The sequence below is a fragment of the Thamnophis elegans genome, chromosome 6 (genome assembly GCF_009769535.1).
Source record: "Thamnophis elegans isolate rThaEle1 chromosome 6, rThaEle1.pri, whole genome shotgun sequence".
Taxonomy (NCBI): domain Eukaryota; kingdom Metazoa; phylum Chordata; class Lepidosauria; order Squamata; family Colubridae; genus Thamnophis; species Thamnophis elegans.
Window position 1 is genome coordinate 73,327,146 of NC_045546.1, and position 71,830 is coordinate 73,398,975.

The 71,830-nt window shown below is 42.6% G+C and overlaps 8 long non-coding RNA genes across 12 annotated transcripts in view; all 8 read left to right on the plus strand.

Moving 5' to 3' along the window:
- The window catches only part of LOC116509897, a 2,705-nt gene extending 809 nt beyond the window's left edge, over window positions 1-1,896 (plus strand). Inside the window, exons 3-5 of one of the 2 annotated variants that reach the window (XR_004255567.1) lie at window positions 1,410-1,473; window positions 1,574-1,650; window positions 1,832-1,896. This is a non-coding gene — a long non-coding RNA (uncharacterized LOC116509897). Of the gene's footprint in view, window positions 1-907; window positions 921-1,409; window positions 1,474-1,573; window positions 1,651-1,831 lie in introns of those variants that run through there. The other variant, XR_004255568.1, reaches the window with a different exon arrangement.
- A 3,319-nt stretch (window positions 1,897-5,215) lies between these two features.
- On the plus strand, window positions 5,216-5,767 carry LOC116510009. The gene is made up of 3 exons (XR_004255592.1): window positions 5,216-5,344; window positions 5,445-5,521; window positions 5,703-5,767. It is a non-coding gene; the product is annotated as an uncharacterized LOC116510009 (long non-coding RNA).
- Window positions 5,768-19,026: 13,259 nt separating this feature from the next.
- Window positions 19,027-23,374, plus strand: LOC116509887. Of its 3 annotated transcripts, XR_004255565.1 has the most exons (4): window positions 19,027-19,083; window positions 19,364-19,440; window positions 23,149-23,212; window positions 23,313-23,374. It is a non-coding gene; the product is annotated as an uncharacterized LOC116509887 (long non-coding RNA). The 3 variants fall into 3 exon arrangements; XR_004255564.1 differs by lacking the exon at window positions 23,313-23,374 and having other exon boundaries at window positions 23,149-23,298; XR_004255566.1 differs by lacking the exons at window positions 23,149-23,212; window positions 23,313-23,374 and adding an exon at window positions 22,644-22,656.
- A 355-nt stretch (window positions 23,375-23,729) lies between these two features.
- Window positions 23,730-24,498, plus strand: LOC116509902. The gene is made up of 3 exons (XR_004255569.1): window positions 23,730-23,797; window positions 24,001-24,135; window positions 24,417-24,498. It is a non-coding gene; the product is annotated as an uncharacterized LOC116509902 (long non-coding RNA).
- Window positions 24,499-26,572: 2,074 nt separating this feature from the next.
- LOC116509915 lies at window positions 26,573-27,282 on the plus strand. The gene is made up of 4 exons (XR_004255572.1): window positions 26,573-26,635; window positions 26,853-26,926; window positions 27,056-27,119; window positions 27,220-27,282. It is a non-coding gene; the product is annotated as an uncharacterized LOC116509915 (long non-coding RNA).
- Window positions 27,283-27,515: 233 nt separating this feature from the next.
- On the plus strand, window positions 27,516-28,621 carry LOC116510680. Of its 2 annotated transcripts, XR_004255668.1 has the most exons (5): window positions 27,516-27,541; window positions 27,642-27,704; window positions 27,914-28,048; window positions 28,355-28,447; window positions 28,568-28,621. It is a non-coding gene; the product is annotated as an uncharacterized LOC116510680 (long non-coding RNA). The 2 variants fall into 2 exon arrangements; XR_004255667.1 differs by having other exon boundaries at window positions 28,355-28,613.
- A 6,872-nt stretch (window positions 28,622-35,493) lies between these two features.
- Window positions 35,494-36,203, plus strand: LOC116509921. The gene is made up of 4 exons (XR_004255575.1): window positions 35,494-35,556; window positions 35,774-35,847; window positions 35,977-36,040; window positions 36,141-36,203. It is a non-coding gene; the product is annotated as an uncharacterized LOC116509921 (long non-coding RNA).
- Window positions 36,204-36,423: 220 nt separating this feature from the next.
- On the plus strand, window positions 36,424-36,983 carry LOC116509934. Its single transcript, XR_004255576.1, has 3 exons — window positions 36,424-36,462; window positions 36,563-36,625; window positions 36,835-36,983. It is a non-coding gene; the product is annotated as an uncharacterized LOC116509934 (long non-coding RNA).
- Window positions 36,984-71,830: the final 34,847 nt, after the last annotated feature.

Below are 71,830 nucleotides of genomic sequence, written 5' to 3' on the forward strand. Positions count from 1 at the left end.
AAGCCAGTCGCGGCCCCCGAAAATCAGACACAAAAACCACAACAGAGAACCAGCAGTAGCCACCGTGAAGCCTTCCATCTACGCCAACTCCAAGGACGAGCTATCTACGCCAATTCCAAGGACGAGCCAAAGACCGCGAAGGCCAACCTCGGCTGGAACTGCCTGCCTGTCTGCAGCCGCTGCTGCCATCCGTCTCCTCACGGCTTTCTATCTGCATAATACAAACTGTCTGCAGCTGCTGCTGCCTGGAGCCTCCGCTGCTCCACCTGTATTACAAAGCTGCCTACCTCCCAAGGCCACCTGCCTTACAAAGCTGCCTGCCTCCCAGCTCCACCTTCTGCAAGGTTTACACGCTGACTCCACTGCTGACCAACAACCGGGAGAAGCGAGGCCTGGCGCTGGACGGGAAGTTGAAGCACGAGGACACCAACCTGCCTCCAAAGGAGCAACTCTAGCCGCCATTCCTGCTCGCAACTCTAGCCGCCATTCCTGCTCGCATAACCCCCCCCCCCCCCCCGCCAACATAAACCGCAACGTCCAACCAAAGTTACCGACAGGCTTGGACTTTCTTTGAATTGTAAATGTTGAATTGTAAATGTTGAACATGGACAACACACAAAAAAAATGCAAATAAATAACACACAAAGTAAATAACTGGGGGGGACAAATGTTAGAGGAGTGTTGAGTATGCAAATAACCGGGGGGGAAGGAGTGTTATATATGCAAATGTTCCTGTTACCAGCTCTCTGATTGGCTGGTCATTTGACAGTTGCTTTGGGCTCGAGTATAAATACCCTGACAGTTGCAGGGACGTTTTGAATCGCTGACATCTCGCAATAAACATCTTACTCTCTGATTCCATGGCTCCTGCGTCTTTCCCTCAAACATATTTAACACTTTTGGCCAGGACGGCACAGGAACTGGAAGACCAGCGCGGAGAATGGGAGACACATCATGTGTCTGATGGCGGCACATCTTCCTCTCCTGGGGTAAGGGCGCTTCTGCAAGAACGCCAGTTCATGCTTCAAAACCGGGTGGGGGAAGGGAGGAATTCCCACTTGGGGGGAACCTGGCCAGCCCACATTATCAGCCACGTTTCCCATGGTCTGCTGTCTCTTTGCCCTCTATAATGCAGCCCTTCCCGGGGAAGATAAACATGCAGAGGACTTTTAATTTATGCCTTCAATAAACAATTGTTTCTTGCAGGTTGTGATGGGTGGTCCTGCCACCACCCGGAGTCCCAGGAAGGAAGATGTCAGGCCAGCTCTCATTTCCCTGAGGTAAGTTCTCAGCTGAGGGATTCTGAAGCCCCCAAGAGAAGGGCTAGAAGATAGATTGGCAGAGGGCAGGCATCTCTACCCTCTGCCTCTACCTCTGCTGACAAAAGAATGACATTGGTCTCTCCCCAGAAATGAGAGCTGTTTGAAGTGGACGCCGCGGCTACCTACAATTTGGGAGACCTGCACTGAGTTGGTAAGGCCAGACCAGCTCCTCCCCATGGTAGTGGCAGAAGCCCTGACTCTGTGCATTGGTTAAAATGCCAAGAGACAGAATATTTGCATTCTTACTGCAGGACCCATCGGAAGAATTCCATCCGATGGGGACGGCTCGGAGCCCAGTGCAGGAGGGAAGCGGTGACTGCCTTTCAGGGTAGGTATCACTTCGGAGGGTGAAACACTTGCAGAGGGGAGGCATCTCAGGGGAATCCCACTGGAAGGCCAAGTCCTTTGGCAGGCCAGCCGGAAGGGCTCCGAGAGCTTCCACGTGACCACTCTTACAAAAGGTCCCAGGGCTTCTTTTGATCTTTGGCCCTTTTGTTTTCTCCCCCCAGAGAGGAAAGGCAGGAGCACCACAGGCCACGGCTGTCCACCATTTTGGAGACCTCCACTGAGTTGGTAAGAACTGGACAATTCCTCCCCATGTAAAAAGAAGAAGCCCTGTCTCTGTGGATTTCTTCATATGCTAACGGACAAAATATTGCTATTTTGATTCCAGGAACCACAGGACCAACCAGTGGAGGAGGAGCTCTCTCCTGGGCAGGACACCTCTTCTCCAGAGGTAAGAAAGTTTTGGCAAAGGGGCCGATGGCTAGGGTTAGGGTTAGGGCTATGCCACGACTCCTGATGGGAGTGGGAGAAATTTCTAAGCTTAAAGCTTGCAAAGGCTCTCTTGCTGTTGGCCCCTAGGGCCTGAATGCACCCTATCTTCTAGCAATATTATTGGGATGCAGAAAGCTTTAGCCTCCATATTGTTATTTGCAGGATTCGCTGACCGTCCTGTTGGGCTCCAGGACCAGCAGCCTCTGTGAGGTGGACTCCCTTGCTGACCTCCTGGAGGAGGAATCTGAGGATAGCTGGGACCAGGATGCAGAGGCCAGCTCCTCTTCCAGTCCATGGGTAAGAAAGACAAAGTGTTTTCAGTTGGGCAGGGATAGAGTCCTCTGGTCAGTTCTCCTAACCTGAGGGAACTGTGCTGGAGCGCTCTGGGCAGTGGAGCAAGGTGCCACCCGGCCCTTCGGACAACGTACTAACTACAGTATATGCACCCAAGCTCTGGTATGACTGGTTCCTTTGCTGCAAAGCATCAGGGACCAGTGTTCTAAATGGGAAATGTGATCCCCATTCAATAGTCCCTTTTTTAAGGAATTCTGAGTTTCGTTTCTCTGATTGCTTCACAGGATTCTCCAGAGGAAGAAGACACTCTGGAGGATCTCAGCAGCCTGGAAGAGGACATCCTGGATGCCCTAGACCGCCTTCTTAAATAAGAAGATGTATGAGCCCCACAGATGGGAAGGTGTCCAATATGCTACGTGGGAAGAGCGGAGGGCAGGTACAAGTAGCTCTACAAAGAGCAACACGGTACTAATAATAGTCTTTGATTTCTCCCCCAGATGCTTCCTCAGATTCCCCTCCAGAGGTCAGCTTGGAGGAGGAGGAACCAGCCCCAGGCACCTCGGGAGGTGAGTTGGTCAATGGTCCCAAGCAGCCTGTCAAGAGTGATTTGGCTGAAACAACAGCTGCCACATGGCAGCCCTGAGGCTTCAGGTGGGGAAAGCAGGCAGCTGCCCGCTTGCTAGTGAGGAGGAGGAGGAATTGCCTCCTAGATCCCTTCTAATTCTGTTATTCTCTGCGTACAGGACGCCTTCAGTAATGGAGCTGGAGGACAGAACCTCCCGACCCACAAAGCCCTGCATGGCTATTGTTGTTTTTGTTGTCGTTGTTGTTGTTATTGTTATTATTGTTGTTGTTTGTTCTTAGCTTCTTCTATTTGTTATTTTATTTATATTGTTATATTGTTATTTATATTTATTTTATTTATATTGTTAAATTTTGTTTATATTGTTAGAAATAAAAGCAATGGTTAAAAAAAGTTTAAACGACTCACATGTCTATAGACCAATGCACAGAGTATGAGGAATAAACAGGGTGAATTAGAAATTCAAGTAAATGAGGGCAGATACTATATTGTGGCCATTACAAAAACTTGGTGGGATGAAATCCACAAATGGAACATACAGCTAGAAGGATTTAAATTATTTAAAAGTAATAGACCAAATAAAACAGGAGGTGGAGTTGCACTATATATATAAGAAATAATTACCTCTCTACAGAAATAGAGCACAATAATGATGAGAACTATCTTGAATGCATTTGGGTCAATATTAAAGGTTGGGGGGAAATGACATTTCCATAGGTCTATACTACAAGCCACCCAACCAAGCAGAGGAAGTAGATGAACATTTTGCTAGTCACTTATGTTACTAATTTATCAGCTGCAGTTATTCACTTAAGAACTGTGGCAAGAAAGGTGGTACAGTGACCAAAATTACAATGGCATTGAAAAAAGTGACTGATGACCATTTTTCACACTTAGCGACCCTTTAGCGACCATTTTCACACTTAGCGACCGTTGCAGCATCCTCACAGTGCGAACCATTAAGCAGTGGAACAGTTTGTTTCCAAGACGTGTTTGTGCTCCATTCTTGAAATTTTCAGGGAAAGATTGGGCAATCATTTGCCTGAGATGGTAGGAAGAGCCCTTCCTTGGGCAGGGAGTCGGACTAAACGTCTCTTCTGCCCTAGGATGCCATGATTCCCTCCGTGCTTTGTGCCACAATGATGGTGCTTCTCTGTTGTTCATGAACCAACAACTTCCCACACCAAACATACAGGCTAAAAAGCCACAAAGGGAATCAGCCACCAGCCACTCCGAGACCCAGGTGAGCTGCCCTCCTTGGGTAGGTATAGAATATGGCCATTGTTTACTTGGTTGCTGGGGGAACTAGATTGCCAGTTTCCCTGAAAAGCCACTAGCCAGTGCCCAGCTGCCCATTCTCCCTTCGTGCAGTGGACGGACGTGCAGCTAGTTGGTCATGGCTCTCAGAAGGCTCTTCAGAGTAAGTGTGGCCATCTCAGCTGTCAAGAAACTGGCAGCGGGGGAGAAAGTCATACTTCTCAACTCTTCTGACTGATTGACAGCTATTTCTCTTCTCTTCACAGAACATCCGGAAAAGGTGTTCGCACCTTTTCTGTTGTCTGAAGAGCAACATTGAAGACCTTCCTGTGCCTCCTGACAAATACCACCCCCTTTTCCTTAAACCCTGGGCATGGTGGGGCACCATTGATGGACTGCAGAGTCTGTAAGAGCCTCTCCCCAAATGGCTTTCTGTCCAGAAGGGGCTTCAGGGCAAAAAGATGGGCAGGGTGACTGGTTGGGCTGAGAAAGGAGATGTTAGATGGATGTTTTTTGACATGTTACCTTTTTCTTTTGGCCAGGACGGCACAGGAACTGGAAGACCAGCGGGGAGAATGGGAGACACATCATGTGTCTGATGGCGGCACATCTTCCTCTCCTGGGGTAAGGGCGCTTCTGCAAGAACACCAGTTCATGCTTCAAAACCGGGTGGGGGAAGGGAGGAATTCCCACTTGGGGGGAACCTGGCCAGCCCACATTATCAGCCACGTTTCCCATGGTCTGCTGTCTCTTTGCCCTCTATAATGCAGCCCTTCTTCCCGGGGAAGATAAACATGCAGAGGACTTTTAATTTATGCCTTCAATAAACAATTGTTTCTTGCAGGTTGTGATGGGTGGTCCTGCCACCACCCGGAGTCCCAGGAAGGAAGATGTCAGGCCAGCTCTCATTTCCCTGAGGTAAGTTCTCAGCTGAGGGATTCCGAAGCCCCCAAGAGAAGGGCTAGAAGAAAGGTTGGCAGAGGGCAGGCATCTCTACCCTCTGCCTCTACCTCTGCTAACAAAAGAATGACTTTGGTCTCTCCCCAGAAATGAGAGCTGTTTGAAGTGGACGCCGCGGCTACCTACAATTTGGGAGACCTGCACTGAGTTGGTAAGGCCAGACCAGCTCCTCCCCATGGTAGTGGCAGAAGCCCTCACTCTGTGCATTGGTTAAAATGCCAAGAGACAGAATATTTGCATTCTTATTGCAGGACCCATCGGAAGAATTCCATCCGATGGGGACGGCTCGGAGCCCAGTGCAGGAGGGAAGCGGTGACTGCCTTTCAGGGTAGGTATCACTTCGGAGGGTGAAACACTTGCAGAGGGGAGGCATCTCAGGGGAATCCCACTGGAAGGCCAAGTCCTTTGGCAGGCCAGCCGGAAGGGCTCCGAGAGCTTCCACATGACCACTCTTACAAAAGGTCCCAGGGCTTCTTTTGATCTTTGGCCCTTTTGTTTTCTCCCCCCAGAGAGGAAAGGCAGGAGCACCACAGGCCACGGCTGTCCACCATTTTGGAGACCTCCACTGAGTTGGTAAGAACTGGACAATTCCTCCCCATGTAAAAAGAAGAAGCCCTGTCTCTGTGGATTTCTTCATATGCTAACGGACAAAATATTGCTATTTTGATTCCAGGAACCACAGGACCAACCAGTGGAGGAGGAGCTCTCTCCTGGGCAGGACACCTCTTCTCCAGAGGTAAGAAAGTTTTGGCAAAGGGGCCGATGGCTAGGGTTAGGGTTAGGGCTATGCCACGACTCCTGATGGGAGTGGGAGAAATTTCTAAGCTTAAAGCTTGCAAAGGCTCTCTTGCTGTTGGCCCCTAGGGCCTGAATGCACCCTATCTTCTAGCAATATTATTGGGATGCAGAAAGCTTTAGCCTCCATATTGTTATTTGCAGGATTCGCTGACCGTCCTGTTGGGCTCCAGGACCAGCAGCCTCTGTGAGGTGGACTCCCTTGCTGACCTCCTGGAGGAGGAATCTGAGGATAGCTGGGACCAGGATGCAGAGGCCAGCTCCTCTTCCAGTCCATGGGTAAGAAAGACAAAGTGTTTTCAGTTGGGCAGGGATAGAGTCCTCTGGTCAGTTCTCCTAACCTGAGGGAACTGTGCTGGAGCGCTCTGGGCAGTGGAGCAAGGTGCCACCCGGCCCTTCGGACAACGTACTAACTACAGTATATGCACCCAAGCTCTGGTATGACTGGTTCCTTTGCTGCAAAGCATCAGGGACCAGTGTTCTAAATGGGAAATGTGATCCCCATTCAATAGTCCCTTTTTTAAGGAATTCTGAGTTTCGTTTCTCTGATTGCTTCACAGGATTCTCCAGAGGAAGAAGACACTCTGGAGGATCTCAGCAGCCTGGAAGAGGACATCCTGGATGCCCTAGACCGCCTTCTTAAATAAGAAGATGTATGAGCCCCACAGATGGGAAGGTGTCCAATATGCTACGTGGGAAGAGCGGAGGGCAGGTACAAGTAGCTCTACAAAGAGCAACACGGTACTAATAATAGTCTTTGATTTCTCCCCCAGATGCTTCCTCAGATTCCCCTCCAGAGGTCAGCTTGGAGGAGGAGGAACCAGCCCCAGGCACCTCGGGAGGTGAGTTGGTCAATGGTCCCAAGCAGCCTGTCAAGAGTGATTTGGCTGAAACAACAGCTGCCACATGGCAGCCCTGAGGCTTCAGGTGGGGAAAGCAGGCAGCTGCCCGCTTGCTAGTGAGGAGGAGGAGGAATTGCCTCCTAGATCCCTTCTAATTCTGTTATTCTCTGCCTACAGGACGCCTTCAGTAATGGAGCTGGAGGACAGAACCTCCCGACCCACAAAGCCCTGCATGGCTATTGTTGTTTTTGTTGTCGTTGTTGTTGTTATTGTTATTATTGTTGTTGTTTGTTCTTAGCTTCTTCTATTTGTTATTTTATTTATATTGTTATATTGTTATTTATATTTATTTTATTTATATTGTTAAATTTTGTTTATATTGTTAGAAATAAAAGCAATGGTTAAAAAAAGTTTAAACGACTCACATGTCTATAGACCAATGCACAGAGTATGAGGAATAAACAGGGTGAATTAGAAATTCAAGTAAATGAGGGCAGATACTATATTGTGGCCATTACAAAAACTTGGTGGGATGAAATCCACAAATGGAACATACAGCTAGAAGGATTTAAATTATTTAAAAGTAATAGACCAAATAAAACAGGAGGTGGAGTTGCACTATATATATAAGAAATAATTACCTCTCTACAGAAATAGAGCACAATAATGATGAGAACTATCTTGAATGCATTTGGGTCAATATTAAAGGTTGGGGGGAAATGACATTTCCATAGGTCTATACTACAAGCCACCCAACCAAGCAGAGGAAGTAGATGAACATTTTGCTAGTCACTTATGTTACTAATTTATCAGCTGCAGTTATTCACTTAAGAACTGTGGCAAGAAAGGTGGTACAGTGACCAAAATTACAATGGCATTGAAAAAAGTGACTGATGACCATTTTTCACACTTAGCGACCCTTTAGCGACCATTTTCACACTTAGCGACCGTTGCAGCATCCTCACAGTGCGAACCATTAAGCAGTGGAACAGTTTGTTTCCAAGACGTGTTTGTGCTCCATTCTTGAAATTTTCAGGGAAAGATTGGGCAATCATTTGCCTGAGATGGTAGGAAGAGCCCTTCCTTGGCAGGGAGTCGGACTAAACGTCGCTTCTGCCCTAGGATGCCATGATTCCCTCCGTGCTTTGTGCCACAATGATGGTGCTTCTCTGTTGTTCATGAACCAACAACTTCCCACACCAAACATACAGGCTAAAAGGCCACAAAGGGAATCAGCCACCAGCCACTCCGAGACCCAGGTGAGCTGCCCTCCTTGGGTAGGTATAGAATATGGCCATTGTTTACTTGGTTGCTGGGGGAACTAGATTGCCAGTTTCCCTGAAAAGCCACTAGCCAGTGCCCAGCTGCCCATTCTCCCTTCGTGCAGTGGACGGACGTGCAGCTAGTTGGTCATGGCTCTCAGAAGGCTCTTCAGAGTAAGTGTGGCCATCTCAGCTGTCAAGAAACTGGCAGCGGGGGAGAAAGTCATACTTCTCAACTCTTCTGACTGATTGACAGCTATTTCTCTTCTCTTCACAGAACATCCGGAAAAGGTGTTCGCACCTTTTCTGTTGTCTGAAGAGCAACATTGAAGACCTTCCTGTGCCTCCTGACAAATACCACCCCCTTTTCCTTAAACCCTGGGCATGGTGGGGCACCATTGATGGACTGCAGAGTCTGTAAGAGCCTCTCCCCAAATGGCTTTCTGTCCAGAAGGGGCTTCAGGGCAAAAAGATGGGCAGGGTGACTGGTTGGGCTGAGAAAGGAGATGTTAGATGGATGTTTTTTGACATGTTACCTTTTTCTTTTGGCCAGGACGGCACAGGAACTGGAAGACCAGCGGGGAGAATGGGAGACACATCATGTGTCTGATGGCGGCACATCTTCCTCTCCTGGGGTAAGGGCGCTTCTGCAAGAACACCAGTTCATGCTTCAAAACCGGGTGGGGGAAGGGAGGAATTCCCACTTGGGGGGAACCTGGCCAGCCCACATTATCAGCCACGTTTCCCATGGTCTGCTGTCTCTTTGCCCTCTATAATGCAGCCCTTCTTCCCGGGGAAGATAAACATGCAGAGGACTTTTAATTTATGCCTTCAATAAACAATTGTTTCTTGCAGGTTGTGATGGGTGGTCCTGCCACCACCCGGAGTCCCAGGAAGGAAGATGTCAGGCCAGCTCTCATTTCCCTGAGGTAAGTTCTCAGCTGAGGGATTCCGAAGCCCCCAAGAGAAGGGCTAGAAGAAAGGTTGGCAGAGGGCAGGCATCTCTACCCTCTGCCTCTACCTCTGCTAACAAAAGAATGACTTTGGTCTCTCCCCAGAAATGAGAGCTGTTTGAAGTGGACGCCGCGGCTACCTACAATTTGGGAGACCTGCACTGAGTTGGTAAGGCCAGACCAGCTCCTCCCCATGGTAGTGGCAGAAGCCCTGACTCTGTGCATTGGTTAAAATGCCAAGAGACAGAATATTTGCATTCTTATTGCAGGACCCATCGGAAGAATTCCATCCGATGGGGACGGCTCGGAGCCCAGTGCAGGAGGGAAGCGGTGACTGCCTTTCAGGGTAGGTATCACTTCGGAGGGTGAAACACTTGCAGAGGGGAGGCATCTCAGGGGAATCCCACTGGAAGGCCAAGTCCTTTGGCAGGCCAGCCGGAAGGGCTCCGAGAGCGTCCACATGACCACTCTTACAAAAGGTCCTAGGGCTTCTTTTGATCTTTGGCCCTTTTGTTTTCTCCCCCCAGAGAGGAAAGGCAGGAGCACCGCAGGCCGCGGCTGTCCACCCTTTTGGAGACCTCCACTGAGTTGGTAAGAACTGGACAATTCCTCCCCATGTAAAAAGAAGAAGCCCTGTCTCTGTGGATTTCTTCATATGCTAACGGACAAAATATTGCTATTTTGATTCCAGGAACCACAGGACCAACCAGTGGAGGAGGAGCTCTCTCCTGGGCAGGACACCTCTTCTCCAGAGGTAAGAAAGTTTTGGCAATGGGGCCGATGGCTAGGGTTAGGGTTAGGGCTATGCCACGACTCCTGATGGGAGTGGGAGAAATTTCTAACCTTAAAGCTTGCAAAGGCTCTCTTGCTGTTGGCCCCTAGGGCCTGAATGCACCCTATCTTCTAGCAATATTATTGGGATGCAGAAAGCTTTAGCCTCCATATTGTTATTTGCAGGATTCGCTGACCGTCCTGTTGGGCTCCAGGACCAGCAGCCTCTGTGAGGTGGACTCCCTTGCTGACCTCCTGGAGGAGGAATCTGAGGATAGCTGGGACCAGGATACAGAGGCCAGCTCCTCTTCCAGTCCATGGGTAAGAAAGACAAAGTGTTTTCACTTGGGCAGGGATAGAGTCCTCTAGTCAGTTCTCCTAACCTGAGGGAACTGTGCTGGAGCGCTCTGGGCAGTGGAGCAAGGGGACACCCGGCCTTTCGGACAAGATACTTAGTCTAACTACAGTATATGCACCCAAGCTCTGGTATGACTGGTTCCTTTGCTGCAAAGCATCAGGGACCAGTGTTCTAAATGGGAAATGTGATCCCCATTCAATAGTCCCTTTTTTAAGGAATTCTGAGTTTCATTTCTCTGATTGCTTCACAGGATTCTCCAGAGGAAGAAGACACTCTGGAGGATCTCAGCAGCCTGGAAGAGGACATCCTGGACTCCCTGGACCGCCTTCTTAAATAAGAAGAGGTATGAGTCCCACAGATGGGAAGGTCTCCAATATGCTACGTGGGAAGAGCGGAGGGCAGGTACAAGTAGCTCTACAAAGAGCAACGTGGTAGTAATAAAAGTCTTTGATTTCTCCCCCAGATGCTTCCTCAGATTCCCCTCCAGAGGTCAGCTTGGAGGAGGAGGAACCAGCCCCAGGCACCTCGGGAGGTGAGTTGGTCAATGGTCCCAAGCAGCCTGTCAAGAGTGATTTGGCTGAAACAACAGCTGCCACATGGCAGCCCTGGGGCTTCAGGTGGGGAAAGCAGGCAGCTGCCAGCTTGCTAGTGAGGAGGAGGAGGAATTGCCTCCTAGATCCCTTCTAATTCTGTTATTCTCTGCCTACAGGACGCCTTCAGTAATGGAGGCAGCTGGAGGACAGAACCTCCCGACCCACAAAGCCCTGCATGGCTATTGTTGTTTTTGTTGTCGTTGTTGTTTGTTTGTTCTTAGTTTCTTCTATTTGTTATTTTATTTATATTGTTATATTGTTATTTATATTTATTTTATTTATATTGTTAAATTTTGTTTATATTGCTAGAAATAAAATCAATGGTTAAAAAAGTTTAAATGACTCAAATGTCTATAGACCAATGCACAGAGTATGAGGAATAAACAGGGTGAATTAGAAATTCAAGTAAATGAGGGCAGATACTATATTGTGGCCATTACAAAAACTTGGTGGCGTAAAATCCACAAATGGAACATAGAGCTAGAAGGATTTAAATTATTTAAAAGTAATAGACCAAATAAAACAGGAGGTGGAGTTGCACTATATATAAGAAATAACGGGGAGAGAAGGCGGGGCTTAGCAGTGAGAAGACGGACTTTCAGGTAGTTCCTGAATGACCATCTATACCGGGGTCTTTTTTGGACGATTCGTTTGAATCTAAGCTGTCCCGTAGAGACAGTGACGTGGGGGGAACTCCAGTGGTCCCAGAGATGTTCGCAAAATCTCTGGGAACCTAAGGAAAGCCTTCCTAATCCAGTGACTTCCGGATCAGCTCGATGCTGACTACAACTGCAAAAGCCCAGAGAGAGCGATGGATATGAACATGTCGTTTGGTGTGAGTTTTAAATCCTTTTTTCTTGTTGGAAAGAGAACACTCTAAATTTGGAAACTTAGTTTAGCAATAGCAGTAGACTTATATACCGCTTCATAGGCCTTTCAGGCCTCTCTAAGCGGTTTACAGAGAGTCAGCATATTGCCCCCAACAATCTGGGTCCTCATTTTACCCACCTCGGAAGGATGGAAGGCTGAGTCAACCCTGAGCCGGTGAGATTTGAACCGCTGACCTGCTGATCTAGCAGTAGCCTGCAGTGCTGCATTTAACCACTGCGCCACCTTGGCTCTAGTTTAAAATAAGGCTGATAAGTGAGAAAAGCGGCGGCGATAAATGTTTGCCATTTGGAAGTTTATTTTTCTGTTCCTTTTTTTTTAATCTTTGGAAGCCGGGCTGGACTTTCCTGTAATTTAAATCGGCTTTTTGTGTTCCTTCTTTTTGTTGTCGATACCTTTAACTTCGAATCTAATGGGGCACTAAATTTTAAACTTAAAGTGCTTTGAAGATCTGGTTTTTTTTGTTTGTTTTTCTTTGTTGCCTTTTAGACCTTTTGATGTTTTTTTTTTAACAATTAGTAATTAACAAATGCCACGGAACGGACTAAAACAAGCTGTAAACTACAAATTACAAGCCAACACTGCCATCTTGTGGACTTGAACTTTGTTATTAAAATCCCCCCTGTAATGCATTTGATCTACGTATTTACGCAGCTGGGAACCTGCTAGATAAAACAGCAAAGCTGAGAGTGACCTTGGAGAGACTCTTATCTTAGGGGGGGGGGGAAAAGAGTCCAAAAAAAATCATTTGTTTTAGCTTGTTGGCATCCTTTCATCTCCCAACACCATTTTCACATTATCTGCTGTGGAGACATCGACATTGAGTTTTTCTTTTTTGATCATCACCATCGACCTTTTGATCTTTTACATTTTTTTTCTTTTCTGTTTGATTATTCTTTTTAACCTTTGGATCACCTCTTGACTATTTACATTTTTTCTGCTTTTTCTTTTTCCCACTTGTAGCTGAAGCACCTCTTCTTCCCTTTTTGGAGGGGGGGTGTCTTCTTTTTCTTTTTTACTATTTTATATTCTCTTATTTATATATATATATATCTTCTATTGTATTCTTACTGCATTCCTTTCATCTTTGAAACAAAAAAAAGTTCCTTTTTCTTTCCTTCCTTTTCTCTCCCTTCTCCCTTTTCCTTCCCTTTCTCTTTTCCCCCCTTTTCTTATCTCTCCCCCCTCTCCTCTGTGTACTTTATGTACTTAATCCACCATACTTATAACCCCCCACCCTCTAATACTAATTGGCTATGAGTAGAAAAGCAGCTGCCTCTGGCTTTACATCAACCCCTGCCCCCTCACCTGCGGGAGGCCAGAGGACAACACAGACGATGTCCCATCAGGAAAAAGAGAAGGAAGCCAATTTTGAAACACTTATACAAATGATGCAGAAAATGCAAGCAGGAAACGATACCCTTGTAAAAAAAATGGAGGCAATGGAACAACAAAACCAAAGCATAGTGCAAAAAGTTGATAATATGGAAGGAAAAGTAGAAAGTATACACAACTGGATGCTGAAATACGAAAATAGGATTCAAAAAATTGAAAATAAGATTCAAGAAGGAGAGAAGAAAACTGAAAAGCTAGAGATCAGACTAAGTGATGTAGAAAGAGAGAGCAGTGGAATATTAAGATGGGAGATGGACAGGTCTGAATTTTTCTTAAGATTTCAAAACATAGAAGAAGAAAAAGGAGAGGACTTAGTTCAGATAATTTCAAATATTTTGATAGATGTTCTGGGGATGTCCCAGGACCAAATAATAGAAACAATTGATGAGACTTTTAGAGTATACACAAGATATGCAATGAGAAATGCTCTTCCAAGGGAAGTGCATGTAAGATTTACTAAGAAAACAATTAAATCACAAATCTTACAGAAATTGAGAGATAGAAAATTAGAATATAAAGGTAAGGAGATTGTAGTACTCAAACAAATTCCAAGAGAGGTGAGAGAGAGGAGAAGAGAATATCAATTTCTGACTAAAGTATTGATAAAAAAAGGTGTTAACTACAGATGGCTCATACCGGAAGGTTTACTATGTACTTGGCAAGGACAAAGACACAGGATAGATACAACTGAGAAGGCAGAAGCTTTCTACGAAGAATACTTTAGAGAAATGGCGGAGAAAGCTGGGAAAGACGATGCAGTGATACAAATACTGGAACCACCTGCAACCGCGACCGAAAAAATAGAAGGAGCAGTAGGTGGAAGTGAGAAAGAAGGGGAGACAGGGAATGGGAGCCGCAAAGAAAAACGAGAACCTAGATCTACTAGAGCGATAAATCCTGTATATAAAGTATAAACATGGAAGAAAGAAAAATGATTACAATTAACATTAATGGACTTAATTCGGCAACTAAAAGGAAGAAAGTATTCCATAAATTAGAGAAATTACAACTTGACATAATCTGTCTGCAAGAAGTACATATTCAAAAGAAATATGAACATTTACTAACTCAACCAAAGCTTGGGAAAATGTTTTCATCATTGGCAAATTGCAAGAAAAGAGGAGTGGTCTTTTATATTAAAGGCAACATTCCAACAAAAGTAGTCTACGCAGAGGAAGAGGGAAGAATTTGGATGGTGGAAATTATGGATACCAAAAAGACACTCCTAATTGGAATCTACGCCCCCAATGAAAAACAAGATGAATTTTACAAAAAACTACACAAAAAAGTTTTGGAACTAGACTATGCTGATATTTGTATGATGGGAGACTTTAATGGCATTGTGAATCAAAATATGGACTATAAAACACATAAAACAAAAAAATTAAATAGGAAGCTTCTGCCGAAATCTTTTTTTAGGATGACAGATGAACTAAATCTAAAAGATATATGGAGAGAAAGAAATGCTAAAAAAGAACAATATACCTTCTACTCAAATAGACATTCTTCATTCTCTAGAATAGATATGATATGGGCCTCAGCGGAGTTGAGCTCCAACATAAAAGAAATTGAGATTGAAGCAAGTACCTGGGCGGACCACAATCCAATTTTAACTAAATGGAAAGGCCAAAGGGCAAGATCTAGATGGACACTAAATAACACTATATTGAAAGAAAAAGAGTTTGTACAAAAAATGGAAAAAGAGCTAGTCCTTTTCCTTAAAGAAAATAGGAAAGAAGATACGTCGTTGCAGAATCTCTGGGATACAATGAAGGCTGTTATCAGAGGTTTGACAATAGATTACACAAGGAAGAGAAACTCAAAGAAAAGACAAATGCATAAAGCTCTAGACAATGACTATAAAATACTTGAAAGAGATCTACAGAGAGCACCACAAAAAAAGATGTTAAAATAAAAATGGACATAATTAAACACAAAATGGACCTATTAGAAAAGGAAGAACTGGCACAAAAAATTAGAGGTGCCAAACAGAATTATTTTGAAAATGTGAACAAACCAGGCAGGTGGTTGGCATATAAGATGAAAAAAGAGAGAGAAACAAAGAAAATACTTCAACTAAGAGATAAACAAGGAGAAATTCAGTATGGAAATACCGGAAAAAAATATATTATACACGACTACTACGTTAAACTCTATGAACAAGAGAAGGTGGAGGAGGGACGAGTCAAAAAGTATCTACAAGATGCCAATCTCCCCCAGGTACCAGATGAAACTAGAACAATGTTAGAAAGTAAAATAACAATGATGGAGCTGACAGAGGCACTTAAAAAACAAAATAATGGGAAAGCCCCAGGACCAGATGGCCTACCGTGGAATTCTACAGAACATTTGAAGAAATATTGACCCTCCCACTCCTACAAGTCATGAATGAAGTGATGACTGAGAGCCAAATACCGAAGTCATGGTCAGAAGCGTATATCACACTACTACCCAAGGAAGAGACTGATTTAACACAAATCAAGAATTATAGACCAATTTCTTTATTAAATTCAGACTACAAGCTATTTGCATCTATACTAGCTGAGAGACTTAAAAAATACTTAAATGGCTTCATCCATTCAGATCAAAATGGCTTTTTACCTAAAAGACAAATCAAAGACAATATGAGAATAATTTTGAATACCTTGGAATACTATGAGGCCCACCCAGAAAAACAACTGGCACTGATGTTCCTCGATGCGCAGAAGGCCTTTGATAATGTGAATTGGCAGTTTATGTTTTTGCAACTGGAGCAGATGAACTTTGGCAAGAAATTCACTCAAACTATACGAACGATATACCAGAAACAAGCAGCAAAGATAATGGTAAATGGAGAACTAACAGAACCGATTGAAATAAAGAGAGGTACAAGACAAGGCTGCCCACTATCACCGCTACTCTTTGTCCTAACACTAGAGGTCTTAAATAGAAAGATCAGAGAAGAAGAAGAAATAAGAGGAATGAAAATTAAGAGAGAAGAGTATAAATTGCAAGCGTTCGCAGACGACTTAGTTTTCATTCTCGAAGATCCATTAGAAACCGCACTCAAATTGTTAGAAAGAATAGAGGAATATGGAGAAGTAGCAGGCTTGAAAATAAACAAAGATAAAACAAAGATCATGACAAAGAATATCCCAGCTACACAAAAGGAAGAGTTGTCAGAAATGTTGCAGATTCAAAACACAAGTAAGATTAAATATTTGGGGATACATTTATCACCTAGATGTAGCACTCTTAAAGAGGATAATTATACCAGATTAAAACGACAAATAGCAATCGATTTGGAGAAATGGGAAAACTTGCATTTATCAATGATGGGAAGAATTTCTACAATTAAAATGAACATTTTACCTAGAATTCTATATCTGTTTCAGACAATCCCAATCAGACTGGGTAAGGATTTTTTTCTAGATTTAAATAAAATAGTTTTGAAATTTATTTGGCAAAGGAAAAAAGCTAGAATAAAACTTAAATTACTACAAGATGTTAAATCAAGAGGAGGTTTTGGGTTACCCGATTGGGAGCTATACTATCAGGCAGCAAACCTGATGTGGATTAAGGAGTGGATATCATTAAAAAAACTCTAGATTATTGAACGTAGAAGGTCACGATTTGCTGTTGGGATGGCATGCTTTCTTATGGTATAAGGGAACTAAACCACATGGTTATTTTAGAAGACATTATATAAGGGAGGCGTTGTTGTTAAATTGGGAAAAGATTAAAAAATTACATTATTTAAAAATTCCAGTCTGGACATCAACAATTGAAGCATTTTCGTATCCGATAATACATAAAAAGGAACAAACAGTTAGATATACAGAATTATTGAATACAGAGGGTGAGCTCAAATCTAGTCAAGAGTTGAAGCAAGAAGGGATGGAAATGAACTGGTATTCATATGTACAGATACAATCTAGATATAATGAAGATAGAAAAACTAAAGGTCTCTATAACAAATGACTGAGCTAGACAAAATTCTAACAGGTACTGATGAAAAAGTAATTAAAAAACTATATGGATATTTATTGGAGTTTAAATTGCATGAAGAACAAGTTAAAGAAACTATGATTGCTTGGGGAAAAAACTTTAAGTATGGGATTGATTTAGAGAATTGGCAGAAATTGTGGTCTCAAAATTACAAAATGACAATGTCCACTGCATATAGAGAAAACTTGTATAAGATGTTTTACAGGTGGCATCTACCCCCGACCAGAATCGCAAGAATGTTCAAGAATAAATCAGAAAAGTGTTGGAAATGTCACCAGATACCTGGCTCATACTACCACATGTGGTGGACTTGCACTGAAGCCAAAAGATACTGGACTAAAATCCACATGTGGTTGGAGAAAATGATACACAAACAAATAGACTTTAAACCAGAGGTCTTTTTATTGGGAATCTTACCAGAAACCTACAACAAAGACTTAAAATATTTGATTGTAAATGTGTTAACAGCAGCCAGAATTGTATTTGCAAAAAACTGGAAAAATGAAACAATACCAAAAGAGGAAGAAGTTATTCGAAAAATAATGGACTGTGCCGAAATGAGTAAATTGACATTTGAAATTAGAGAGCAAGAGGATGAACAATTTTATAAGATATGGGACTTGTTTTATCAATGGCTAAGGGGAAAAAAAAAACTTTGGAAATGAAAAATGATACAATTATGCCTTAGTTGGAAAAAGTAAATGATGATATAATTATGCTGTGAAATAATTCAACAATGATGTAAGGAAGTATTAATATAAGGTCTGGTGATATAATGTATAAGGTTAAGAACTTACTATAATGATATTTCGCTGCTGATAAGGCAATTCTAATAGGGGAACAAATGAAAACTGGTATATATAGGCAGCGATGCCTTGTTGAACAATGAAGGAATAAGATCTCTGTTTGAAGGTATGAAATGCAAGGTTAACAATGAATAGAAGTATACTTTCTGGGGGAAAACAATGCTAATGTTAACTGAATATATATTGTAGAAGGAAAATGAGGCCTTTAGTTACATTAGAGGAAATATCTGAGTTGGTAAATATTATTTGAAGATGTAGATGTTAAAACAACCGTAACCAAACGACATGCTGCATGTGATGATGGTTTTTTTTTCCTTTTTTTTTCCTTTTTGGACCTTTTTTTGTCCTTTTTGGCCTCCCCCTCCTCCCCCCACCCTTTTTTTTCTTGTTTTATTTTGTTTTTTTTTTTTGTCTTTTAAACCCTAGCTTATTGTGGTGTTTATTAAATATACAACAGAGAGATACGGGATGTACAAACTTAGTAGGGATGCACCTGTGATCAAACGACATATTGTATGTGAAGATGGGTTTCCCCTCCCCCCCATTTCCCCCCCCATCTTCTCCCTTTCCCATTGTTGTCTGTGTAATTAAAAAAAAATTAAAAAAAAAAGAAATAACTACATCTCTACAGAAATAGAGCACAACAATGATGAGAACTATCTTGAATGCGTTTGGGTCAATATTAAAGGTTGGGGGGAAATGACATTTCCATAGGTCTATACTACAAGCCACCCAACCAAGCAGAGGAAGTAGATGAACATTTTGCTAGTCACTTATGTTACTAATTTATCAGCTGCAGTTATTCACTTAAGAACTGTGGCAAGAAAGGTGGTATAGTGACCAAAGTTACAATGTCATTGAAAAAAGTGACTGATGACCATTTTTCACACTTAGCGACCCTTTAGCGACCATTTTCACACTTAGCGACCGTTGCAGCATCCTCACAGTGCGAACCATTAAGCAGTGGAACAGTTTGTTTCCAAGACTTGTTTGTGCTCCATTCTTGAAATTTTCAGGAAAAGATTGGGGAATCATTTGCCTGAGATGGTAGGAAGAGCCCTTCCTTGGGCAGGGAGTCGGACTAAACGTCGCTTCTGCCCTAGGATGCCATGATTCCCTCCGTGCTTTGTGCCACAATGATGGTGCTTCTCTGTTGTTCATGAACCAACAACTTCCCACATGGAACATACAGGCTAAAAGGCCACAAAGGGAATCAGCCACCGGCCACTCCTAGACCCAGGTGAGCTGCCCTCCTTGGGTGGGTATAGAATATGGCCATTGTTTACTTGGTTGCTGGGGGAACTAGATTGCCAGTTTCCCTGAAAAGCCACTAGCCAGTGCCCAGCTGCCCATTCTCCCTTCGTGCAGTGGATGGACGTGCAGCTAGTTGGTCATGGCTCTCAGAAGGCTCTTCAGAGTAAGTGTGGCCATCTCAGCTGTCAAGAAACTGGCATCGGGGGAGAAAGTCATACTTCTCAACTCTTCTGACTGATTGACAGCTATTTCTCTTCTCTTCACAGAACATCCGGAAAAGGTGTTCGCACCTTTTCTGTTGTCTGAAGAGCAACGTTGAAGACCTTCCTGTGCCTCCTGACAGGTACCACCCCCTTTTCCTTAAACCCTGGGCATGGTGGGGCACCATTGATGGACTGCAGAGTCTGTAAGAGCCTCTCCCCAAATGGCTTTCTGTCCAGAAGGGGCTTCAGGGCAAAAAGATGGGCAGGGTGACTGGTTGGGCTGAGAAAGGAGATGTTAGATGGATGTTTTTTTGACATTTTACCAGCTCTCTGATTGGCTGGTCATTTGACAGTTGCTTTGGGCTCGAGTATAAATACCCTGACAGTTGCAGGGACGTTTTGAATCGCTGACATCTCGCAATAAACATCTTACTCTCTGATTCCATGGCTCCTGCGTCTTTCCCTCAAACATATTTAATACTGGCGACGAGGATGGGATATGCGATTCCCGCAGAGCCTGGAAAACAACAACGAAGAATAAGCCAGTCGCGGCCCCCGAAAATCAGACACAAAAACCACAACAGAGAACCAGCAGTAGCCACCGTGAAGCCTTCCATCTACGCCAACTCCAAGGACAAGCTATCTACGCCAATTCCAAGGACGAGCCAAAGACCGCGAAGGCCAACCTCGGCTGGAACTGCCTGCCTGTCTGCAGCCGCTGCTGCCATCCGTCTCCTCACGGCTTTCTATCTGCATAATACAAACTGTCTGCAGCTGCTGCTGCCTGGAGCCTCCGCTGCTCCACCTGCATTACAAAGCTGCCTACCTCCCAAGGCCACCTGCCTTACAAAGCTGCCTGCCTCCCAGCTCCACCTTCTGCAAGGTTTACACGCTGACTCCACTGCTGACCAACAACCGGGAGAAGCGAGGCCTGGCGCTGGACGGGAAGTTGAAGCACGAGGACACCAACCTGCCTCCAAAGGAGCAACTCTAGCCGCCATTCCTGCTCGCAACTCTAGCCGCCATTCCTGCTCGCAGAAAACCCCCCCCCCGCCAACATAAACCGCAACGTCCAACCAAAGTTACCAACAGGCTTGGACTTTCTTTGAATTGTAAATGTTGAATTGTAAATGTTGAACATGGACAACACACAAAAAAAATGCAAATAAATAACACACAAAGTAAATAACTGGGGGGGACAAATGTTAGAGGAGTGTTGAGTATGCAAATAACTGGGGGGAAGGAGTGTTATATATGCAAATGTTCCTGTTACCAGCTCTCTGATTGGCTGGTCATTTGACAGTTGCTTTGGGCTCGAGTATAAATACCCTGACAGTTGCAGGGACGTTTTGAATCGCTGACATCTTGCAATAAACATCTTACTCTCTGATTCCATGGCTCCTGCGTCTTTCCCTCAAACATATTTAATACTGGCGACGAGGATGGGATATGCGATTCCCGCAGAGCCTGGAAAACAACAACGAAGAATAAGCCAGTCGCGGCCCCCGAAAATCAGACACAAAAACCACAACAGAGAACCAGCAGTAGCCACCGTGAAGCCTTCCATCTACGCCAACTCCAAGGACGAGCTATCTACGCCAATTCCAAGGACGAGCCAAAGACCGCGAAGGCCAACCTCGGCTGGAACTGCCTGCCTGTCTGCAGCCGCTGCTGCCATCCGTCTCCTCACGGCTTTCTATCTGCATAATACAAACTGTCTGCAGCTGCTGCTGCCTGGAGCCTCCGCTGCTCCACCTGCATTACAAAGCTGCCTACCTCCCAAGGCCACCTGCCTTACAAAGCTGCCTGCCTCCCAGCTCCACCTTCTGCAAGGTTTACACGCTGACTCCACTGCTGACCAACAACCGGGAGAAGCGAGGCCTGGCGCTGGACGGGAAGTTGAAGCACGAGGACACCAACCTGCCTCCAAAGGAGCAACTCTAGCCGCCATTCCTGCTCGCAACTCTAGCCGCCATTCCTGCTCGCAGAAACCCCCCCCCCCCGCCAACATAAACCGCAACGTCCAACCAAAGTTACCGACAGGCTTGGACTTTCTTTGAATTGTAAATGTTGAATTGTAAATGTTGAACATGGACAACACACAAAAAAAATGCAAATAAATAACACACAAAGTAAATAACTGGGGGGGACAAATGTTAGAGGAATGTTGAGTATGCAAATAACCGGGGGGGAAGGAGTGTTATATATGCAAATGTTCCTGTTACCAGCTCTCTGATTGGCTGGTCATTTGACAGTTGCTTTGGGCTCGAGTATAAATACCCTGACAGTTGCAGGGACGTTTTGAATCGCTGACATCTTGCAATAAACATCTTACTCTCTGATTCCATGGCTCCTGCGTCTTTCCCTCAAACATATTTAATACTGGCGACGAGGATGGGATATGCGATTCCCGCAGAGCCTGGAAAACAACAACGAAGAATAAGCCAGTCGCGGCCCCCGAAAATCAGACACAAAAACCACAACAGAGAACCAGCAGTAGCCACCGTGAAGCCTTCCATCTACGCCAACTCCAAGGACGAGCTATCTACGCCAATTCCAAGGACGAGCCAAAGACCGCGAAGGCCAACCTCGGCTGGAACTGCCTGCCTGTCTGCAGCCACTGCTGCCATCCGTCTCCTCACGGCTTTCTATCTGCATAATACAAACTGTCTGCAGCTGCTGCTGCCTGGAGCCTCCGCTGCTCCACCTGCATTACAAAGCTGCCTACCTCCCAAGGCCACCTGCCTTACAAAGCTGCCTGCCTCCCAGCTCCACCTTCTGCAAGGTTTACACGCTGACTCCACTGCCGACCAACAACCGGGAGAAGCGAGGCCTGGCGCTGGACGGGAAGTTGAAGCACGAGGACACCAACCTGCCTCCAAAGGAGCAACTCTAGCCGCCATTCCTGCTCGCAACTCTAGCCGCCATTCCTGCTCGCAGAACCCCCCCCCCCGCCAACATAAACCGCAACGTCCAACCAAAGTTACCGACAGGCTTGGACTTTCTTTGAATTGTAAATGTTGAATTGTAAATGTTGAACATGGACAACACACAAAAAAAATGCAAATAAATAACACACAAAGTAAATAACTGGGGGGGACAAATGTTAGAGGAGTGTTGAGTATGCAAATAACCGGGGGGGAAGGAGTGTTATATATGCAAATGTTCCTGTTACCAGCTCTCTGATTGGCTGGTCATTTGACAGTTGCTTTGGGCTCGAGTATAAATACCCTGACAGTTGCAGGGACGTTTTGAATCGCTGACATCTCGCAATAAACATCTTACTCTCTGATTCCATGGCTCCTGCGTCTTTCCCTCAAACATATTTAACACTTTTGGCCAGGACGGCACAGGAACTGGAAGACCAGCGCGGAGAATGGGAGACACATCATGTGTCTGATGGCGGCACATCTTCCTCTCCTGGGGTAAGGGCGCTTCTGCAAGAACGCCAGTTCATGCTTCAAAACCGGGTGGGGGAAGGGAGGAATTCCCACTTGGGGGGAACCTGGCCAGCCCACATTATCAGCCACGTTTCCCATGGTCTGCTGTCTCTTTGCCCTCTATAATGCAGCCCTTCTTCCCGGGGAAGATAAACATGCAGAGGACTTTTAATTTATGCCTTCAATAAACAATTGTTTCTTGCAGGTTGTGATGGGTGGTCCTGCCACCACCCGGAGTCCCAGGAAGGAAGATGTCAGGCCAGCTCTCATTTCCCTGAGGTAAGTTCTCAGCTGAGGGATTCTGAAGCCCCCAAGAGAAGGGCTAGAAGATAGATTGGCAGAGGGCAGGCATCTCTACCCTCTGCCTCTACCTCTGCTGACAAAAGAATGACTTTGGTCTCTCCCCAGAAATGAGAGCTGTTTGAAGTGGACGCCGCGGCTACCTACAATTTGGGAGACCTGCACTGAGTTGGTAAGGCCAGACCAGCTCCTCCCCATGGTAGTGGCAGAAGCCCTGACTCTGTGCATTGGTTAAAATGCCAAGAGACAGAATATTTGCATTCTTACTGCAGGACCCATCGGAAGAATTCCATCCGATGGGGACGGCTCGGAGCCCAGTGCAGGAGGGAAGCGGTGACTGCCTTTCAGGGTAGGTATCACTTCGGAGGGTGAAACACTTGCAGAGGGGAGGCATCTCAGGGGAATCCCACTGGAAGGCCAAGTCCTTTGGCAGGCCAGCCGGAAGGGCTCCGAGAGCTTCCACGTGACCACTCTTACAAAAGGTCCCAGGGCTTCTTTTGATCTTTGGCCCTTTTGTTTTCTCCCCCCAGAGAGGAAAGGCAGGAGCACCGCAGGCCACGGCTGTCCACCCTTTTGGAGACCTCCACTGAGTTGGTAAGAACTGGACAATTCCTCCCCATGTAAAAAGAAGAAGCCCTGTCTCTGTGGATTTCTTCATATGCTAACGGACAAAATATTGATATTTTGATTCCAGGAACCACAGGACCAACCAGTGGAGGAGGAGCTCTCTCCTGGGCAGGACACCTCTTCTCCAGAGGTAAGAAAGTTTTGGCAATGGGGCCGATGGCTAGGGTTAGGGTTAGGGCTATGCCACGACTCCTGATGGGAGTGGGAGAAATTTGTAAGCTTAAAGCTTGCAAAGGCTCTCTTGCTGTTGGCCCCTAGGGCCTGAATGCACCCTATCTTCTAGCAATATTATTGGGATGCAGAAAGCTTTAGCCTCCATATTGTTATTTGCAGGATTCGCTGACCGTCCTGTTGGGCTCCAGGACCAGCAGCCTCTGTGAGGTGGACTCCCTTGCTGACCTCCTGGAGGAGGAATCTGAGGATAGCTGGGACCAGGATGCAGAGGCCAGCTCCTCTTCCAGTCCATGGGTAAGAAAGACAAAGTGTTTTCAGTTGGGCAGGGATAGAGTCCTCTGGTCAGTTCTCCTAACCTGAGGGAACTGTGCTGGAGCGCTCTGGGCAGTGGAGCAAGGTGCCACCCGGCCCTTCGGACAACGTACTAACTACAGTATATGCACCCAAGCTCTGGTATGACTGGTTCCTTTGCTGCAAAGCATCAGGGACCAGTGTTCTAAATGGGAAATGTGATCCCCATTCAATAGTCCCTTTTTTAAGGAATTCTGAGTTTCGTTTCTCTGATTGCTTCACAGGATTCTCCAGAGGAAGAAGACACTCTGGAGGATCTCAGCAGCCTGGAAGAGGACATCCTGGACTCCCTGGACCGCCTTCTTAAATAAGAAGATGTATGAGCCCCACAGATGGGAAGGTGTCCAATATGCTACGTGGGAAGAGCGGAGGGCAGGTACAAGTAGCTCTACAAAGAGCAACATGGTACTAATAATAGTCTTTGATTTCTCCCCCAGATGCTTCCTCAGATTCCCCTCCAGAGGTCAGCTTGGAGGAGGAGGAACCAGCCCCAGGCACCTCGGGAGGTGAGTTGGTCAATGGTCCCAAGCAGCCTGTCAAGAGTGATTTGGCTGAAACAACAGCTGCCACATGGCAGCCCTGAGGCTTCAGGTGGGGAAAGCGGGCAGCTGCCAGCTTGCTAGTGAGGAGGAGGAGGAGGAATTGCCTCCTAGATCCCTTCTAATTCTGTTATTCTCTGCCTACAGGACGCCTTCAGTAATGGAGGCAGCTGGAGGACAGAACATCCCAACCTACAAAGCCCTGCATGGCTATTGTTGTTGTTGTTTTGTTGTTGTTATTGTTATTGTTGTTGTTGTAGTTGTTTGTTCTTAGTTTCTTCTATTTGTTATTTTATTTATATTGTTATATTGTTATTTATATTTATTTTATTTATATTGTTAAATTTTGTTTATATTGTTAGAAATAAAATCAATGGTTAAAAAAAGTTTAAACGACTCAAATGTCTATACACCAATGCACAGAGTATGAGGAATAAACAGGGTGAATTAGAAATTCAAGTAAATGAGGGCAGATACTATATTGTGGCCATTACAAAAACTTGGTGGGATGAAATCCACAAATGGAACATACAGCTAGAAGGATTTAAATTATTTAAAAGTAATAGACCAAATAAAACAGGAGGTGGAGTTGCACTATATATATAAGAAATAATTACCTCTCTACAGAAATAGAGCACAATAATGATGAGAACTATCTTGAATGCATTTGGGTCAATATTAAAGGTTGGGGGGAAATGACATTTCCATAGGTCTATACTACAAGCCACCCAACCAAGCAGAGGAAGTAGATGAACATTTTGCTAGTCACTTATGTTACTAATTTATCAGCTGCAGTTATTCACTTAAGAACTGTGGCAAGAAAGGTGGTATAGTGACCAAATTTACAATGGCATTGAAAAAAGTGACTGATGACCATTTTTCACACTTAGAGACCCTTTAGCGACCATTTTCACACTTAGCGACCCTTTAGCGACCATTTTCACACTTAGCGACCATTGCAGCATCCTCACAGTGCGAACCATTAAGCAGTGGAACAGTTTGTTTCCAAGACTTGTTTGTGCTCCATTCTTGAAATTTTCAGGAAAAGATTGGGGAATCATTTGCCTGAGATGGTAGGAAGAGCCGTTCCTTGGGCAGGGAGTCAGACTAAACGTCGCTTCTGCCCTAGGATGCCATGATTCCCTCCGTGCTTTGTGCCACAATGATGGTGCTTCTCTGTTGTTCATGAACCAACAACTTCCCACATGAAACATACAGGCTAAAAGGCCACAAAGGGAATCAGCCACCGGCCACTCCGAGACCCAGGTGAGCTGCCCTCCTTGGGTGGGTATAGAATATGGCCATTGTTTACTTGGTTGCTGGGGGAACTAGATTGCCAGTTTCCCTGAAAAGCCACTAGCCAGTGCCCAGCTGCCCATTCTCCCTTCTTGCAGTGGACGGACGTGCAGCTAGTTGGTCATGGCTCTCAGAAGGCTCTTCAGAGTAAGTGTGGCCATCTCAGCTGTCAAGAAACTGGCAGCGGGGGAGAAAGTCATGCTTCTCAACTCTTCTGACTGATTGACAGCTATTTCTCTTCTCTTCACAGAACATCCGGAAAAGGTGTTCGCACCTTTTCTGTTGTCTGAAGAGCAACGTTGAAGACCTTCCTGTGCCTCCTGACAGGTACCACCCCCTTTTCCTTAAACCCTGGGCATGGTGGGGCACCATTGATGGACTGGAGAGTCTGTAAGAGCCTCTCCCCAAATGGCTTTCTGTCCAGAAGGGGCTTCAGGGCAAAAAGATGGGCAGGGTGACTGGTTGGGCTGAGAAAGGAGATGTTAGATGGATGTTTTTTGACATGTTACCTTTTTCTTTTGGCTAGGACGGCACAGGAATTGGAAGACCAGCGGGGAGAATGGGAGACACATCATGTGTCTGATGGCGGCACATCTTCCTCTCCTGGGGTAAGGGCGCTTCTGCAAGAACACCAGTTCATGCTTCAAAACCGGGTGGGGGAAGGGAGGAATTCCCACTTGGGGGGAACCTGGCCAGCCCATATTAACAGCCGCGTTTCCCATGGTCTGCTGTCTCTTTGCCCTCTATAATGCAGCCCTTCCCGGGGAAGATAAACATGCAGAGGACTTTTAATTTATGCCTTCAATAAACAATTGTTTCTTGCAGGTTGTGATGGGTGGTCCTGCCACCACCCGGAGTCCCAGGAAGGAAGATGTCAGGCCAGCTCTCATTTCCCTGAGGTAAGTTCTCAGCTGAGGGATTCTGAAGCCCCCAAGAGAAGGGCTAGAAGAAAGGTTGGCAGAGGGCAGGCATCTCTACCCTCTGCCTCTACCTCTGCTAACAAAAGAATGACTTTGGTCTCTCCCCAGAAATGAGAGCTGTTTGAAGTGGACGCCGCGGCTACCTACAATTTGGGAGACCTGCACTGAGTCGGTAAGGCCAGACCAGCTCCTCCCCATGGTAGTGGCAGAAGCCCTGACTCTGTGCATTGGTTAAAATGCCAAGAGACAGAATATTTGCATTCTTATTGCAGGACCCATCGGAAGAATTCCATCCGATGGGGACGGCTCGGAGCCCAGTGCAGGAGGGAAGCGGTGACTGCCTTTCAGGGTAGGTATCACTTCGGAGGGTGAAACACTTGCAGAGGGGAGGCATCTCAGGGGAATCCCACTGGAAGGCCAAGTCCTTTGGCAGGCCAGCCGGAAGGGCTCCTGGAGCTTCCACATGACCACTCTTACAAAAGGTCCCAGGGCTTCTTTTGATCTTTGGCCCTTTTGTTTTCTCCCACCAGAGAGGAAAGGCAGGAGCACCGCAGGCCACGGCTGTCCACCCTTTTGGAGACCTCCACTGAGTTGGTAAGAACTGGACAATTCCTCCCCATGTAAAAAGAAGAAGCCCTGTCTCTGCGGATTTCTTAATATGCTAACGGACAAAATATTGCTATTTTGATTCCAGGAACCACAGGACCAACCAGTGGAGGAGGAGCTCTCTCCTGGGCAGGACACCTCTTCTCCAGAGGTAAGAAAGTTTTGGCAATGGGGCCGATGGCTAGGGTTAGGGTTAGGGCTATGCCACGACTCCTGATGGGAGTGGGAGAAATTTGTAAGCTTAAAGCTTGCAAAGGCTCTCTTGCTGTTGGCCCCTAGGGCCTGAATGCACCCTATCTTCTAGCAATATTATTGGGATGCAGAAAGCTTAGGATTTAGCCTCCATATTGTTATTTGCAGGATTCGCTGACCGTCCTGTTGGGCTCCAGGACCAGCAGCCTCTGTGAGGTGGACTCCCTTGCTGACCTCCTGGAGGAGGAATCTGAGGATAGCTGGGACCAGGATGCAGAGGCCAGCTCCTCTTCCAGTCCATGGGTAAGAAAGACAAAGTGTTTTCAGTTGGGCAGGGATAGAGTCCTCTAGTCAGTTCTCCTAACCTGAGGGAACTGTGCTGGAGCGCTCTGGGCAGTGGAGCAAGGGGACACCCGGCCCTTCGGACAAGATACTTAGTCTAACTACAGTATATGCACCCAAGCTCTGGTATGACTGGTTCCTTTGCTGCAAAGCATCAGGGACCAGTGTTCTAAATGGGAAATGTGATCCCCATTCAATAGTCCCTTTTTAAAGGAATTCTGAGTTTCGTTTCTCTGATTGCTTAAGAGGAATCATTGTTGTTCACAGGATTCTCCAGAGGAAGAAGACACTCTGGAGGATCTCAGCAGCCTGGAAGAGGACATCCTGGACTCCCTGGACCGCCTTCTTAAATAAGAAGAGGTATGAGCCCCACAGATAGGAAGGTGTCCAATATGCTACCTGGGAAGAGCGGAGGGCAAGTACAAGTAGCTCTACAAAGAGCAACATGGTACTAATAATAGTCTTTGATTTCTCCCCCAGATGCTTCCTCAGATTCCCCTCCAGAGGTCAGCTTGGAGGAGGAGGAACCAGCCCAGGCACCTCGGGAGGTGAGTTGGTCAATGGTCCCAAGCAGCCTGTCAAGAGTGATTTGGCTGAAACAACAGCTGCCACAAGGCAGCCCTGAGGCTTCAGGTGGGGAAAGCAGGCAGCTGCCAGCTTGCTAGTGAGGAGGAGGAAGAGGAATTGCCTCCTAGATCCCTTCTAATTCTGTTATTCTCTGCCTACAGGACGCCTTCAGTAATGGAGCTGGAGGACAGAATCTCCCCACCTACAAAGTGCTGCATGGCTATTGTTGTTGTTTTGTTGTTGTTATTGTTATTATTGTTGTTGTTGTTGTTTGTTCTTAGTTTCTTCTATTTGTTATTTTATTTATATTGTTATATTGTTATTTATATTTATTTTATTTATATTGTTAAATTTTGTTTATATTGCTAGAAATAAAAGCAATGGTTAAAAAAAGTTTAAACGACTCACATGTCTATAGACCAATGCACAGAGTATGAGGAATAAACAGGGTGAATTAGAAATTCAAGTAAATGAGGGCAGATACTATATTGTGGCCATTACAAAAACTTGGTGGGATGAAATCCACAAATGGAACATACAGCTAGAAGGATTTAAATTATTTAAAAGTAATAGACCAAATAAAACAGGAGGTGGAGTTGCACTATATATGAGAAATAACTACATCTCTACAGAAATAGAGCACAACAATGATGAGAACTATCTTGAATGCATTTGGGTCAATATTAAAGGTTGGGGAGAAATGACATTTCCATAGGTCTATACTACAAGCCAACCAACCAAGCAGAGGAAGTAGATGAACATTTTGCTAGTCACTTATGTTACTAATTTATCAGCTGCAGTTATTCACTTAAGAACTGTGGCAAGAACGGTGGTATAGTGACCAAAGTTACAATGGCATTGAAAAAAGTGACTGATGACCATTTTTCACACTTAGCGACCCTTTAGCGACCCTTTTCACACTTAGCGACCGTTGCAGCATCCTCACAGTGAGAACCATTAAGCAGTGGAACAGTTTGTTTCCAAGACTTGTTTGTGCTCCATTCTTGAAATTTTCAGGAAAAGATTGGGGAATCATTTGCCTGAGATGGTAGGAAGAGCCGTTCCTTGGGCAGGGAGTCGGACTAAACGTCGCTTCTGCCCTAGGATGCCATGATTCCCTCCGTGCTTTGTGGCACAATGATGGTGCTTCTCTGTTGTTCATGAACCAACAACTTCCCACATGAAACATACAGGCTAAAAGGCCACAAAGGGAATCAGCCACCGGCCACTCCGAGACCCAGGTGAGCTGCCCTCCTTGGGTGGGTATACAATATGGCCATTGTTTACCTGGTTCCTGGGGGAACTAGATTGCCAGTTTCCCTGAAAAGCCACTAGCCAGTGCCCAGCTGCCCATTCTCCCTTCGTGCAGTGGACGGACGTGCAGCTAGTTGGTCATGGCTCTCAGAAGGCTCTTCAGAGTAAGTGTGGCCATCTCAGCTGTCAAGAAACTGGCAGCGGGGGAGAAAGTCATACTTCTCAACTCTTCTGACTGATTGACAGCTATTTCTCTTCTCTTCACAGAACATCCGGAAAAGGTGTTCGCACCTTTTCTGTTGTCTGAAGAGCAACGTTGAAGACCTTCCTGTGCCTCCTGACAGGTACCACCCCCTTTTCCTTAAACCCTGGGCATGGTCGGGCACCATTGATGGACTGCAGAGTCTGTAAGAGCCACTCCCCAAATGGCTTTCTGTCCAGAAGGGGCTTCAGGGCGAAAAGATGGGCAGGGTGACTGGTTGGGCTGAGAAAGGAGATGTTAGATGGATGTTTTTTTGACATTTTACCAGCTCTCTGATTGGCTGGGCATTTGACAGTTGCTTTGGGCTCGAGTATAAATACCCTGACAGTTGCAGGGACGTTTTGAATCGCTGACATCTCGCAATAAACATCTTACTCTCTGATTCCATGGCTCCTGCGTCTTTCCCTCAAACATATTTAATACTGGCGACGAGGATGGGATATGCGATTCCCGCAGAGCCTGGAAAACAACAACGAAGAATAAGCCAGTCGCGGCCCCCGAAAATCAGACACAAAAACCACAACAGAGAACCAGCAGTAGCCACCGTGAAGCCTTCCATCTACGCCAACTCCAAGGACGAGCTATCTACGCCAATTCCAAGGACGAGCCAAAGACCGCGAAGGCCAACCTCGGCTGGAACTGCCTGCCTGTCTGCAGCCGCTGCTGCCATCCGTCTCCTCACGGCTTTCTATCTGCATAATACAAACTGTCTGCAGCTGCTGCTGCCTGGAGCCTCCGCTGCTCCACCTGCATTACAAAGCTGCCTACCTCCCAAGGCCACCTGCCTTACAAAGCTGCCTGCCTCCCAGCTCCACCTTCTGCAAGGTTTACACGCTGACTCCACTGCTGACCAACAACCGGGAGAAGCGAGGCCTGGCGCTGGACGGGAAGTTGAAGCACGAGGACACCAACCTGCCTCCAAAGGAGCAACTCTAGCCGCCATTCCTGCTCGCAACTCTAGCCGCCATTCCTGCTCGCAGAACCCCCCCCCCGCCAACATAAACCGCAACGTCCAACCAAAGTTACCGACAGGCGTGGACTTTCTTTGAATTGTAAATGTTGAATTGTAAATGTTGAACATGGACAACACACAAAAAAAATGCAAATAAATAACACACAAAGCAAATAACTGGGGGGGACAAATGTTAGAGGAGTGTTGAGTATGCAAATAACTGGGGGGAAGGAGTGTTATATATGCAAATGTTCCTGTTACCAGCTCTCTGATTGGCTGGTCATTTGACAGTTGCTTTGGGCTCGAGTATAAATACCCTGACAGTTGCAGGGACGTTTTGAATCGCTGACATCTCGCAATAAACATCTTACTCTCTGATTCCATGGCTCCTGCGTCTTTCCCTCAAACATATTTAACACTTTTGGCCAGGACGGCACAGGAACTGGAAGACCAGCGCGGAGAATGGGAGACACATCATGTGTCTGATAGCGGCACATCTTCCTCTCCAGGGGTAAGGGCGCTTCTGCAAGAACGCCAGTTCATGCTTCAAAACCGGGTGGGGGAAGGGAGGAATTCCCACTTGGGGGGAACCTGGCCAGCCCACATTATCAGCCACGTTTCCCATGGTCTGCTGTCTCTTTGCCCTCTATAATGCAGCCCTTCTTCCCGGGGAAGATAAACATGCAGAGGACTTTTAATTTATGCCTTCAATAAACAATTGTTTCTTGCAGGTTGTGATGGGTGGTCCTGCCACCACCCGGAGTCCCAGGAAGGAAGATGTCAGGCCAGCTCTCATTTCCCTGAGGTAAGTTCTCAGCTGAGGGATTCTGAAGCCCCCAAGAGAAGGGCTAGAAGAAAGGTTGGCAGAGGGCAGGCATCTCTACCCTCTGCCTCTACCTCTGCTAACAAAAGAATGACTTTGGTCTCTCCCCAGAAATGAGAGCTGTTTGAAGTGGACGCCGCGGCTACCTACAATTTGGGAAACCTGCACTGAGTCGGTAAGGCCAGACCAGCTCCTCCCCATGGTAGTGGCAGAAGCCCTGACTCTGTGCATTGGTTAAAATGCCAAGAGACAGAATATTTGCATTCTTATTGCAGGACCCATCGGAAGAATTCCATCCGATGGGGACGGCTCGGAGCCCAGTGCAGGAGGGAAGCGGTGACTGCCTTTCAGGGTAGGTATCACTTCGGAAGGTGAAACACTTGCAGAGGGGAGGCATCTCAGGGGAATCCCACTGGAAGGCCAAGTCCTTTGGCAGGCCAGCCGGAAGGGCTCCGAGAGCTTCCACATGACCACTCTTACAAAAGGTCCCAGGGCTTCTTTTGATCTTTGGCCCTTTTGTTTTCTCCCCCCAGAGAGGAAAGGCAGGAGCACCACAGGCCACGGCTGTCCACCATTTTGGAGACCTCCACTGAGTTGGTAAGAACTGGACAATTCCTCCCCATGTAAAAAGAAGAAGCCCTGTCTCTGTGGATTTCTTCATATGCTAACGGACAAAATATTGATATTTTGATTCCAGGAACCACAGGACCAACCAGTGGAGGAGGAGCTCTCTCCTGGGCAGGACACCTCTTCTCCAGAGGTAAGAAAGTTTTGGCAATGGGGCCGATGGCTAGGGTTAGGGTTAGGGCTATGCCACGACTCCTGATGGGAGTGGGAGAAATTTCTAAGCTTAAAGCTTGCAAAGGCTCTCTTGCTGTTGGCCCCCAGGGCCTGAATGCACCCTATCTTCTAGCAATATTGTTGGGATGCAGAAAGCTTAGGATTTAGCCTCCATATTGTTATTTGCAGGATTCGCTGACCGTCCTGTTGGGCTCCAGGACCAGCAGCCTCTGTGAGGTGGACTCCCTTGCTGACCTCCTGGAGGAGGAATCTGAGGATAGCTGGGACCAGGATGCAGAGGCCAGCTCCTCTTCCAGTCCATGGGTAAGAAAGACAAAGTGTTTTCAGCTGGGCAGGGATAGAGTCCTCTAGTCAGTTCTCCTAACCTGAGGGAACTGTGCTGGAGCGCTCTGGGCAGTGGAGCAAGGGGACACCCGGCCCTTCGGACAAGGTACTTAGTCTAACTACAGTATATGCACCCAAGCTCTGGTATGACTGGTTCCTTTGCTGCAAAGCATCAGGGACCAGTGTTCTAAATGGGAAATGTGATCCCCATTCAATAGTCCCTTTTTTAAGGAATTCTGAGTTTCGTTTCTCTGATTGCTTCACAGGATTCTCCAGAGGAAGAAGACACTCTGGAGGATCTCAGCAGCCTGGAAGAGGACATCCTGGACGCCCTAGACCGCCTTCTTAAATAAGAAGAGGTATGAGCCCCACAGATGGGAAGGTGTCCAATATGCTACCTGGGAAGAGTGGAGGGGCAGGTACAAGTAGCTCTACAAAGAGCAACACGGTACTAATAATAGTCTTTGATTTCTCCCCCAGATGCTTCCTCAGATTCCCCTCCAGAGGTCAGCTTGGAGGAGGAGGAACCAGCCCCAGGCACCTCGGGAGGTGAGTTGGTCAATGGTCCCAAGCAGCCTGTCAAGAGTGATTTGGCTGAAACAACAGCTGCCACATGGCAGCCCTGAGGCTTCAGGTGGGGAAAGCGGGCAGCTGCCAGCTTGCTAGTGAGGAGGAGGAGGAGGAATTGCCTCCTAGATCCCTTCTAATTCTGTTATTCTCTGCCTACAGGACGCCTTCAGTAATGGAGGCAGCTGGAGGACAGAACCTCCCAACCTACAAAGCCCTGCATGGCTATTGTTGTTGTTGTTTTGTTGTTGTTATTGTTATTGTTGTTGTTGTAGTTGTTTGTTCTTAGTTTCTTCTATTTGTTATTTTATTTATATTGTTATATTGTTATTTATATTTATTTTATTTATATTGTTAAATTTTGTTTATATTGTTAGAAATAAAATCAATGGTTAAAAAAAGTTTAAACGACTCAAATGTCTATACACCAATGCACAGAGTATGAGGAATAAACAGGGTGAATTAGAAATTCAAGTAAATGAGGGCAGATACTATATTGTGGCCATTACAAAAACTTGGTGGGATGAAATCCACAAATGGAACATACAGCTAGAAGGATTTAAATTATTTAAAAGTAATAGACCAAATAAAACAGGAGGTGGAGTTGCACTATATATATAAGAAATAATTACCTCTCTACAGAAATAGAGCACAATAATGATGAGAACTATCTTGAATGCATTTGGGTCAATATTAAAGGTTGGGGGGAAATGACATTTCCATAGGTCTATACTACAAGCCACCCAACCAAGCAGAGGAAGTAGATGAACATTTTGCTAGTCACTTATGTTACTAATTTATCAGCTGCAGTTATTCACTTAAGAACTGTGGCAAGAAAGGTGGTATAGTGACCAAATTTACAATGGCATTGAAAAAAGTGACTGATGACCATTTTTCACACTTAGAGACCCTTTAGCGACCATTTTCACACTTAGCGACCCTTTAGCGACCATTTTCACACTTAGCGACCATTGCAGCATCCTCACAGTGCGAACCATTAAGCAGTGGAACAGTTTGTTTCCAAGACTTGTTTGTGCTCCATTCTTGAAATTTTCAGGAAAAGATTGGGGAATCATTTGCCTGAGATGGTAGGAAGAGCCGTTCCTTGGGCAGGGAGTCAGACTAAACGTCGCTTCTGCCCTAGGATGCCATGATTCCCTCCGTGCTTTGTGCCACAATGATGGTGCTTCTCTGTTGTTCATGAACCAACAACTTCCCACATGAAACATACAGGCTAAAAGGCCACAAAGGGAATCAGCCACCGGCCACTCCGAGACCCAGGTGAGCTGCCCTCCTTGGGTGGGTATAGAATATGGCCATTGTTTACTTGGTTCCTGGGGGAACTAGATTGCCAGTTTCCCTGAAAAGCCACTAGCCAGTGCCCAGCTGCCCATTCTCCCTTCTTGCAGTGGACGGACGTGCAGCTAGTTGGTCATGGCTCTCAGAAGGCTCTTCAGAGTAAGTGTGGCCATCTCAGCTGTCAAGAAACTGGCAGCGGGGGAGAAAGTCATGCTTCTCAACTCTTCTGACTGATTGACAGCTATTTCTCTTCTCTTCACAGAACATCCGGAAAAGGTGTTCGCACCTTTTCTGTTGTCTGAAGAGCAACGTTGAAGACCTTCCTGTGCCTCCTGACAGGTACCACCCCCTTTTCCTTAAACCCTGGGCATGGTGGGGCACCATTGATGGACTGGAGAGTCTGTAAGAGCCTCTCCCCAAATGGCTTTCTGTCCAGAAGGGGCTTCAGGGCAAAAAGATGGGCAGGGTGACTGGTTGGGCTGAGAAAGGAGATGTTAGATGGATGTTTTTTGACATGTTACCTTTTTCTTTTGGCTAGGACGGCACAGGAATTGGAAGACCAGCGGGGAGAATGGGAGACACATCATGTGTCTGATGGCGGCACATCTTCCTCTCCTGGGGTAAGGGCGCTTCTGCAAGAACACCAGTTCATGCTTCAAAACCGGGTGGGGGAAGGGAGGAATTCCCACTTGGGGGGAACCTGGCCAGCCCATATTAACAGCCGCGTTTCCCATGGTCTGCTGTCTCTTTGCCCTCTATAATGCAGCCCTTCCCGGGGAAGATAAACATGCAGAGGACTTTTAATTTATGCCTTCAATAAACAATTGTTTCTTGCAGGTTGTGATGGGTGGTCCTGCCACCACCCGGAGTCCCAGGAAGGAAGATGTCAGGCCAGCTCTCATTTCCCTGAGGTAAGTTCTCAGCTGAGGGATTCTGAAGCCCCCAAGAGAAGGGCTAGAAGAAAGGTTGGCAGAGGGCAGGCATCTCTACCCTCTGCCTCTACCTCTGCTAACAAAAGAATGACTTTGGTCTCTCCCCAGAAATGAGAGCTGTTTGAAGTGGACGCCGCGGCTACCTACAATTTGGGAGACCTGCACTGAGTCGGTAAGGCCAGACCAGCTCCTCCCCATGGTAGTGGCAGAAGCCCTGACTCTGTGCATTGGTTAAAATGCCAAGAGACAGAATATTTGCATTCTTATTGCAGGACCCATCGGAAGAATTCCATCCGATGGGGACGGCTCGGAGCCCAGTGCAGGAGGGAAGCGGTGACTGCCTTTAAGGGTAGGTATCACTTCGGAGGGTGAAACACTTGCAGAGGGGAGGCATCTCAGGGGAATCCCACTGGAAGGCCAAGTCCTTTGGCAGGCCAGCCGGAAGGGCTCCTGGAGCTTCCACATGACCACTCTTACAAAAGGTCCCAGGGCTTCTTTTGATCTTTGGCCCTTTTGTTTTCTCCCCCCAGAGAGGAAAGGCAGGAGCACCACAGGCCGCGGCTGTCCACCCTTTTGGAGACCTCCACTGAGTTGGTAAGAACTGGACAATTCCTCCCCATGTAAAAAGAAGAAGCCCTGTCTCTGTGGATTTCTTAATATGCTAACGGACAAAATATTGCTATTTTGATTCCAGGAACCACAGGACCAACCAGTGGAGGAGGAGCTCTCTCCTGGGCAGGACACCTCTTCTCCAGAGGTAAGAAAGTTTTGGCAATGGGGCCGATGGCTAGGGTTAGGGTTAGGGCTATGCCACGACTCCTGATGGGAGTGGGAGAAATTTGTAAGCTTAAAGCTTGCAAAGGCTCTCTTGCTGTTGGCCCCTAGGGCCTGAATGCACCCTATCTTCTAGCAATATTATTGGGATGCAGAAAGCTTAGGATTTAGCCTCCATATTGTTATTTGCAGGATTCGCTGACCGTCCTGTTGGGCTCCAGGACCAGCAGCCTCTGTGAGGTGGACTCCCTTGCTGACCTCCTGGAGGAGGAATCTGAGGATAGCTGGGACCAGGATGCAGAGGCCAGCTCCTCTTCCAGTCCATGGGTAAGAAAGACAAAGTGTTTTCAGTTGGGCAGGGATAGAGTCCTCTAGTCAGTTCTCCTAACCTGAGGGAACACCCAAGCTCTGGTATGACTGGTTCCTTTGCTGCAAAGCATCAGGGATCAGTGTTCTAAATGGGAAATGTGATCCCCATTCAATAGTCCCTTTTTTAAGGAATTCTGAGTTTCGTTTCTCTGATTGCTTAAGAGTAATCATTGTTGTTCACAGGATTCTCCAGAGGAAGAAGACACTCTGGAGAATCTCAGCAGCCTGGAAGAGGACTCCCTGGACTCCCTGGACCGCCTTCTTAAATAAGAAGATGTATGAGCCCCACAGATAGGAAGGTGTCCAATATGCTACCTGGGAAGAGCGGAGGGCAGGTACAAGTAGCTCTACAAAGAGCAACATGGTACTAATAATAGTCTTTGATTTCTCCCCCAGATGCTTCCTCAGATTCCCCTCCAGAGGTCAGCTTGGAGGAGGAGGAACCAGCCCAGGCACCTCGGGAGGTGAGTTGGTCAATGGTCCCAAGCAGCCTGTCAAGAGTGATTTGGCTGAAACAACAGCTGCCACAAGATAGCCCTAAGGCTTCAGGTGGGGAAAGCAGGCAGCTGCCAGCTTGCTAGTGAGGAGGAGGAGGAATTGCCTTCTAGATCCCTTCTAATTCTGTTATTCTCTGCCTACAGGACGCCTTCAGTAATGGAGCTGGAGGACAGAACTAGACGCCTAGAGCACCTATGGAGGTCCAACAAATCCGAATCGAGCCGAGCACTTCTAACATCGTGCATCAAGGAATACATCAGGGCAATTAGGACGGCAAAAAGAGCTTATATTGCCACCTTGATCGCCTCCGCTGAGTCGCGCCCAGCCGCCCTGTTTAGGATAACCCGTTCCCTCCTAAACAGGAGGGACACGGGGGATCCCCTGCAGGGTAGGGCTGAGGACTACGTCCAGTTCTTAGCGGACAAAGTTGCTCGGTTTCGGTCGGAGTTGGACTCCGATTCTGCAGATCCAGCCGAGGCACAAGGGGATAATCTGGTAGACCACCCCTGGGTTGAGTTTCAGGATGTTGCCCCTGGGGACGTGGACAAGGCCATGAGAGCTGTGAGTGCCTCCACATGTGTACTGGACCCGTGCCCCTCCTGGCTGGTTGCTAACAGCAGGGAGGTGACACGGGGCTGGATCCAGGCGGTTGTTACCACCTCCCTTCGGGAGGGGGTCTTTCCCCCCGCACTTAAAGTGGCGGTGGTGAGACCCCTCCTGAAGAAACCATCCTTGGATCCAGCCGTTCTTAACAATTATCGTCCAGTCTCCAACCTCCCCTTTGTGGGGAAGGTTGTTGAGAAGGTGGTGGCCTTTCAGCTCCAGCGGTCCTTGGAGGAAGCTAGCTATCTTGACCCATTCCAGTCCGGCTTCAGGCCTGGCTACAGCACAGAAACCGCTTTGGTCGCATTGACCGATGACCTCTGGAGAGCCAGGGACGGAGGCTTCGCCTCCATCCTGGTTCTCCTTGACCTCTCAGCGGCTTTCGATACCATCGACCATGGTATCCTTCTGCGACGACTGCGGGAGGTGGGGGTGGGAGGCACTGTTTTGCAGTGGTTCTCCTCTTACCTCTCGGACAGGTCGCAGTCAGTGTTAGTTGGAGGGCAGAGATCGACCCCTAGGCCCCTAACATATGGGGTGCCGCAGGGTTCGGTCTTGTCCCCCCTACTTTTCAACATCTACATGAAACCGCTGGGCGAGATCATTCGGCGGCACGGGATAAAATACCACCAGTATGCGGACGATACTCAGTTGTATCTGTCCGCCCCGTGCCAACTCAATGAAGCGGTGGACGTGATGAACCAGGGACTTGAAGCTGTTAGGGACTGGATGAGGGCTAACAAACTCGTGCTCAACCCAGATAAGACCGAGTGGCTGTTGTGTTTCCCTCCCACCAATCCGGCAAGTATTCCACCTCTCAGGCTGGGGGGTTAAACATTATACCCCTCAGACAGGGTCCTCAACTTGGGAGTCCTCCTGGACCCACAGCTGACTTTCGAACACTATTTGTCAGCTGTGACCAGGGGGGCATTTGCCCAGGTTCGCCTGGTGCACCAGTTGCGCCCCTACCTGAACCGGGAGGCTCTCACAACAGTCACTCGTGCCCTTGTGACCTCTAGGCTGGAGTACTACAATGTGCTCTACATGGGGCTGCCCTTGAAGAGTATTCGGCGACTTCAGCTAGTCCAGAATGCAGCCGCGCGAGCGATTGTGGGTGCACCTCGCTTCACCCACATAACACCTATCCTCCACGAGCTGCACTGGCTACCTGTCGATCTCCGGGTGCGCTTCAAGGTGCTACTTGTCACCCATAAAGCCCTACATGGTAGTGGATCTGGGTACTTGAGAGACCGCCTACTGCCAATTACCTCCACGCGACCTATTAGATCTCATCGATTAGGCCTCCTCCGAGTTCCATCTGCCGGTCAATGCCGACTGGCAACTACGCGGAGGAGAGCCTTCTCGGTGGTAGCTCCGACCCTATGGAACGATCTCCCCGTGGAGATTCGTACCCTCACCACCCTCCAGACCTTCCGCACAGCCCTCAGAATCTGGCTATCCCGTCAGGCCTGGGGCTAAGACTGTAACCCGCCCGAATGGTATGAATGTTGTGTTTTTTAATTATGTATTGTCTTATATGTTAAAAAGTTTGTCTCCCCCTCCCCCTTGGATTGTGAGCCGCCCTGAGTCCCCCCAGGGAAAAGGGCAGCATATAAATATTAAAAAGAAGAAAAGAAGAAAGAAAGAACCTCCCGACCTGCAAAGCCCTGCATGGCTATTGTTGTTGTTGTTTTGTTGTTGTTATTGTTATTATTGTTGTTGTTGTTTGTTCTTAGTTTCTTCTATTTGTTATTTTATTTATATTGTTATATTGTTATTTATATTTATTTTATTTATATTGTTAAATTTTGTTTATATTGCTAGAAATAAAAGCAATGGTTAAAAATAGTTTAAACGACTCAAATGTCTATACACCAATGCACAGAGTATGAGGAATAAACAGGGTGAATTAGAAATTCAAGTAAATGAGGGCAGATACTATATTGTGGCCATTACAAAAACTTGGTGGGATGAAATCCACAAATGGAACATATAGCTAGAAGGATTTAAATTATTTAAAAGTAATAGACCAAATAAAAGAGGAGGTGGAATTGCACAATATATAAGAAATAAGTACATCTTTACAGAAATAGAGCACAACAATGATGAGAACTATCTTGAATGCATTTGGGTCAATATTAAAGGTTGGACGGAAATGACATTTCCATAGTTCTATAGTTCAAGCCACCCAACCAAGCAGAGGAAGTAGATGAACATTTTGCTAGTCAGCTAACTAAGGTATGTAGGAATCACACCACAATAGTAATGAGGGATTTTAACTACCCTGATATCAACTGGGAAACAAACTCTGCACCAAGTGGAAGATCCAACAGGTTCCTAACAAACCTAGCAGACAACTTTGTTTCCCAAAAAGTAGAGAAGGGAACAAGGGGATCAGCCATATTGGACTTAATTCTCACTAACAGAGAGGAAATTATAGAAGGTGTTGAAGCCACATGAATCCTGGAGGCAAGTGACCATGCAATATTGGAATTCAACATTATGCCAACACAAGTAGTAGAACAAAAACAAACTAGAGTCTTGGACTTTAAAAGAGCTAATTTCAATAAACTTAGAGACAGCTTGGGAAGAATTCCATGGATGAGACTCTTCAAGGGGAAAACAACTCAAGAAGCTTGGGAAATTTTGAAAAATGAGATTACAAAAGCCCAATATAACACAATACCAATGAAGAAGAAATACCAGCTGCAGTTATTCACTTAAGAATTGTGGCAAGAAAGGTGGTATAGTGACCAAAGTTACAATGGCATTGAAAAAAGTGACTGATGACCATTTTTCACACTTAGCGACCATTTTCACACTTAGCGACCATTGCAACATCCTCATGGTCACGTGATCAAAATTTTGATGTTTGGCAACAGATTCGTATTTATGATGGTTTCAGTGTCCTGGGGACATTTTAATTGCCTTTTGACAAAGTCAAATGCGGAAACCAGATTCACTTATGTTACTAACTTATCAGCTGCAGTTATTCACTTAGGAACTGTGGCAAGAAAGGTGTTATAATGGGCTTAGTGACCAAAGTTACAATGGCATTGAAAAAAGTGACTGATGACCATTTTTCACACTTAGCGACCATTTAGCGACCATTTTCACACTTAGCGACCTTTGCAGCATCCTCATGGTCACGCAATCAAAATGTTGATGTTTGGCAACTGATTCGTATTTATGATGGTTTCAGTGTCCTGGGGACATTTTAATTGCCTTTTGACAAAGTCAAATGGGGAAACCAGATTCACTTATGTTACTAACTTATCAGCTGCAGTTATTCACTTAAGAACTGTGGCAAGAAAGGTGGTATAGTGACCAAAGTTACAATGGCATTGAAAAAAGTTACTGATGACCATTTTTCAAACTTAGCGACCATTTTCACACTTAGCGACCATTGCAGCATCCTCATGGTTATGCGATCAAAATGTTGATGTTTGGCAACTGATTCGTATTTTTGATGGTTTCAGTGTCCTGGGGACATTTTAATTGCCTTTTGACAAAGTCAAATGGGGAAACCAGATTCACTTATGTTACTAACTTATCAGCTGCAGTTATTCACTTAAGAACTGTGGCAAGAAAGGTGTTATAATGGGCTTAGTGACCAAAGTTACAATGGCATTGAAAAAAGTGACTGATGACCATTTTTCACACTTAGCGACCATATTCACACTTAGCGACCGTTGCAGCATCCTCATGGTCACGCGATCAAAATGTTGATGTTTGGCAACAGATTCGTATTTATGATGGTTTCACTGTCCTGGGGTCACTTTAATTGCCTTTTGTGAATTTTGACAAAGTCAAATGGGGAAACCAGATTCATTTATGTTACTAACTTATCAGCTGCAGTTATTCACTTAAGAACTGTGGCAAGAAAGGTGGTATAGTGACCAAAGTTACAATGTCATTGAAAAAAGTGACTGATGACCATTTTTTAAACTTAGTGACCATTTTAACACTTAGCGACCGTTGCAGCATCTGTAAACCGTTTCTGACTCTGTAAACCGCTTAGAGAGGGCTGAAAGCCCTATGAAGCGGTATATAAGTCTAACTGCTATTGCTATTGCTATTTTCAATTCAAGGAATATTCAGTGATCCCATCAACACAGACACAGTTTGCTAAATATTCCATCAGCTACACGCGTTTTGTTAATCTTTCAGTTATTTGTTTATTATTTATTTGTTTGTTTGTTTAATATTTATTTATTTATTTATTTATTTATTTATTTATTTATTTATTTAGTGTAGGGCAACTACATGGACTTATAGTGGTTCAAATGTTAACGTCCAGTCCACCGAGCCATTCAAGGACATTGTCCACATTGAAAAAATCAGACATTAGGCTAGTGCAAGCTCTCGATGGACACTCAGACACGATGCGATGGATATTTTGTCAAGGAGCACCACGGTCACAGTGAGAGTTTGAGACACCACCCCACTCAACAATGAGTCCTGGCAGACACCATGCTGGGCATGGATCCCACTCAGAGCTGACCCCTGCTGGTGAGGAAGGTAAACACCTTAAGACCGTTGCCACGTATTTAGAGAGCCAGGAGTTCTATAAGATGTCTGACTGCCAACTGTCATTAACTGCCAATTCTTCAGTGTAGTCTGGCTGCCAATTCTTGCTAGTTGTTTGATTCACACTACTATCCAGGATGCACCACGAGGAGGCAAACTAGTATCACACCCCGTAGCTTTCAGATATGAAAGCTTCAAACAGATATAAGCATTTATGCATGACTTAAGATATGAATTTATGATTTGAAAATCTTTTTTAAAATGCTATATTACAGTGACCTGAGAGAGATGATTCAAATCATTTTTTTCTCAATAAAATTAAATTATTATTATTGTTGTTGTAGTAGTTGTTGTTATTTTGAACAAGTTGGGAAACAATTCATTTATGCAACTGTCTTGTTTTATCCTATCCATTTGTGCCAAAACTATTTATTTGTATACAGCCAAAAACCAGTGCTCTGAACCAACTATACGACTTCATCATATAGCCAAATTTCATTTGCTATTTGAATGTATCAAGATACTGTATATTCATAATATAATGTAATGTAATGTAATGTATTGTAATGTAATGTAATGTAATGTAATGTAATGTAATGTAATGTAATGTAATGTAATATAATATGTATAAAAATGAAAAGAGGGACACATAGCTAAAACAGACTAACAAGAAATAGCTCAAATCTGCAAGGACAAAATCAGGAAAATTAAGTTTTAGAATGAACTAAGATGTGCAACAAATGCCAAAATAATTTTAAAAATTCAAAATGTAAAATCAAAAAAACGTTAAGGAAACAATTGGTCAACTAATGGGGGAAGTTGGCTAGGAGGTCAGGGGTAAGGGGAGAAAGTGTAATTCATTTTTTTGCATTTGACTTTAAACAAAAGGGAAAGAAAACACAGCAATCTATCAAAGGCAGGACCATAGGACACAGATTGGAGTACAAATCAAAGTAGGCAAGCAAACTGTAATAGAAAACTGTTGTGGCCCAGCAGGAGCCGTTGGAGCTGCCACCAGACTCCGACAGTGAGGGCCCCTCTGAGTCGGCTCTGGAGCATGTGGACAGGGTTCCGACTCTGAGCAGGGCACAGAGAGGCTGGTTGGCACAGAGAGGCTGGTTGGGTGGAGGCACCTGAGCCTTGGACCAGTGGGGAGGAGACAAGGGAGAGTGAGCTGGAGGCCAGTAGTGAGTTGTTCCTGGATGCACGCCATCGAAGAGCAACTAGGCGTCAGGAACAATTACGCAATTACAGGAGGTGATTGTACTCAGCTGGTGGTTATTAGGTTCCTCTACAGACTATAAAAGCTACTTGTGCACACGCCCCTCTTTGCAGAAGTCAACACAGGATTGAATGTCGGAGGACAGTACTGTGAGCTTGGCAGGCTGGATTGCTGCCAAGCTTTATCTGTGTTTATTGCTGCCTGAGTTTGTCTGAGTTGCTGCCAAGGTCCTTATCTGTTTGTTCTGCTTGGCTTTCAGCCACCAAGGTCTTGGTGTCTTGCAATTAAAGTACATTCCAGTTAAGCTTGTCTCGGCATTCGTTACTGGACGGAGGAGGGGCATTACAATGGCATTGAAAAAAGTGACTGATGACCATTTTTCACACTTAGCGACCATTTAGCAACCATTTTCACACTTAGCAACCGTTGCAGCATCCTTATGGTCACATGATCAAAATTTTGATGTTTGGCAACAGATTTGTATTTATGATGGTTTCAGTGTCCTGTGGTCATTTTAATTGCCTTTTGAAAAAGTCAAATGGGAAAACCAGATTCACTTATGTTACTAACTTATCAGCTGCAGTTATTCACTTAAGAACTGTGGCAAGAAAGGCGGTATAGTGACCAAAGTTACAATGGCATTGAAAAAAGTGACTGATAACCATTTTTCAAACTTAGCGACCATTTCCACACTTAGCGACCGTTGCAGCATCCTCAAGGTCACGCGATCAAAATTTTGATGTTTGGCAACAGATTCGTATTTATGATGGTTTCAGTGTCCTGGGGACATTTTAATTGCCTTTTGACAAAGTCAAATGAGGAAACCACATTCACTTATGTTACTAACTTATCAGCTGCAGTTATTCACTTAGGAACTGTGGCAAGAAAGGTGTTATAATGGGCTTAGTGACCAAAGTTACAATGGCATTGAAAAAAGTGACTGATGACCATTTTTCACACTTAGCGACCATTTTCACACTTAGCGACCATTGAGGCATCCTGATGGTCACGTGATCAAAATGTTGATGTTTGGCAACAGATTCGTATTTATGATGGTTTCAGTGTCCTGGGGTCATTTTAACTGCCATTTGACAAAGTCAAATGGGGAAACCAGATTCACTTATGTTACTAACTTATCAGCTGCAGTTATTCACTTAGGAACTGTGGCAAGAAAGGTGGTATAGTGACCAAAGTTACAATGTCATTGAAAAAAGTGACTGATGACCATTTTTCAAACTTAGCGACCATTTTCACACTTAGCGACCGTTGCAGCATCTGTAAACCGTTTCTGACTCTGTAAACCGCTTAGAGAGGGCTGAAAGCCCTATGAAGCGGTATATAAGTCTAACTGCTATTGCTATTGCTATTTTCAATTCAAGGAATATTCAGTGATCCCATCAACACAGACACAGTTTGCTAAATATTCCATCAGCTACACGCGTTTTGTTAATCTTTCAGTTATTTGTTTATTATTTATTTGTTTGTTTGTTTAATATTTATTTATTTATTTATTTATTCATTTATTTATTTATTTATTTATTTATTTATTTAGTGTAGGGCAACTACATGGACTTATAGTGGTTCAAATGTTAACGTCCAGTCCACCGAGCCATTCAAGGACATTGTCCACATTGAAAAAATCAGACATTAGGCTAGTGCAAGCTCTCGATGGACACTCAGACACGATGCGATGGATATTTTGTCAAGGAGCACCACGGTCACAGTGAGAGTTTGAGACACCACCCCACTCAACAATGAGTCCTGGCAGACACCATGCTGGGCACGGATCCCACTCAGAGCTGACCCCTGCTGGTGAGGAAGGTAAACACCTTAAGACCGTTGCCACGTATTTAGAGAGCCAGGAGTTCTATAAGATGTCTGACTGCCAACTGTCATTAACTGCCAATTCTTCAGTGTAGTCTGGCTGCCAATTCTTGCTAGTTGTTTGATTCACACTACTATCCAGGATGCACCACGAGGAGGCAAACTAGTATCACACCCCGTAGCTTTCAGATATGAAAGCTTCAAACAGATATAAGCATTTATGCATGACTTAAGATATGAATTTAGGATTTGAAAATCTTTTTAAAAATGCTATATTACAGTGACCTGAGAGAGATGATTCAAATCAATTTTTTCTCAATAAAATGAAATTATTATTATTGTTGTTTTAGTAGTTGTTGTTATTTTGAACAAGTTGGGAAACAATTCATTTATGCAACTGTCTTGTTTTATCCTATCCATTTGTGCCAAAACTATTTATTTGTATACAGCCAAAAACCAGTGCTCTGAACCAACTATACGACTTCATCATATAGCCAAATTTCATTTGCTATTTGAATGTATCAAGATACTGTATATTCATAATATAATGTAATGTAATATGTATAAAAATGAAAAGAGGGACACATAGCTAAAACAGACTAACAAGAAATAGCTCAAATCTGCAAGGACAAAATCAGGAAAATTAAGTTTTAGAATGAACTAAGATGTGCAACAAATGGCAAAATAATTTTAAAAATTCAAAATGTAAAATCAAGAAAACAGTTAAGGAAACAATTGGTCAACTAATGTGGGAAGTTGGCTAGGAGGTCAGGGGTAAGGGGAGAAAGTGTAATTCATTTTTTTTGCATTTGACTTTAAACAAAAGGGAAAGAAAACACAGCAATCTATCAAAGGCAGGACCATAGGACACAGATTGGAGTACAAATCAAAGTAGGCAAGCAAACTGTAATAGAAAACTGTTGTGGCCCAGCAGGAGCTGTTGGAGCTGCCACCAGACTCCGACAGTGAGGGCCCCTCTGAGTCGGCTCTGGAGCATGTGGACAGGGTTCCGACTCCGAGCAGGGCACAGAGAGGCTGGTTGGCCACCAGGAGGCACCTGAGCCTTGGACCAGTGGGGAGGAGACAAGGGAGAGTGAGACGGAGGCCAGTAGTGAGTTGTTCCTGGATGCATGCTATCGAAGAGCTACTAGGCGTCAGGAACAATTACGCAATTACAGGAGGTGATTGTACTCAGCTGGTGGTCATTAGGCTCCTCTCCAGACTATAAAAGCTACTTGTGCACACGCCCCTCTTTGCAGAAGTCAACACAGGATTGAATGTCGGAGGACAGTACTGTGATCTTGGCAGGCTGGATTGCTGCCAAGCCTTATCTGTGTTTATTGCTGCCTGAGTTTGTTTGAGTTGCTGCCAAGGTCCTTATCTGTTTGTTCTGCTTGGCTTTCAGCCACCAAGGTCTTGGTGCCTTGCAATTAAAGTACATTCCAGTTAAGCTTGTCTCGGCATTCATTACTGGACGGAGGAGGGGGTCAAAACAGAAAATCTATCCACCCTAGATAAGTTCCATTCACCAGGAGCAGGTGGATTGCATTCCAGAATTCTGAGGAAGCTAGCAAGATGTAATCTTATGTAATCTCTTGAGGGGCTGTCATTGATTTATTCTCAAAGGGACTTGAGGTCAGAACAAGAAGAAACGGATAGAAGATCATTAAAGAGAGATCTAACCCAGAATTAAGGAGAAAATTCCTGACAGTGAGAACGGCTTGCTTCCAGAAGTTGTGAGTGCTCCATTACTGGAGGTTTTCAAGAAGAGATTGGATAACAATTTGTCTGGAATAGTATAGGGTCTCCTGCTTGGTCAGGGTTTAGGACTAGAAGACCTCCAAGGTAACTTCAAATTCTGTTATTCTTTGATTCGATGATCCTTGATTGCTTCGTCTTTTATTCCCTATTTGCTTTTCTGAATATGCTGATAAGATTATTATTTTCTCTCTTCACAATTAGACTAAAACCTGCCATTTCATATATTGTAAGGGGATTTGCTAGATACAATTGAACCAAATCTTACGTATATTGAAATATAAAGCGTAATAGCAATAGTACAATGTCACACGTTGAAAAGGAGTCAAAAAGTAGTATGTGTGAATGCTTATTTATTTACTTAGATATTTTATATGCCCACCTTCCTTACATATAAGCTCAGGGCAGGCAATTGACAAGTTGAACTTAAGGCTGGGCAAACAACGTTAATTTTGACTCACTAACAATTTGAATGACTTGAAATAATTATGAGCTATTATGTTATATAATTATGAGCTATTATGTTATATAATAGAGCTGAGGTGGCGCAGTGGTTAAATGCAGCACTGCAGGCTACTTCAGCTGACTGCAGTTCTGCAGTTCAGCTGTTCAAATCTCACCGGCTCAAGGTTGACTCAGCCTTCCTTCCATCCTTCCGAGGTGGGTGAAATGAGGACCCAGACTGTGGGGGCGATATGCTGACTCTGTAAACCGTTTAGAGAGGGCTGAAAGCCCTATGAAGCGGTACATAAGTCTAACTGCTATTGCTATTGCTAATTCAAAAAAATATTATGCATGTTCAAATACATCTCTACATGCATACAAGATCCTATTAATGAAAGATACACAAAAATGAATGAAACCCTTGTCCTGTCCACCCATGCCTCGGAGGCTGGTACTAGTATGCAGTGGTATTTCCCCTTTGCTATCAGAATGACTGTATCCTTCAGCACAGATGGGGAAAGAAAATTGCTCAGATTTTGCAATAAAAACAAGGTTGGCTATGGGAGCACCTGCTTTTCACTGTTTAATAAAACAGAGGTCCCTTCATGTCTGCTCATCTGTTTACTCTTGCACAAATTATTTTTTGTACTCCATTGACAAAGATAAATGATGGGATTAATATATATTGAAGAAGTCTCTGTGAACAGTTTGCAAGCAGAGGAAAAGGATTGGCATTATTTCCCTCAGGTAACACAGCACAAACCAACTGGATTAAGACTCATTTGCTGTGGGGCTTAGATGTGATCCAGCACCATTAGTGGAACATCATTTAGAAAAATTGCTTTTTTTTAAATGAAATTAGACTGACTTTCATTATCTTGCTTAGGCCACACAGGAAAAACTTTTTTTTTTTTTGCCCCCAGTGGGAAAATAAAAATCCGGTCTGCAAAAATATACAACTGTTGATATTGATGATTTTTATCTGTAGCTACAAATACATTTTTGATTAGTCTACTAAGCAGGCACCACTGAAGGGGTAAGTAGTTAGCAGACATTATTGCTTAACCTTTTGTGAGATATACACAGGGGTCCATGAAGTAAGGCCGGGGGGAAGAAGAATGGTGATGCACACACGACATCATCACACGATCTGCAATTCATTCCTTTGTATATATGTAATGGTGGAATTTGCGTGATGAGATCATACCATGTGTGAGATTATTGCCATCAATGCCACTGGAGGAACAATTCATCTACAGGTTAGCTTCTAAGAAAAAGTTCTAAAGAAATTGTACAGCAATTCTATTTTTTTTGCTTCTTGGCACATTTAGCTACTGGAATAACAACAGAGATGGAACTAACTATAAAAATGGATCACAAAAATGATTATACATAGTCGCTTAGGACAGACACACAAAAAGGTAATTATGACCAAATTTAGCAATAGCAATAGCAGTTAGACTTATATACCGCTTCATAGGGCTTTCAGCCCTCTCTAAGCGGTTTACAGAGTCAGCATATTGCCCCCAACAACAATCCGGGTCCTCATTTTACCCACCTCGGAAGGATGGAAGGCTGAGTCAACCCTGAGCCGGTGAGATTTGAACAGCCGAACTGCAGAACTGCAGTCAGCTGAAGTAGCCTGCAGTGCTGCATTTAACCACTGTGCCACCTTGGCTCTAAATTTGACTTTTTGACAGCTGGGCCTCTTTCCCAGTGATTGCATTTTCAGCATTCAGCAACCAGCCTGCTTTTATGGCCATTGGCAGCGTCCCACATCCATGTGATCATATTTACTTCCATTTACAAACACTGCAGACAATGGGTTTGCTTAATGACCCTGACATTCACTTAATGACTGTGGATTCATTTAACCACCATCACAAAAAGTGTCATAAAATCAAGGCAGTCATGTGATGACCCATTTAATGACTGGCACAACGTAAGACCATAATTCTGGGATCAATTAGTCGTAAGTCAAGGAGTACCTGTAATGAGCTGGGAACAGCAGCCCTACAATACAGTTAGGTCTCAGTAGTACAGATAATGAATCTTACAAAGTGATATTTGTATGGGAAATATGGTAAATTGGTTTGAGCTAGACAGAAATAGGCAATGAAAATGTTTTAAAAATTTTACGTCTTTATTAATGAAATATTACACTAAAGGATAACAAGAATACACTTATAATTTAAATATATTGTTAAGAAAGTCATAGAGTATAGAAAGCAAAGTATTAATTTAAAAAAAATAGTTACAGTCCTAAATATATCAAATAAAACTTTATTGGTCAAAGTTCAGCATAAGGAAGGTGGGGTAGATAAATAAAAAATACAATAAAATAAAACTACATATGAACCACTAAAAATATAAAAGCACACATCTAAAAAGCTCTTTAAAACTCTTTTAAAATGGAACAGAAGCAATGAATTACTTAGGGAAACATAAATGAATAGGCATAGAAAAAATATAGCAAAGTAAATCCATCATAATATAGACCATTCTATAGTGCCAAGCTAGGTGCCCATTAAAAATGGTTTGTGGAACAGCTCATCTTCTGAAAGATTTTAAGTGCAGCTGCACCAAACCTGGCAACACTGTATGTTGTAGCAGGATTTGTATCTCAGATCAACAAGGAGGTGTAGAATTGTTCTGTAAATCCTGGGTATTTATGCAGTAATAAATGAGACTAGTATGAATGTCTCTGTGGTACATGTTCTGTTGTTTCTACAGGACCGAAATCACAGCTCATTGTTTGTCTGGGTAGGGGGAAGTTTCCTGTAACTGGGTGTCAAGGACAGCTGAGGAGAGAGAATGACCTTCGATGGTTAGGTACTTCAAGATTAATTAAGCATGCCATAGGGGAGGCAGAATGCTCATTGGGTTCTCTGGCAATAAAGGTTGGGGACTAGGACTAGTTAGCGTTCTATGTCTGCTATATGTTTTGGCCTGATCATAGCCCATGACGAGTAGAAGACCTGGAGAGAAGTCCGAGGATGAGATTTCACTTGTCCCTGAAAATCATCCCTCAGGGATAGTGGGACAAGATCAAGGGGGGAAAGGATCAGTGGTGGGTTTCAAAAAAATTTCGAACCTACTCTGTGGGTGTGGCCTCCTTTGTGGGAGTGGCTTGCCGGCCATGTGTTTTCTTTCTTTCTTTCTTTCTTTCTCTCTCTCTCTCTCTCTCTCTCTCTCTCTCTCCTTCCTTTTGTCTCTCTGTCCCTTTTTCCTTTTTTTCTTTCATCTCTCTCTCACTTTTCTTTTTTTTTCTTTTTTTCTTTATTTATTTCTTCCTTTCTTTCTCTTTCTCTGTGTTAGTCTCTGTGTGTGTGTATGTGTTTGTGTGTTAGTGGTGGGTTTCAAAAATTTTGGAACCCCTTCTGTAGGTGTGGCCTGCTTTCTGGGTCCACTGGTGGAACCTCTTCTAACCCATTCGGTAGATTTGACGAACCGGTTCTACCAAACTGGTGCAAACTGGTAGGAACCCACCTCTGGAAAGGATAGTCTGAGCCAATAGTTATGGCCATTCACACACAAGCTTCCTTATCAGAGTGGCACTAGTGACACGTGTTTGGGATTTGAAGGGACAATTAAGGGACTACAGTGTCATAAAAATGGAGCTTAGGCATTCCTAAAGGTAATTTTACTGGATTTTTAAATGAATCATGCCAACTAACACGTGCATTAAATGTTTCTTTGATCCCTTCCCCCCCCCCCAACTCTCATAAACAAATGCAAAGCTTTTGTCTGAATGGCTGCTCTGCTAAGGGGAATGTGTTTTAGATTGCAATCCTCAATTTATACAGTTAAAAATATTCTCTTTCTATCATTGCAACACTTCTGTTCCTTGTAAATGTTTGCAAACCACAGAAAGCTTATGCAAATTTGCCTTTTTCTTTTATTTCCCCTGCGTGTTTTCTAATATTGTGTATCAGAGTTTCAAGCTTTTTGACATCTCATCCTATTTTAGAGTTGCTATGACCATGTTCATGTTGTTCAATCTCATCGACTGAATTTTGGCTTGCATTCAATGCAACTTGGTATTGATTTAGGAAAGAAAAGAAAGGAGTCCCTGCAGATTTAGAATTCTCAATAAATTGAATATCACATTATTCAAACTCGCAGTCATTGCAGCTTAGTTATAGAAATCTTAAGGGCCTGGAGTAAAGATGGGTAAAGGAAAATGTGGCAGGGATATGTATGTGGATTATACATGGTATGGAAATGTGGATAGAGAGAATTCTTTTCTTCTGTCACAGTATTAAATTCATTAGAATTAAATGATAGTGTTCCTGGACCAGTCAAAGAAAATTCTTCTTTGTACGATACATAATTAAACTGAAATGTTATGCCATCTAATGTGGTGAGGACTTTGATAGTTGGAAAGGGAATTGCACAAATTCACGGATGATAAATCTAGAATAGATTATCAGAAGCTACTAGACTTGGTGACTGCTAAGTCCAGAATTATAACTGGCATACTCTTGGACACCAGATGTTAGAATAAAAGTGAAGCAGGGGTGGGTTCTGGCTGCTGCTACTGCTGGTTTGTTCAGGGACGCACTGTGTGTGCGCGCACACACATACTAAAACATGTTTCTGCGCATGCGCATAAGCAAAAAACAAGATGGCAGCACCTATGGCGCCGCCAAGAGAAGCAATTTGAGGGCGTGGCAGCCCGAGTTACTACCTATTCAGCTGAACCGGTTGGAACCGGTAGAAACACACCTCTGCAGTGAAGGGGAACTAGCATTTCTCTTTCCATGTTTGTGAGCTTCCTGACCGTATCTAGTAAACTATTAAATGTCACAAAAGGCTGGCTAAGATTGATTCAGTAGATATGTTCTCATTTTGTTGTGAATAAAAGAATAAAAACGCAAGCTGAATATGAGTAGAAGATCTCCTTATCTGGATTCCTCTCTTATTCAGTTAAAATACAAGTAACTCTAATAAAAGAGTCATCTAGAGTTTAACTTTAATTGTTTACTTTGAATTGTCTATGGCCAGTCGGTAAATAGTTAGCACAAATAGTATATAGTATATTGTATGTTTTGCACAGATGAAAGAGATACATGACACTCTAGAAAGAGTGCAGAGAAGAGTAACAAAGATGATTAGGGGACTGGAGACTAAAACATATGAAGAACGATTGCAGGAACTGGGTCTGTCTAGTTTAATGAAAAGAAGGACTAGGGGAGACATGATAGCAGTGTTCCAATATCTCAGGGTTGCCACAAAGAAGAGGGAGTCAAACTATTCTCCAAGGCACCTGAGGGTAGAACAAGAAGCAATGGGTGGAAACTAATCAAGGAGAGAAGCGACTTAGAACTGAGGAGAAATTTCCTGACAGTTAGAACAATTAATCAGTGGAACAGCTTGCCTCCAGAAGAGTTTAGAGTTTAGAGTTTTATTATTATTTATAGGCCGCCCTTTTCCCTGAGGGGACTCAGGGCGGCTTACAAAATATAGGGAAGGGGGTACAAAACAGTAAACATGAAACAATACATGAGTAAAAATAATACACAACATTCATTCATCATTCGGGTGGGGACAGATTACGATCTTTATCCCCAGGCCTGACGGGATAGCCAGGACTTGAGGGCTGTGCGGAAGGTCTGGATGGTGGTGAGGGTACGAATCTCTACGGGGAGGTCGTTCCAAAGAAGTTGTGAATGCCCCAACACTGGAAATCTTTAAGAAGATGTTGGATAGCCATTTGTCTGAAATGGTATAGGGTCTCCTGCCTAGGCAGGGGGTTGGACTAGAAGACCTCCAAGGTCCCTTCCAACTCTGCTATTGCATTAACTTATCTTGATACATGTTGCATTTCATCTTTTCCACCACCAGTTTATACTTAACTTCTTTCTAATTATTTGGAAAGTAACATAGCCTGCTAAATATGATATACAACATGTAATAAAAACCCAGACACTTCTGTGCTTTCATCCTCAGATAATGCTAATCAAGTGCTTTCTTGGATTCATAATGAGGAAGCATGACAAAAGTATCATCATCATTTTATGAACATTTACAATTAAACATTAACATTTGCACCTAAAAGTGCTCTCTGCAAAGCTTTCTTTCCTGAGAAAAAAGAACTGAAACCAGATGCTATGGCTCTGCTGCATAATATTTCAAGAGCTTTGCATCTGCTGCCAAGACTCAATTATGTGTGGAATTCAGTAGCTCTTAAGCAACAATTTATAGAAAAATACCACTTCCAACATACTTTCTGCAGGCGTATTTCTGGCTCCAAGCCATACAGGTGAACAAAATGTCTTAGGGGAATTTTTACTTTCTTGAATAATGTGGTTAGCAGTACACCCCTATCAAAAACCAAGAAAGACCAGGTTATGCATTAAATATGTAATATAAATATTTATTGCAAATGGATTATGTAATTTGTATTACTGCAAGATTTGTCGAATTTTATATGATAAAAGGAACAAACAGAAGTTCAGTTTATCAACTGCTTATGGAGAGCTTACATAAATCTTGAAATCAGGTGAGAGTGGACATAGATGAAAAGTGTAATTTGCAATGTGGATGATGGAAGGAGTGATTGTGATTTCTGTTTACACAGAATGTAAACAATTCTGTGGTAAATTTATTCACCCCGGAAAGGGAAATAATATTTTCACTCAAAAACAATATGTGCAGTGATTAACAAACATGGATAGTACTATGCTAGTCACACAGGGAATGAATGTCTGTCTAGAAAAGCCATTCTTAATTTAATATTGGGGAAAATGACATTATGTCCATGTAGTTTCTAATCCAGTTTTTTAGCTTAGTTTCAGGTTAAGGTTGACTTGACTTTTATAAACTGGATGTGCCAACAATAGTTTTTCTATGTAATTTGGCAGGTGGATGGTTCTCTACTTGATAATGTTTGAATTTCTTCTCTTTTAAACTCCTTCAATGATGCTACCCTATCCAATAACAGTATTTTACATATTACTATTTGTTCCCTTCCACCAACAGTCCACAAAGAAAAAAGGAACTGCAGAGATACATATCATATGGAGTGCTATTTTCTTTGAATTGACTGTGTTTGTACATTTGTGTGGATGGATACATATGTATGTTTTTCTGTATAATAATAATAAGGCTTTATTTTGGCAGCTCAAGAACAAGGCTTAGCCACAAACTACAATACATGAAGGCAAAAATTCAACATGTTACCACCAACAGCAAATGTCGCCTCTGTAATGAGAAAGACGAGGCAGTCGATCACTTGATCAGTGGGTGCAGCAAAATTTCATAAACTGACTACCTACAACGCCATGACCGCATTGTAGATCATTCACTGGAAATTGTGCCAAAGGTTTGGATTTGAGTACAGCAAAAACCACTGGGAACCTCAGGTTCAGAAGGTTTTAGAGAATGAGAAAGTCAAGATCTTGTGGGACTTCAAAATTCAGACTGACAGGCACTTGGCCCACAACACACCTGACATAACAATCGTTATTTGGAAATTCTAAATTTATCAGACTTGAACATTCTGATTCTACAAAAAAAACCACCTACTTGGAACAGCTTATATCCTCCGACGTTACCTTAACAGTTCCTAGGTCCTTGGTTAGGACTCGAGCTTTTGAGCTACCAACCAGCCCCAAAGGCTGTGAATCTCACCAAAGATTAACATAATAATAATAATAATAATAATAATAATAATAATAATAATAATAACAACAACAATAACAACAATAACAATAATAATAAAACAACTTTGGGCTTGAAAAATGTGCTGCATTATCCATGCGGCGAGGAAAAAAATGGAAAAAACAGAAGGAATAGAACTGGGAAATGGAAAAACATTAGCAAAGGATGATGGTTACAAGTACCTAGGCATATTTGAAGGAGACAACATCTTGAACGGAAAAGTCAAAGAGTCAACGCAAAAGGAATATATCAGGAGGGTCCGCAAAATATTAAAATCAAAGCTCAATGCTGAAAACATAATTAAATAGCAATAGCAATAGCAATAGCAGTTAGACTTATATACCGCTTCATAGGGCTTTCAGCCCTCTCTAAGCGGTTTACAGAGTCAGCATATTGCCCCCAACAACAATCCGGGTCCTCATTTTACCCACCTCGGAAGGATGGAAGGCTGAGTCAACCCTGAGCCAGTGAGATTTGAACAGCCGAACTGCAGAACTGCAGTCAGCTGAAGTAGCCTGCAGTGCTGCATTTAACCACTGCGCCACCTCAGCTCAATAATTAAAGCCATTTATACATGGGCAATTTCAGTGATACACTACTCAGCTGGAATCATCAACTGGACTCTGGCTGAACTGGAAAACGTGGACTGGAAAACACGCAAACTTTTGAATATGTACCACACTTTACATCCACAAAGTGACATTGACAGGTTGTACCTGCCAAGAAAAATAGCAGGGGGCTATTGCAAATCCATCAAACTGTAGAAGAAGAAAAACGAAGTTTGAATGATTATGTGAACCAAAGTACAGAAAAATTGAAATGGAGAACAGCATAAAAACAACACAAACAAAGGCAGAATATAAGGAAAAACAGCTGAAGGACAGATTAAATAAATGGAAAACCAAAGCTTTGCATGGATAGCACTTGAAAAACATTGAAGGAAAATGTGATGACAACTTGACATGGACATGGCTTAAGATGGGAACTATCAAGAAAGAAAGGAAGGTTTAATACTGGCTGCTCAAGAACAAGAACTACAAACTAATGCCATGAAAGCGAAGATACAAAAATCCACTGACAATCCAAACTGCTGACTTTGCAATAATAAAGTCGAAACTGTTTCACATTTAATATGTGAATGCAGCAAAATTGCACAAACTGATTACAAAGCTAGACATGACCGAGTTGCTAAATTAATCCACTGGTCATTATGTAAAAAATATGATTTACCTGTATCCAGAAAGTCATGGGAAAGTCATAAAGTGGAAAACGTTATCGAAAATGAGAAGGTGAAGATCTTGTGGGACTTTTGAATACAAACGGATTGTCATTTGGAGCACAACACACCAGATATCACAGTTGTAGAGGGCCGAAGTGTACAGTTTATTGATATCGCTGTTCCTGGAGATGCTAGTCGAAGAAAAAGAACTAGAAAAAATAATGAAATATTGCGACCTGGCCATCGAAACTGCATGGCTATGGATGAAGCATGTAACAGTGATACCCCATTGTCATCGGGGCACTTGGCACCATGTCCAAGAATTTTACAAGATATATCCACAAATTGCAGCTTCCTGCAATAACACCAGCGGAACTGCAAAAAACTGCGCTACTCGGAACATCTTATATTTTAAGAAGGTACTTGGTTGATACCTAGAATGCTGGCAGAAAACCGTATCAACCGTTAGCACCAGTCACTAGTATTTGTAATGCATTTCTGAATGTTCAGTTGGCTGAGTTTCATGTTTAATGAATAAATTAATAATAATAATAATAACAACAACAACAACAACAACAGCAGCAGCAGCAGCAGCAGCAGCAGTCTTTATTATCATTGTACATCATGTATACAATGAAATTGGTTTAGTCTCTACTGGTGCAACCAGAAAATACATGAATAAGATAACATAAATAGTATAGAGAATAATCCTTATAAAAGTAATTGGGGGGAAATTCCTAGTCATATGTTTCCATATGTACGTGGAGTGATTGTGATTGTGTTTAGGAGTCTGACAGCCCATGGGTAGAAGCTGTTTTTAAACCTGTTTGTATATCTGACTATACTTCGATGTCTTCTGCCCGACGGTAAAAGTGAAAAGAGAGACTGGCCAGGGTGTGAATCATCCCTAAGTATCTTCTTTACTCTGCTGAAACACCAAGACCTGGCGATGGCATCTAGTGGTGTTAGGGGGCAGCCAATGGTTTCTTGTGCCGAATTGATCACTCTCTGTAGTGTCTTCCTGTCCACAGCTGTTAAATCAGCATACCATACTGTTATACAGTATGTGGGGACACTTTCTATCGCGGACCGATCGAAAGAAATCATCAGCTGTTGTTTCACCTGATTTTTCCGCAGGACTCTAAGGAAATGAAGTCTCTGCTAAGCCTTACTAGCCACCAGGGACGTGTTGTTTTTCCAGGTGAGATCTTGACTAATAAGCACTCCCAAGAATTTAAAAGAGGAAACCCACTCCACACAGCCCCCCTCGATATACAGTGGGGCAAGTTCCTCTCTGTGCTTCCGGAAATCCAGCATCTATTATTTTGATTTGCTTCAATGTCTACAAATAGATATTCTACAAAAGTATAGAACCAATTCTGGTTTATAAGAGTTGATAACCAATTATTTATTTTATTTACTAATACCATACTAACATTAGTATCTAATATATCTTTATAATTAATAAGAACCAGTTGGATAAGCTATCAGGCTAGAAAGTGGGAGATTGTGAGTTGAAGGTCCCACTTGAGCCATGAAAGCCAGTTGGAATGATGAGTGGAAACAGACACATGGGTTTGGTGAGCTAGTTCTTGGGAGAAGTAGAGAATTAAAAAAAAATGCTCAAGCAGCTGTGACTTTAGGCAAACCTGGTGCACTATCAAGCACTGTGGGAAAATACAGCTAACTGTCTCTGGGACAATAGATGGGGGAGTGTGTTAAGGAAATGTGCTCCTAAAATTTAAATAGTTGCAGTCTGTGAGAGCAAAGATTTGTTAGATAAAGAAGCTAAAGAAACAAACTGAGGAAATCCTTCTTTTCTGATATAAAGTAAAAGTCCTAGGACAGGATTGACAATTTTAACACACACCCCACCAACACACACTGTCTCTCTGTCTCTCTCCTCTATAATCAAAGTAACTCTGAAAACTTGTTAGTCTCCTTGTTAAATTCTGATTAATTTGAAAGTACCACAGAGTTTAATTTTCTTTGGTCATAACTATTACTATTATTGTTGTTCTTATGCTCAGTTTACCAATGGGTAAAATGCTGAGAACTCCATTGTCTTCACAAGCCTGTGTTAGGGGAGAGGAGCCAGGCCAAAGCAGTTTCTTTCTCCAGAAAGATGGATGGTAGCAGAAGAAAATATTACTGTCAGCGTTCCAAGTATCATGTAGAATTAAATCAGAGTCCAAGGCAAAACGATCCTTAAAGTTCCAATTTAATAAATCAGACATCTTAGCACATCTGTGTAATCCCAATTCTGAAAATTACATCAGAATCCCACCCAGTTAAAAGTTCATGATCTTGTCCCCACACCCACAATCCATCACATGATCCAATCTTCTTCTTCAACGCTGGCATCCACACCCAGCTGCTTCCGGTCAGGTGTAAAAGTGCGGAGACAAAAGATGACCTTGGTCTTCTAGAAAAGAATGACAACAATACATTCCACAATCCTACTCCTTTCTATTCCCCACTCCCAACTACTACACTAATGAAAAAGCATAATGAATTAAGAGAAAATGTGGCAGGTCAAAGATCCTAACAGGAATATAATTGCAGGCCTGACAACTACATAACCCATAACCAAAGCAGGAGAGAGGTCATGCTCAAGAGTAAGGGGAAGCGGTATTAATACATATCTTCCACCACCACAGTCATTATGTACAGGATTTAGTTATCAGTCAATCAATAACTTTTATTAACTGAAGAATGAACAATGGTCTCTCAGCACTTTATTGTAATAAGAACGCCATACATAAGAATAATATAAAAATATAAGTTGTAATAAAATAAATCAAGTTCATATCTAAAATAAACTGCTCCAGCACCAATAGAGTCATCAATCTCCAATAGTTTCCAAACCAAATGACTGCAATACATAAAAGATCCAAGAAAAAGCGTGTAAAATTATGCTTTAATTTGCAACTAAATTGATTAGAAAAGTCTTTGGACAACAAAAGAATATTTGTAAAGAAGATAAACTATATTTGTCAAATAGGGAATTTAATACATATATGTTGTCATCAAAAGCCAGCTTGGACATTGTGAAAATAATAGATTTAAAAATTAATGTAAGCATGAGTCTGGAAAAGACAATGAACTTTCTATGGCATATATGATTGTTTATTGTGCTTTTTAAGTCAGTGTTGACTCCTGGAGTCTGCCTAGATGAATCCTTGCTGGTTTTTTGGCAAGGCTTTCAGAAGTGGTTTGTCATTGTCTCTTTGTTAAGGCTGACAGAGAGAGATTGACTAGCCCAAGTCACCCAACTGGCTTTGTATCTAAGGTGAGACTGGAACTTTATCTCCCAGTTTCTAGCCTGGTGCCTTAACCATCACACTACACTAGCTGTCTTGATATGAAGAACTGCATAAATGGAGGACATGCTCTTTTTCTCCAAGTTATTTTGGAAACTGTATTTGAAGCCATTTACTGTCTTAACATTTATTTTCAATCTGGAAGACTATAATTGTTCCATAATGGCTTTTAAAAAATAACTCTCGGATAAATTGAATTTTTAATGCAGATCTGTTGGAGGAGGAGGAGATTGTTTATTTCAATATTCTTCCTCTGACTCCAACTCATTTTGTCCACTTGGTGGCTCCATAAGACAATGTAATCCAGTAGGAACTCAGGTATTGAAGTTCATTGGAAGTCTTATTCCTTGCAGGGTGAAACAGAAAGATCATATAATATGTTCTGAGATTCTGTGGGAGGGCAAAAATACAAATAAGCTTAACTTATATGAATATCGGTTAGGAATGATCTGTGTATAAAAATGTTTTGTCTTAAAGGCAAATAGTTAAAAAGACATATTTATAACTTGATTCAATTATCCACTTAAAAGTGGCTTCATAAATAGAAAAATCAAATGATTGTATAGGTGGTGTTTTGCACTCACTGCTCTCAGTATATATGCCCTGGCAATTATGCATTACTGCATGCATGTTTGCATGAAGGACATTTAATATAAGTAGTGAATAAGATATTGAAGTAAAATGGAAACTAGTGGGTGACTTGAGGCCTCTTACTTTCTCTCAGCCCAGTCTTATATCACAGACTGTTTTCATGAGTTATACAAATATTATAGTTGATAAGATGATATCATGAAAGTAAATAGCAAGCAAATTAATCCAGAAAAAGTAGTTCATGGTAATAATGGGAGGATTTGAACCCTGGATAAAATTCTGGAGAAAGATGAAGCAGAGACCTCTTAAGACAGGAACACATGATCTTAGCATAACCAAGGGATTGAAAACTCTTGCATCCTGGCTGCTGTTAAGAACCAGAAAGTAATTTTATGACCTTGTTGCTCTTTAAAAATGGAGATGAAAGTGTCAGTTTTGAATAAACAAATGATCATATAATAATAACACATCAACAGAATAATTAAAATTATGATTATTTTCAACACAATATTCAAATTTTGATTTTAATATATATATATATATACACACACACACACACACAATTTTACTATTTTCCAATAATATTATACCTGAGATAAGATCAACTGGGGGGAAATGCATTTGGGTCACTCTTAGAAACTTTCATATATGCTCCCAGCTCTGTATACTTGTCGCTTTATTACAAGATTGCAGAAAATAAAAAAAACAGCAGAGCATGTCTGATATAATCCCTTGATCTGTTTCTAATCCACAATAATTGCTTTGAGGCTCACTAGGACAACAGAATTATATTAGAGCAGGCTAGATAATTCTTAAAAGGTTTAGATGCAGATGACTTTGTCATTCATACTTGGAAAAGAAAAAAGGACAAATTGCTCTGAATTTGCTCCATGCTCTGATTTGAATATTTTTGCACAGATAAAGGAGAGGAGGAAAGGAAATATTAGGTATTGTATATAGGTACTGCTACTATACTCACATATTATTATTATGCTATTTCTCTATTTGTGGAGGAAATCTTTTCCAATACCTAGGGAATTGTAAAAACATTTTTAAAGATACAAGAAATGTTTTAAATAGTAAGTGGTTTTTATCCGCCATATCAAGCTTTAAGGGATCTGTTACAGATGGAATTGCTACAAATAGAATCCGCATAGCTCCTTGAGTTCTTTAAATTCTTAAGGAGGGAAAGAAGATGGATATAGCTAATTCCAAAATCTTATAGTAAAGATTTCAATGTACCAAAGGTGTCCAGACCCTTAGTTCATTTATAACTTTATTAATTCAAGATTTATTTAGCTTTTTCCCATTTAGCTTTTTCTTTGGTTCAGAACTGAAGGTAGACTTACCAGGTGGCTTTTCAAACTTATCATTACAAAGATCTCTAATAGCTTTATGGTTGTCAAATAAGCAATGTCTGAAAATGTGATTAGTGAACCTAGTGTCCATTAATAGATTCTGCCATAGTTGTGAGCATAATGGCATATCCCTTCATCTCCCTGTGAAAAGCAGCTATCTGGAGTACATGTGGGCAATCTCTCGTCCTCTCCTTGTCTGGAGAGATTCCAAGGCACTAGTTCTTTGGTCCTTGCTCTGGCATCTTTTCCACTCTCCCTGAGCGTTTACCTTCTGCAGAAGTTGTCTGTTTGCTGGCTTTGAAGAAGTCCACCCGCCATCATTTATCTGAGATTCCTGGTAAGGACTTTCTTTCTTTATCTTATTGTGTTCTTGAATAATTTTTAATTATTTCATTGTGTTAATATTCTGATTGCTGTCTTTGTTCTTAATTTTTTCTTGAATATTCTCTGATATTATGTACTTACTGTATTTTTTGGAGTATAAGACACACCGGAATATAAGACACACCTTAGTTTTTGGGGAGGAAAATACCGGGGGGGGGGGGTTTCTGCCTACCAGGTATTCATCTGGCTAGCGTCCTTAGTCTGGTCAGCTTCAGCACATAAGTTTGCTGGTTTTGAGTGTGCGTGTGCATGTGCTTTTTATCCCCTGGACTATATATTCCAAGTGAGGCCACACTGATTAACAATCACTTACAATCATTACCAACAATCATTATTGAGGGCAAGTGAGAAGTCTATTTGGGCAAACAGAAGTACACTTTCCTATCTAAATTCTATCTGAGATCATCAACCAGCATGATCGATGCTATTTCTATTCTGGAACCTTGGAGCAGTAATACTAGCAAATTATCTGCTCCACAGAAAAGTTGAAGGGCATACTTAAATGAGAGAATTCAAAGAAGATAGCCACAATTTGCAAAAGAATGTGTTGTATTGGGGAGAAGTAGATTTTCCATTCCTTGAGAAATTGTTTTTGAAGGACATTTTGTTTGTCTCTACTCATCCAAGCCTCACTTAGATATACCAGTATCCAAAAGGGTGAGTATGCTGCAATAAAAATATTTGAAGCTTTTTTTCAGCTCTAATGAGGTGTTAACATTGGAGGGAGCAGCAATGGGAAAAGCAGGCAAAGCATGGAAGATTGCTTCACTCGTTAGCACCTCATTAGGGCTGAAAAAAGCTTTGAAAAAGCTACATTCAGAGTATAAGATGCATCCAAATTTTCAACCCCTTTTGGGGGGGAGTGCGTCTTATACTCTGAAAAATATGGTATGTCATTTTCTTATACTGCCTTCTAAGTTTCTCATTTTGGCGTGGTCATTGCTTCTGAATCCAAAAGAATATGCCGCGCCTCTCACTCAATCATGCTGGGATGGCAACAGAGCTATAGACATGTAATTGGTGAAAAGAGGATGGAAAAAGAGAACTCTGTGGCACTCATGTTCAAGTAACCAATGACTTTACTTCTCCTCCTTTTCTCACCACTCCCCCACTAGAACTGCTGACTCAGGAATAAGCAGATCCACTGTAGCAGAGTGGCTCTGACACCAAATGTTTACAATTCACCCAAAGGACACATGGTTAATAGTAATTAATGCTGTTGAGTTACCCAAAGGAGGTTCACTTTTCCCATTCAGATCCTGATACAAGTCATCAATCCGCATGAGCAATGGGTTTTTCCCCATATTTGAGACTGAGTGGAAAAGGGTCAAATCACTTCCCGTAGTTGTAACTAAGCCACACTGCCCATAAACCTCATCCAAAAAGAGGAAGTTAAGGAAGGGATAATAGTATCAAATATGGATTGATCTAGAGAGGGCCTCTTCACAAGAGGAAGAACCACTAGCTATTTCAGTCAAGGCAGCATCACACCATTATCCAAAAAGCTGTTTGTCATCTCCATGATACAGCTAGCCACACTTCCACTAGGTTCCTGGAGGAGCCAGAGGACGCATGTGTACAGAACATACATAGTGGAGGTCATACTGCTCTGCACCCTATTCTATTTTTCAGAACCCCTGCGTTAGAATGAATTTATCTATGAGCTATCTAGGAGACTTGGGAGACTCAGGAACTGCCTGTCAAATTTCAGGGAAAATGTCCAGACACCTATAGCATCCATTCAGAAGTGTTGGGACTATCATAATAGACTATTCTTCAAGAATATGGTCACTGACTAGCTTCAAATGAAACAGGAAGAGATCTAAAGGATTTATCACCTGTATTTTCAGATCATTTACCAACTGCTCTGCAGTGAAGACCAAATTTAATATATGATTGTATATGTGGCTTGGGCAAGAAATGGCCTATGAAAAATGCATGGTTGCTACAGAGGACATAAATTCCTCAGCTCTTTTGAAATTAACTTAGAGCATGAAGACTGAAATCCCACAGCATTAAAAACCAATAAGTTTCCAAAAACAGCCTGTGGAGAGTCTCATGAGCAACGTGGGTGGTACATGAGCAGAATTGTCCTTATCACCCAACCTCACAACAAACATTTACAGTCTGGTGCAAGATGCACCACCACATTTTCCCTGAGAAACATCTCAACCATTCTCCACACCTTTGTCTAACCTCCTTTTAAAGCTGATCATCACTTGTGGTAACATATTCTTACATGTAAATATGTGTGGTGTCAAGTTCTACTATGTTGTACCTTGAATTTCTCATTATCCTGCTTCCAAAATGCAATGGGAAAAATGCATGAAGCTAACTGTGCATATGAAGAATCTCTCTCTACTAATTTACTATATGCATCTTGAGCATTGGTGTCATACTTTCCTACCATAGCTACTTTTCTTCCACATATAGAATTGTCTTTCTCCGAGTACATTTCTTTTGTTTGTAAAGCAGTATAATTTAGCATGTAAGGTGCTAGACTTAGTTGAGGGATAGTCGGATTCAAGTCCAGTTTGGCTCACATAGCATTTCAAGTATATGGAGGCTCTGACTTTCTCTGCCTAACTTCACAAGGTGGTGTTATGAGAATATAATTAGAAGAATCCTGTGAAGTCCTAGAGCTCTTAAATAAAATTCTTTGACATAATTTGTGATTACTGACTTGCCTGGGTCCATTTTACTCAACAGAACTGCTGGACTGAGGACACTGAAAAGTGTATTATTCCTCAGTTCCTCACACAAGTAAAAGCATTATGCGAAAATGTAAGAGAAAAAGTTAGGAGGTTGTACTAACCATAATGTTGTTTCTAGCTGTAGGAAATAGGTCACTATGCTCCAAATTTTTTACCACAACACTGAGAAACACATTGACAAGCTACATTCTTTTTAACTGATCACCAGAACTCTCAAACAATGGTTTCCCCATTGTTCATTAACTAAAAGTATGGGCCAATTCTGCTTTCTAATGGATAAGATTACAGGCATTAGGATGTGAGCTACAAGAAAGAAATGCACATCAAAGGTACAATTGAAATAAGTTTGCTGAAAGCTGCAGTTGAAACAAGTTTGCTGAAAGTATTTTCTCTGAATTGGAAGTACAATACTCTTCAGATGTCTCTGAATTCTTATTACTGTTTGCAAGCTGTTCTAAAACCACCTATTTCAGTGTCTTTTCTTCAATTATCGAGTGATAACATTTAACATTAGAGAGCTGGTATGCAATGGTTTTCCTGTGAAAAGGTCCATCAATATTACAAATGTGTTGAAATACATTCTCATGGTGTAGTGCTGAATAAAACTATGAAAACAGTTTCATATTCATTTCCATTCTAATTAAAATGTATACGCTGCTGCCCAGTGTTATATATATATATATATATATATATATATATATATATATATATATATATATATATATATATATATATATATATATATATATATATATATATATATATTCGCTGATAATGGATAAGAGCCTGTGGCCTAATGGCTAAGAAGTTTGCCTAGTATGTACTATAGCCCAAGTTCAAATCCCAGTAAGGGTATGGCTAGCTGATGAGAGCTAAATAGCTTGAAATAGATCTATACTAGTCTCCCTTTATTTATTTATCAGCACAAATAAAAACACACACACACACACACACACACACACACACACACACACACACACACACACACACATATATATATATATATATATATATATATATATATATATATATATATATTTGTTTGTTTACTGATACAGTTTTAGTCATTGCCCTTTCAATGTCACCTGAAGACCCTTTTTATTAGTTTGGTTTTTGTTTTTAAAATGGCATTGCAATGCGGAATCTTTTGCAAGCAGCTCATAGGTTTTGTCTGAAAGGCAAATAGAAATGACCTAGTTAATTAAAACAAAATCAATGAATTTTGATGTCTGTGATACAAAGCTAAATGGCTGTCAATATGTTTTACTGAAATTGTTTCTCTGTGCTGTGATCCAGTGATGTATATAACTGGATAAGCCTATAAACTTTCAGGGTAAGAGCCAAAAGATAGTCCAATCCAGAGGTGGGTTCCTACCGGTTCGCACCAGTTCGTCAAATCTACCGAACCGGTTAGAAGAAGTTCCACCAGTGGACCTGGAAAGCAGGCCACACCTACAGAAGAGGTTCCAAAAATTTTTGAAACCCACCACTGGTCCAATCAGATGGAAGCAGAAGCAAAATTCAAGGAAGGGAGACAATGAAACAGAGACATCAGCTAGAAATGAGAGCCACTGGCCAGCCTGGGTTCAGTCAAAGTGATCTCTTCCCAAATTGCTGAATTACAAGTTTCATCCTCTCTAAGTTCTAAAAAGAATAACCAGATCTTTGCTGCAGACTTTCATCCTTGAATGTCTGTAGGATCAGGGGATGGGGATGGGGCAGATAGTTTAGGATCAATAAGAGCATCCCTGCTTGCCACCTTCACAGTTTTAATCATACGCGCGCACGCGCACACACACACACACACACACACTCTTTTGCATTAGAAATAGATTCAGTTCAAAGTGAGCTGCCTATAATTTTGGTGAAAGAATTCAAGATAAGATATGAGGCTGACAGCCAGAGGTATTACAAAACTATGGTAAATCACGTTGCTAATATAAGATGTTTATAATGCAAATATCTGTCAAACTACATTATCAATTATTAAACCTACTTCTGTATAACTATCAGTAGCTTCATACAGGCTTCTGGCAAGCAAAAATCTAATTGATTTGAAATGCTGATAAGTATCAAAGTAAACACAAACATTTTTCTGTGACCAGCAAAGGACAATAGTATCAAAACCAGGAGAAATTTCAAAACTGTGCAGATCTGTATTGTTTGCTAGATTCTCTGGGAAATCCCATGGACTAAGACTGGGTCTAGCCTGATGACCTTCTGGAAGTGTGGCATATATGTCAGCTTTATAAGACAAAACCAGCATGAATATTGGGTTTGACTTTTTATAGGCTGACAATAAATACAGAGCAGTTGATCTTCTGTTCTTACTGAGTTGTAAGAGCAGTGCCATTGACATTCCGAACATCTGCTTTAGCGGTTAAGCTGAAAGATCCTACTCTGATTTGAGATAAGCCATTCTGTTCTGATAACCAGCCAAGTTGCACTGTAAGAGAGATTCTCTGCACACTTCATGAATTTCCATATAAAAACTCATTATTATAAGAATCTTCTTCTACCCTTCCTCCTTATACCTAGTAATGTTCTACGTGAAGAAAAAATATCCAGTCATTGGTGCATAGATTTTAGTAAGAATGAACTTGTCTTGTGACTTATTAGTGTCACATAAGAAAAAAGCCCACTGTATACATTTGAACTAAGAAATAGGACAGCCCTTCCCTGGGGGGAAAAAACTCTTTCTTCTTTATTTGTCCATTACAGCAGCCTTAAAAGGTAAGCTATAATTTATTTTCTCTCTCTCTTATAAATAATAATAGGAGTTTTAGAATTTAAACATACAAGCATCTGCCACAATAACACCATAGATTTAACAACTGTCAGTAATAAAAACAAACAAAAGTAGAGATAGTGGATGTGTCAGTATCTTGAGACAGCAGAAGAGAAGATAAAGAACTGTAGAAGTTAACAAAATTCCAAGATCTGCAAATAGAAATAGAACAACTATGGCAAAAGAAAGCAAAGCTAGTACCAATAGTAATAGGCCCTGTGGCTGCAATCCTAAAACAATTGGAGCACCACTTGAACACCATCAGCGTTGGCAAAATCAGTCAATTACAAAAGGCAACTTTACTCAGAACGCATTCTGCGACAATACCCTTAACATCATCAAACATCCACAGCTGCCTATCCCAAAGACTTGATAGATGGATAAAAGTGGCAAAACCAGTCTAAATATGTGGTTACTGTGTGATAAACCATTATATTACTCTGAGTGTATTTGTCATGTTGGAATAACAACAGTTTTAGAGACGAAGACTGCATCTGTAAAATTTGTCATCATAATGGATAAAGACTGCTTTCAATGAAATTTTAATCCTGGTGATCTCATGGACATTCTTGGCAATAGCATGGAAATTTTTTGATATTTACTTCTTCCTAGTCTAGTTTACAATCCTGAGGTTTCTCCAGTAATCTCCCATTCAAGTACTAATCAAGTCTGACCCAGTTTGACTTTTTCAAGATCAGCCAATGTCATTTGCTGTGAGTCTGATTTTTTTTCCTGAAGATGCTTTTTTTCAAACTAAATACCAGCTACGTTCTTTTTAAATCTTGAGTAGTATGAAAATGTGGTGGCTGAGCTTCCCAAAATTATACATGCTCATGTGCAAGCATTTCATAAACAGTCACAAGGTTTTGTTTTTGCTTTTTTTGGGGTGAAAACAATGGATATAAAATGTCTTTTTATAAGTATAATGTATACATAAATCATATAAGCAAAATTTATTTAGAATAAAAGCTGAAATAAAAGATAGCTGCATGGGCAAATGGTTTTCATCCCTTTGAGAAATTGGCTCATTGGCTGTGTGATGGCTTCTGCTTTAGTATGGCCATGTCTTAATGTTATTTTAAATTAATGGATGTTTTGCCAATCATTTCCATGTAAGTAACAGTGGGGTCATTCTAAGTGCAACAACATTCTGGAAGTGTCTAAAATAATCCTATCATAATGGTTATTTTAATTTTCATTTAAATAATAAGGCCATAGAAATCATTCTTCAATCAAATTAGCAGTCAAATAACCAACGACAATTGGAAAATTTGTTATCATATTAATTCTTCTGTCAGTTTATTTTTAATACCAGGAACAAGGGAAAAAAGCCCTGAAAAGAATATAAAGTTTCACATGAATTGTACTGCTGGTGTATAGGGAAGATAAGCTTTTAAAAGAAAACACTATTGAACTTATCAATGTCTTATGAAACGACCTAAAATAAAATATATATATATAAAAGAAATGGAAATTCTTAATATTTCCTAAGAATTAAGAAAGCTAGAGAACAAGGAAAGATTCTCCAGTCTCTAATTCCTGCAGCATTCTTCATCAACAATAAAGTTTAAGCAGCCCTGCAAGAACCATCATCATCCTAAGCCATGGTTTCTCTTAATTATTGAAGAATTAATATATAATAAATTAATAATTTTCCAGGAAAACTATGGCAAAGCAATATCTGTGAATGAGATGGGCTGCCTCTAAATGTGTTACAGAAACATAAATAACATATATAAACAATGCATACGCAAGCAATATCCAGACAGACAGTCTGAAAGAGCCACCAAACTCTTCTAACAGATGCGGCTGCTTTGGTGCTATACAATGGGCTTGGTTCATGCTCATGTGCTTTGAGAAGCTCTCCTGTCTACATCACCCAGCTCTATAAACATTTGTAGAAGAACTGAAAAACTATGGAGATTATTAAACTATGGAGAAACATTATGGAGATTAAATTTAAAGATTGTGGAGATTAATGCCATGTAAACCACTGCAATTATATTAATGAAGGTTTAATCAAATATACATAGCACAAACGCTATATCTTGACCCTTTGTGAGATAACCTTGCATTCTCACCAGAGGCCCAGATATATGTGAGTCTTAAATACCTGGGGAAATAGATGAAACAATCTTCTTCAAAGCTGGCCAGGTGCAAGCTTTTCCTTCCCTACTTCCGACCTATTGTTTTCTTTATGGGTCTTTTTTTAACACAGAGAAAATGAATGGATGATGCAACTATACTAAAATAAAACAAAATGTTGTCTTTTGATAATGTTGCCATATGCTAAAACCTTTAGCCTACCTTTGGGTTGCTTTATAAATGCTTTGATAGATTAACATCTGCATCTTTCAAAGAAGTGGAAAAATAATGAGGTATGACACCAAAGGTTTTCTATAATATTGTCTATATAGGAAGGTCAATTCACCTATTTTATTTCTTACAGCAAAGCTTGCCATTCTATTCAAGCACTAGGGCCTCTGATGACACACACACAAAGATAATTAAAAAAAAATTTTTTTGGGAAAAAAATGACCAAATGTCACATAATCACCAAAGTTCATTAAGCTTCAGCATTCTTGATTCCCAAGTGAAATAATTCTGAATAAAGGGGTGTATCTAAATAGAAAGGAGCTGATAAAGGTCAGAGGTTATGTGTCATTGATAGACAATAATACATGTGTATTCAACTACATTGCTTAATCTTTGTTACCAGTTTTAGATGCTGTTTCCATTCTAGTTCTTCATGATGTATGCTGATCTGAAGTGCCAAGTAGGTGGCTTAGAAATACTGAAGGGGTTTTGGAATTGTTACAATAATAATAGCAACTTAGTTTGTGTTGGAGTTTCATACAAGAGTAATAGCTTCCCAGCTATGGTCTAGAATCAGCTCTGTGCCCTTAACAATTCAATTGCTGCAACTCAGTATGCTGTTAATACTAGAATTAATGGAGATAAATGCTAGCAGACTAGCCTATTAAAATTGTGGATATAGTCAAGCAAATCAGACCCTTTGGGCTTTAACAATTTCATATTTTATAGCAGTTGAAATTTTCTACACACAATCTCTTTAACATTTGTTTCACCACCATGTAGAGTTGCCTATGGAGGGAGCTATGCAAATGTTGCTAAGAGGACTATCACAAACGTTTTATGTAAAAGGATCCTATTGTTTCTCTGCTTTCAAGGCCTTTGGAAAGTCTATAATGTAATGTGACACTACCTGGGCAGCTGCAGTGTCCCTCTTCGGACATGTAGCAGGAGGATGTGAAAGCTACGGAAGCTCCTTTGATAGACACAGCTGCCAGAATACTTTGAACCAAAAAGGAACAAAGGCTGCTTTTAGACCATACATATTGTTCTGGGATTAAATGGTCAGAATATGCAGAGGAAATATAAAGACTGCTGTATGTCACAGCTGTTGTTATGTGTCAAAAGTGGACAATATCAGTTATATCCTTTGTTACCTAGAGATAGGGGATTTCTACTGACAACCAGTAGAAAGCCACACTGGTAGGGTAAAATATCCAATATAGATAGATAGATAGATGGTACTGTCTGTATGTCAATAGGTAACACCTGTATGTCTTTAAATTCAAAAGAAAAATGAAAAAGTTTTTCATTATTAAAATGAAATTTGTTCTCCTTTGCGTTTTTGCATTCGCCTTCTTTATATCAGGAGGACGTGCAGAAGAATATTCCAGCGCATTGAACCTTAAAAGAGTGGTGAGCAAACTGGAGGTGGGAAATGGAATTGACATTGTTTCTTAATTAGAATCTCAAGCATCTTTGATCGCAGGTAGGTACAAATTGTTCGACCAGTTCTCATTAGTATGGCAGTATATACCTAAGCCTTAAGACACAGTGGCAATGAAGAAATAGTAGATATAAAGCA